Source organism: Peromyscus californicus, unplaced genomic scaffold (assembly GCF_007827085.1).
Source record: "Peromyscus californicus insignis strain IS unplaced genomic scaffold, ASM782708v3 Scaffold_13__1_contigs__length_99412109, whole genome shotgun sequence".
Classification (NCBI taxonomy): domain Eukaryota; kingdom Metazoa; phylum Chordata; class Mammalia; order Rodentia; family Cricetidae; genus Peromyscus; species Peromyscus californicus.
Window position 1 is genome coordinate 94767421 of NW_026294424.1, and position 72089 is coordinate 94839509.

A 72089-nucleotide genomic window follows, 5' to 3' on the forward strand; every position below is an offset into this window, starting at 1 on the left:
CTAATAGAAATGGATTAATTTAAGATATAAGAACTAGATAACAAGAAGCCTGCTGCAGCCATACAGTTTGTAAGCAATATAAGTCTCTGTGTGTTTACTTGGTTGGGTCTGAGCGGCTGTAGGACTGGCAGGTGAGAGAGATTTGTCCTGACCGTGGGCCAGGCAGGAAAACTCTTGCAACACTTGCAGGAGATTCTCTACCTTCAAACTCACCATAGGAGCACTGAGGTTATAGACACAGGCGCTGGGGATCTGAACTCGGGTCCTCACGCTTACACAACAAATGCTTTGCTTAACGAGTCATATCCCTCTCTCTCTCTCTCTCTCTCTCTCTCTCTCTCTCTCTCTCTCTCTCTCTCTCTCTCTCTCTGTGCATGCGTGCGTCCATCTTTCCAGACCCCTAAAGTATTTTTGGTCTATCTTATTCCCTTCTTTCTAATTTATGTTTCCTGCTACTTTACTGAAAGAAGCAGGTAGAGTGTGTAACAGCATTTTCTATATTCTGGATGTTGCTGAGTGCATCACAATGGTTCCATTTCATGTGTTTGTCTATAATTACATTTCCTCTGGCCTGGTAGGTACCAAGACTTGACCAGATTTATGTGCAATTATTTGGCCAGATACTTTATGGGTGAGAGAGACATATGCTAGCTGATAATTTTAAAGAGCTTTGGTGAAAACATCTTTGTTTTTAACCTCCAAGTGGTCACACAGTAAAATCAAGATTGTAGTAGAGTTGAACATAGCACCCCATTTTTGACTTTCAGTCTACCCCTTTCATTCAAGCAGAAGAGGTTGATGGCCAGTGAGTGCCCGGCATCTGTATGTCTCCACCCCCCAATACTGGGGTTACAGGGACATACAGCCAAGTGTAGTTCTTAATGTAGGTGCTGTGGATTCAAACCTAGGCCCTAATGCATGACGGACTAGTCCTCTCATTGGCTGAACCATCTCCCCTTGCCCCCCTTTCCATTTTGATTACCTTTTCCTCATGATAACTCAGAAAGTTTCCGCTCTCACATTAGAACCCTACTGTACTACTGTATTGCCAGTTTTTTATTTTGTTCATTCATTGAGAGATGTATACAGTATGTTTTATCATACTCTTTTCCATTCCCAAACTCCTCCTAGGTCTTCCTCTCCCTTCCCGCCCAATTTCATGTTCTTTCTCTCTCTTAAAAAAGCCACTAAAAGCATAGGGTCTGATGTGCACTGGATAACTGCTCCTGAGCATGAGCCTGCCCTGAGGGTGGTTGATACACCCAGTGTCACCTCAGTGAAGATAACTGGTTTTCCCTCCTCCATCGGCTAATATTTATGAATAGCTTCCTGGCTGGGTGTGGGCCTTTGTGCCCACCTCCTTTCCTCTGTGCTTGCATTTTGTCTGTCTTGAGCTTGCACAGGTCCATCTCTGTGAGCTCACACATGCATCGGCCCCATTGTGTCTGGAGAATGTTTCCTTAAGATCATCCACAACCTCTGGCTCTTACAGTCTCTCCATTCCCTCTTCCTCACAGATTCCTGAGCCTAGAAAAAAGGGGTGTGGTCCAATCACCCCATTCAGGGAGAGCACTCTGAAGTCTCTCATTCTCTACGAGTTGTCCAGTTGTGGGTCTCTGCATTAGTTCCCATCTACTGTAAGAATGACCCTCTGATGAGGTTTGAGTGACGTGCTGATCTATGGGTATAGTCATTAGAAGTCATTTCCTTGTTCAGTTAGCAGAGCGATTGTAGTAGGTCTTGCCCTGGAGCTCTGACCTGTCTAGTCTCAGGTTCTTGGCATCATGAACATTTCTGTTTCCAGAATTTAAGCTGCTTTCCCTCCTCATACAGCTCTGGACTCCATGGATCTTTTAGGTTCTGTGCCCTCTCTCTGCCTATGCTCTTCTCCACACACAGCTGCGAACACTTTAAAGCAAGGGCCAGGCTTTCTTGTTTAGCTCCTCGTGTCCTATAAAACACTTCGGTTTGGTAAAAAACTGAATTATTCAAACTTTGCTCAACTGAGCTTATGGGCTTGAATGGAATAAAAGGAGCCTATTCAGCTTCTCTTTTATGGCTCTATATTAAAAAATGCTAAAATACTTTTCTTTAGCTCTGAAGAATCTAACAGAGTAACTGGCTCCTGAGGAACAATGGATTTATTGATTTCTGTCAGGTGGACACCATGAGGAAAATAACCTGACAGGTCAAGAGCAGTGTGCAAAGCACCGAACCAGATTTTCCTTTGCAAGCTTAGAAAGCCATCTGCCAACCCATGTACCACGGGTTTGTTTTTCAATAATCATTTCAATAACCATGAGCTACTTTCTGGTAGTACTGGTAAGCTCTGTTCACAGGAATAAGAAATAGGAATAAGCCCAAGTGTGTAACAAGGTGGCTTCATTTGCACAACCAAGGGCCCAGTACCAGACGATGCAAAGCACTCTGTTTTATGAAAGGTTGCGTCAGCTTCTTGGTCTGAGCCTCAAACGCTATCACTTTCACAGTCAGCGCTACACTTAGCAGACCTTAGGCAGTCTGGCTGATTTAATCGCATTAATTTTGACTTATGAGCCTCTGAAACATGTTTCAGGAAGAAATATAAAAGAATCGATGTTGAGATATCATTGGGCATCAACTCATTCCCTTTATTTAGCGCTTCTAAACTAAGGCAGTGCTGTGTGCAATAACCGGCTTCCCTTTCTTTCAACATAGTGGAAACTTGTATAATTGTGAACGTTTAAATGTTTAAGCCTTTTGCTATTTATTTTATTTGAAATCCAGCATATTATTATATATCTTCAGAACTCTAACTGCCATCTTTTTCTAACCCTTCAATTAAATCCCACAATGCAAACCTCTTGGCACTAGACCCGCCTTTCATGTTTACTCAACTGAGCCCGCATCTTGAAAACGTGTTGAAGTTTGGGGTTTTCTGCTGAGCCTGACGTCACGCTGACCACGGCTGTGATTGGCTGCTGAGGGGCAGAGAAGGTTTATAGGCAGCAAGAGCAAGTGAATGAGTGAGTGGCTGGCAGCAGAGGGAACAATCCGTGCCACTCACTCCAGCCAGGACTGCCCAAGGGTAAGACAACCAACAAACTTCCTTGCCTCACAGCCGGGCACCTCAGGCTTCCGTGTGGGGTTTGGGCTTGGAATTATTCTATTGAAATGTGGGTCTTATTGCATTGTGCACAATGGCTCTGATCGAACTTTTGTTTACTATGAAATGGGACCTCTGAATTTAGCTTTCTTTCCAGGCTTCTTAACCTGAGCAAGCAAGTAAACTGTTCAGATTGGGAACTAGAAAATGCTGCATCTTCCTCTCTGTTTCTACATCTGCTAGGCAACTGTCTTTCTCATGCTGATAAATTCAGGGCACTCTAACCGCAGTAGTATTTACATTTGTAAATTGACTGGATATATGCATTTTCCATAAGTTATACCTAAACTGTACTTCAATAATACACAATTTCTTTTCAATATATTCTTTATTGAATTTTAAAGTGTTCATATCTTATACCTCTAAAACTAGTATGGAAATGTATACTACCAGAGAAGTAAATGATTTTTCTGCCTTATACGGAATTATAACACAATTGTTTAGAGTGTTTGAGTTGTCCAAGTCAGCAGTGGCCACTGCAGAAGACTCTATTGTTTGGTAAATCAAAAAGTAAATAAGATAAGATTAACATGGGCAGCCAGTTGAGGTATTAATGTTTCACTTGTTTTTATATGTAAAATATTATCATTTCAGCCATGCTTTCATTTTGGTTAGGTCATGATTTCATGTGAGAAATTTTTCTTATCACAGCTCTATCTACAGTTCCCTCCATTTAACTTTTAAGTTCTTTGAATATTATGAATATCACATTTTCATGAAGCTATGAAGCAAAGTTCCTTCTCCTCCTCATCTCCCTTCTCCTTCCTTTTCCTTTATTCTTTCTTCATTGCTATTGTTTTTGTTATTTTTTTTTAAATACATGATCTCATATAGCTCAGATTTACTTTGAATTTCCTATGTAGCCAAGGAAGTCCTTGAACTCCTGATTCTCCTGCATCCACCTCCCAAGTGTACCAGCCGGAGGGTCTCATCAGTCTTCTTAAACAGGTGGTCCATGTTCAGGGGCTAAACCCTTTGCTCCTCTGAATTTGTTAAAGTATCTCTGTCTCTCTGTCTCTCTGTCTCTCTGTCTCTCTGTCTCTCTGTCTCTCTCTCTCTCTCTCTCTCTCTCTCTCTCTCTCTCTCTCCTGCTCCCTTCCTCCCTCTTTTGACTGCACACAAACAAATATGAATAATTCCAAGATACAAGATGAAAACAGTGTGTACACATCCAATCAAAATTCCCACACCAGCAGTGTGTCTGGAGCCTTACATCTGTATCTAATACCCAGTAAAGCTGTAGTAAATGCTAATGATGATGTAAAATAAAACAGAAATGTCCCCACAGAGTACAATACATGACATGAGTTTTATACATTTTAAATATTTCATTACAAAATGTATTTAGAGAAAATGCCATTCCTGCTGTATCACCAAATTGTCACCATGTCTGAATCAACTCCCATTAGCTGTGAGTGAACAGGTGTTAGGATTCCAGTTCGTTCACCCTCTTGAGGGCAGAGATTAAAACAGAATTTCAGGGTAGCACTCCGCTGTCTGCTTCTCTTGATGAAGCTGTGTGGAAGTGGGGAGCTCTTGCTGTAAACCTGGGATTGCCCAGGACCACCCATCCCCTGGCAGCCGCATCTTTACTCCGTAGAACATCTACACCTACCACAGAGATCCGCACTAAGAGACACAAAGCTGAAATGGAGCTGGGGAAACCTGATCCTAGAGATTCGTCCCTCCAGATGAGACTCTTGAGTGCTGTTTCTCACGAGAGCAGCATTTCATGTGTTCTGGGTTGTTTCCCTCCTTTCTCATTTGTGCCCTTTTTCTTCCCCCCTCCCTCCCTTCCTTTCTCTGTATCTCTCTATCTGTCTCTCTGTCCCTGTCTTTCTCTGTCTCTCCTCCCCTTCCTCTTCCTCTCTCCACTCTCCCCTTCCCTTCTTCCCTCCCTCCCTCCCTCCCTCCCTTCCTCCCTCCCTCCATCTCCCATCCTTCCCTCCCTCTTGCAGGTCCAAAACCAACTCTGAAGTATTCTTAGGGAAAGGGCCCCTACTGTCTATTTTAAGAATGAACTCTTAGTTCAAAAATCTATGCACAGAAGTTGGAAACTCCTTGCAATCCACTGGGTAAATGAACCATCTCAACATATTTGAGCTTGGCTTGATTTTTAACCATCAGCAACTGAATGGGACAGGAAGCCACACTGACATGCCCACTGGCTGGTGTGGCTGATGCTCCCCTGTCAGTGCCCTTTGGAGATTTCTTCACCCTGTGCGAAGCATCCGGAGTATTCAGAGCCTGATACAGGGATCCAATGATCCCCCACTAACAAGTCACAGAAAAATGGATGAACCAAATATGGAGCTCAGAGCTCTTCAGACACACCTACAATGCAAGTGGAAGGACTTGGAAAAACAAAGAGACTTTTTCAAGGCTGGGGGTCAAACACAGGTCCTCACTCATGCCAGACAAGTAACCACACCTCTCCAACTGGAAATTCGTTTATAATTAGTTTAAATGAGAGTTAGCCAAAAAAAGACCAACTGAATTCTTTATGAGCAAATGAGCCATGCACTATGTTTTAATATCTGCTAACTGTATCCCTTCTTGGATTGCAGAAATAATTGCAAAATGAAGACTGCTTTAATTTTGCTCAGCATTTTGGGAATGGCTTGTGCTTTCTCAGTAAGTTCATTGTGGAAAAACCTTTATTTTTGGTAGTTACATTTTTTTATGTAAACGGGGTCTGTAACAATAAAATGTTCTTTTGGACAGATGAAAAATTTCCATCGCAGAGTCAAAGCTGAAGATTCTGAGGAAAATGGGGTAAGTAATTTTAGAAAATTTCTCTAGCCTACATTTATTCTAATATAAGTGTGCACTAAATATGATCATAACCTTTGTTTTATTTATGCAGGTCTTTAAGTACCGGCCACGCTATTTTCTTTACAAGCATGCCTACTTTTATCCATCTCTAAAACGGTTTCCGGTCCAGGTTAGTGCAAAACTCAATTTTCTTTTTCACTCCTCATACTTTGGTAACGGGAATTAAATTTAACACCCGGACATCTGAACCCACTCCCAACACCATTCATCCAGATCCCTCCTTCTGCTATGGAAACTTGAATTTATTATAAAAACCCAAGCTTTCTTTCAACACAAGAGACAAAGTACAGTGAGAGAGAGAGAGAGAGGGAGAGAGAGAGAGAGAGAGAGAGAGAGAGAGAGAGAGAGAGAGAGAGAGAGAACTGGGGTGATGAAAACAAGTACTCTGACATCTAGAGTTCAAGCGTTCCACGAATCTGCTGATAAAAGTGAACATTTTATCAACTACTGACAAGGAAGCTGGTGATGAGATCACTAATTGTGGTAAGATCACTAATTGTGATAATATCACTAATGGTCATTAAGGTTGGCTTGGTACTGTCACCCAGTTGTTCACATCTGACATTTCAGCATCCCCTGAGCTCTCGAAAAGCTAAATTCATAAGCACTCGAGTCTTCAGACAACCAGAGGCCTTAATAACTCCCCGGCAGTGATGATGATGATGTCTGGAACCCTTACTGTGTTAGGTGGCAGGACTGTGGGTCACACATGGAGCACAATCATAACAGGGTCTGGCCCAAGCACTGCAGAGGACAGAGAGAAACTTGTGAAATGTAGGAAGCCCATGAGGAAAAAAAAATCAGTAAAATTTGTAAACAAGAAGGAAATATAACTAAAGCTAAAAATGAGGCATCCCATTTTTGCTGGGTTATTTGTGAAAGTGGTCTTTGGATACTGGAGGGTGTGGTGCTGGTCCTAAATACACAAAAAACTAGCGTGACACTATTTTTGTGACTGTACAGTTTGGGTTCAGAGTGTCAATTATGCACCATTTGACCCAGGACTCCCAAGGCACTGAAAGCGGCAGGATCCTGTGAACGTTGCCTCAGCACGGTGGCTTGGCTCCGAGTCTCACCATATGTCAGGCTAACCCCTCTCTAGCTCATGCAATGATAGGAAATCATAATCCTCAAGTATTTCTAGCACCATTATAATTATAGAGAACTTGTGTGGCCGCAGAAATACGAGCATGAGTGATACAAGAGTTGCGGGTTTTCAGAGTTGTCCTCTGTTCCTTGGTTCACCTCAGGCTCAGAAATAAACAGGGTCCATTTGGAAATTTGTTCCTCTTCTAAAACAGAAATCATATAAATTCGAGTTCCTAAGTAGCTGGCTAACTTTTCTGAAATATCTAATACTTAGATACAACCATTCCCACCTAGATTTTATATATATATATATATATATATATATATATATATATATATGATCCAACTAAAAAGTCCATAGTATACTAATATTGATAAAGTTACAGTCTTTTGTTATTGATAAATTCAAAGTCCATAGAAGTCAAATATGCTTCTATCACAAATTATATACATAGAGGCTTGACCAATTTAAGTAGAACTTGTAAGGTAATTGTTTTAAAATTTAAAAAAAGAACATCTCCACATACAACTTTCTGAGATATTTGTGACAAGCTCCTGTTTTCACAAAGTTTGATGTCTCCTATCTTATGTCAACATCTATTTATTGTCTAAAGTTGTCATCCTGACCCCATGAGTTATATTTTATTGACTTCAAAATTCATGTGTTTGTTAGCAAGTCTGTTTATGGGCCGTCATCCATAAAATAGCAACTTGCATGTAAAGCATTAGATGGTTGCAAAGCCACCAACAAATCTACCATAGATTGTCTCCATGCTGAGCTATAGAAACAGAAGTGTAAATCATCTTAATTAGTATCCTAAGCTATTTCAGTGAAAAATTACATTTTATGATTAAGATGATATTTGATTAGTGTGCCAACTTGTAGAAAGCAAGATTCAATTTATTTCTTTTATCATATTCAGCTAGCATACAAATGTGGATTTTCAGAATTGCCCTCCATTAAGACACCTGTTCATCTGTCTTTTATCTGCCCATCATCTCTCATGTGTCTATATAAATACATGAAAGGCTCTGGAAGAATCAGTAAGACTTTGTGATAAACTGGTAGTACGTAAAAGAAAGGAAAGTGATTCAAAACAATAACAAAGTAAAATGCAAACCTTTAAGTATCCCACATAGCTTTTAAATGGCCCCCACCACACACACTAATGGTGGAGTGTTAGCAAGTTAGGGAGGAAAATACAGCGAAGGAAGCATGAAGAATACCTAACATAATCCCAGCGGAGAAAAACAGCTCTGCTTAGATAAATATATGGTCCTCTATATTTGACTTAATAAGTGGAAATAGCTCAAACATAATGATTTATTTTATTCCTCCCTGGGTGTGGAACAGCGTAACTGCTAGGTCATGGCAGTGTAGTGAGGGTCTAATTACTCTTCTTCCACCCAAAGTTATTGTTGGCCCAAGGCAGCAAGCTCCCTTTCCTTGGCTGGGTGACACAGCCACCTGGAGAATGAGGCCAACAGGGACTCCATGAGCAGCACAGGGATGAGCCTCCTCTACAGACTTATTCCTAACTCAGAAGTTAATGGTCCTTCTCAGTCATGTTCTTCCAGGACAGGATGCTTAACTGATCATCAGAATCCAAGCTGACATAGATAGGCAGGAAATGGCAGTTTAGCTAGGTGTGCATGGATCCCTGAGGCTTTTGGGGCTGAGTGTGGAATAGGAAGGGAGATTCCCTTTGGGTTATCTTTGGTAGAAAGATCAAGGGTCTCTCCTCTTGACTTGGAAGTTCTGATGCATGTTTAGATTTACATGTAATTAAAAAAAATAAAAAGAAGAAAGCTCAGAATTAGGGTATATCTAATGTGTAGAGCATTTGCCCTGAGTTTGATCCCCAGCACTGTAAGAATATAACAAAACAATGTAAAGGCAACAACAATGAAGACCCAAATAAAGCAATAAAGCTCACTGACTCATGTTTTATATGTAGGATCCTTGGTTTACTTTATTATCACCCCGCCAAATCGTAAGTGCTTTTATATCTTTCATCTAATTTAACTGTGCATCTATCAATGAACATAATTTTAAAATTAGTTCTAATTAAATTGAGAATCTAGGAATACAAATTTAGTTTCTCTATATCAAATTATGATTTAGATTGTAGTATTTAAGAGAACTGTCAAATAACACTTTACACTTTATAGTAAGCTAAATCATTATCACCTGTATTTTGTAAGAAAATAAGACTATGCAATCTTTATCTTAGTCTGAGACCTGCTTAGAAATGGTTGGTGAAATCACCCTTTTTTGAATAGTTCCTTCTTGGAGAAGGAACTCAGTAATTCCTTTATTCCTTCAAAACTAAGCAATTTGTGATTTGTTATTCTGGTTTTTGCATAGAATGTAATATTTCAACATATTGTCTATGTTTGGGAGGTTTAAAGTGAGTAACCTCATTCATAGGCTATTCATTATGAAAACAGCTGTTTCCTCATTTCATATTCGCCCAAATGTGCTCACATCTTTCTCACTTTAGCTTGACACTGTTCTGTGCTAACAAATCAACCAAGCTGATAATACTAATAAACATAAGTAAATATCTCTGCGTGTTACATTTTAATCATCAGGAAATTTCAGTTGCTGTTATGCATCACATGTGTATGTACACATGCACACATACTATGTGTGTGTATATATGTAAATGTATGTTTTAGGGAGGCAGCGACTCTTCGGAAGAAAACGGAGATGGTGATAGTTCAGAGGAAGAGGGGGAAGAGGTAAGACATTTTTTGTATTCTCTGTAACAAGGCAGGCAACACAAGGAACGAAGAGGAAACTCTTCTGTGCAGTCTGAACCCAGCAAATACCCACTGCTACCTTGCCAGCTACTCATAACCAGCTATTTTGGACAGGTGGAATATTACTTGAGTTCAAAGCAACTAAAGCAACTTACTTTAAACACCATTACAATGTGGGGTTGAAGTCACCTAGATGCGGTACCCAAAAACAAAGGCATCTGCATTTTAAGGGAAGTGTAAAACCCACTGAAAAGCAGCATGACGTTTATTTATATTGGATGCCTATGATAGTAAGCAAGAAAGAAGTAATCTCAAGCTTGGCGCCATGAACCTTCTTCCTTGGTGGGCAGGATGTGAAGCCAACTGACACCTCCACAGTGGTGTCCTGATTTAATCTACAGAATATGGTCAGTCTCTTTAATAGTAATTTAATAGATTTTTGTCTAATTATTAGATTACAGAAACAAAAATACTCAATATGTATAAACATCTTCCTAAATAGTTAAATTACTGTACTTAATGGCTAAAATTCATTTAGATAGGTTGAAAATCATGGTATTATGTTTATAATTGATATCTTGGAAATATACTATTAGAATATGTTGTCCTGGATAGACAGTTATCACTACTCCTGGCTTGGGAACCTTCCAAATTCAGTTATTTCTGGGTGGTGTTTATGAATAGAAAATTATAACCAAAAATGGAACATCTGTGTCAGGTATCCTGAAAGCCAAAGATGTGGCAACTTGAATGCCGACCAAGTATTAGTTTTTCCTTCTGGTTAAGTAACATTCCCTGTGCTATAGTTACCCTGACCGTGGAGGGAAGGCCTTAAAAAATAATGCCAGGCCAGGACCAGAAACCCTGTGTGCCCTACATCTTTCAAAATCTTGCTATAGCTCAGTCAGACTCCAAAGCTAAGGGAGACTCATCCATGTTACTACAGCTGTTTTCTGTCCAGCAACTGTGAAGTGGACTTTGCATGTCCCAGTTCCACCATGCATCTCTTGGCAGCAGTTCTTGGTTGCTGTGGTGGCGGTGAATACAGAAGCATCAGGCCTCTGGCAAAGTTATGCCCACCTAAAACGTTAAATATGTAAGCCCTCCCATTTCTTCTGTTCAAATCCCCTATGACCCAAGAACGCTATGTTAAACTCTGTTCAAGGAAGAACTGTTCCATGCCTCCTGCTGTAACTCTTCATAAAATCCTGCTTTAGTCAATTTGTTTTCAAAAGAAAGATCAAACTCAGATTTAGTTCATTTCCCTGAAATCTTAACATTAGCCTAACATCACAATCTCCCAGAAATGCATTTCAAGTAAATTCAACTCTCCACTACTCATTTATTTAAATTTAAACATATAAAATCCAGATTTTTTACTAGTAGGTATTAATTATACTGATAGATTATCTCAGTTTACAAACTATTATATTATAGCATAAATAAAAGAATAAAACATTAAAGATTATAATGTGCATTTGTCCAAATCTTAATTTTTAATCATCTTCATGTAATATCATATACACTACTATAAATTTCTTGTGCAGAAGAAATAATTGTGCACCAAACGTCTAAAGCACAAAAACTGTTAAGTTGATAAAACAGAAAGTATAAATAACTGCAGCATTCCACCAGCTGATAAATAGGATTAAGTAGCATTGAGTTCTTAGAAATAAGAAGGAGAATGGCACACAGGCGGGCAGTTAGGTGCCAGCTGAGGGCATTTCCAAACAGTGCCTCAAAGACCCGACAAATCTTGAGCTCTATTCCAGCTATAGTAAATTTTGAACTCTGGGTATTCTCACCAGGAAACTTCAAATGAAGAGGAAAACAATGAAGATTCGGAGGGGAATGAAGAGGAGGAGGCCGAGGCCGAGAACACCACACTGTCTGGTGTAACAGCTGCCTATGGGGCGGAGACCACGATGGGAACAGGGGCTGTAGGACTAGCTGCACTCCAGCTGCCCAAGAAGGTAGTGAGTTCCAACGTTGATCTGTTTGCATCTCTCTGCTGATGTCCAGGTCTCCCTGGCACTATTCATATAGTATTTATACCATCTTTACTTATATTATTACCTCATTAAAGAAGCAAGAATAGATAGACTTTCCCTGATTACAAATGAAGAATGATATTCTGCGACTTTCCTTCCCAAGCTATTGTACCGTCCCACTTCAGAGGTGCGACTTCCAAGGCAGAGAGTGGGGGGTGGGGGTGGGCAGAGCTAAGGAAGCATTGTGCAGAGGGTAGGCTTATCGGGTACACGCCGCCAACCCATCAAAACCCATTACAAAGGTATCTCTCCTGAATTTTTAAAGTCATCACCAATTCTTCCACAAATCAAGTTATCTTTAGCTCAAGACAGCATCCATAACAAGGCCATCCGCAGAAGAGTTTTTCACAACTAGATTTTGAATGATTTCAAACCTTGCCTTTCAGGCTGCAGATGCAGAAAGCGAGCCCGCAAAAAAGAAGGAAAGCGATGAAGAAGAAGAGGAGGAGGAGGAGGAAGAAAACGAAAACGAAGAGGCAGAAGTCGATGAAAACGAGCAGGTGGTCAACGGCACCAGCACCAACTCCACCGAGGTGGACGGCGGGAACGGCAGCAGTGGTGGAGACAACGGAGAAGAAGGGGAGGAACAGAGTGTCACTGAAGGGACCACGGCGGGCAGGGAGCAGATCAGCGATGGCCCCAAGACAGCTGACCTTCTGGACGGGTTTCAGCATACCACCCCACCACCCGAAGCCTACGGGACCACCCCGCCACCATTCAGAAAATCCACCACCGCTGAGTATGGGGGAGAATACGAACAAATGGGCAACAATGAGGACAACGGTGAGTATCAAGTCTACGACAACGAGAACGGGGAGCCTCGCGGGGACAATTACCGCGCCTATGAGGACGAATACAGCTACTACAAGGGGCGTGGCTATGAAGGCTACGATGGTCAAGATTATTACTACCACCAGTGAGGGTCCCCCTGGGGTGAATTCCCCACGCTGTCATTGCGTCTGGCTACCATTTATTTTCAAAGTTCAACTCAGGAAGGTGCAAGATAACACATGTGCGTTGTCCAATGTGGAATGGTGCTACAGTCCCGGAGTGATCTCTGCAAATGCTTCTATTTGTAACGGCTTCTTTTTTATTTTCCCAGGAGTGTCACTTGAAAGGTCATTGTGAGTCAGGGCCACGGATCAAACAGTACACCATCTCTGAGCTGGGACCGGATGGAGTGCTTTGAGGTTGTAACTCTCCAGTCTTTGTGCTGCGTGCACTATTGCTAACTGCCCAGACATACTCTTTGTGCAAGAAGGCACCTAGAGAGAGATTTATAAACAACACTGTAGACAATAGTTGTGTAGTTCCTGTATCACACCCCCTAGCCAATACTGTATTAGGTTTAATTCTCATCCTCATGTATTTTAAGTGACCTGTATGCATGGGTTTTATCTCAAATACATATGCAGTTCTTGAAATGTGTTATAATTAGGAAGAAATGGAGGGCATTGGGAAGCATGTGAGTTTAAAGAGGGAGACAATTCAGCTAAAAAGCAAGCTTATTTCCATTAGGGTTTAAAACTCAGAGGATCTGGAAACATCCTCTCTTCAATAAATCTGCAGGACTAAGGTTTGACAGTTGAGGGCAGAATCAGCTTTATAGACTAGGGAATAAATGACTCAGAGTTGTAGATTTAACAAACATGAATACATGTTGTATGATGCCCACTTCAATTTGAATTTCAGATAAACAATGATTGGTTTTTAATACAAATACCCCCTCCATGAACAATTAATCTCTGTGAAATATCTGGAACAAAGTTATGCTAAATAAATGACTTATTCTTTATCTAATATTCAACTGTGACTGGGTGTCCTGTGTTTTTCTGGTAAACTTATCCCTACAAAATTTGATCTTAAATGGGATAGGGCATACAATGGGGTAATTAAACTCTTACACACATGTAGATGTAACCAACCTTCTTATTAAATAAGAAACACAGAACCAATGCAAAGAAGAAAGCCAAGAGGTCAGAGCTAAGAGCTAAAACCTTACCCTTCCTCCTGCGGTGGTCCTACCTCTCCTAAAGAGAGCTACTTCCTGTGTTAAAGTCTTTATAAAGACTTTCGGTTCTGCCTTCTCATTGGTTGTAAACCCAACCACATGACCGCCTCGTCACGGCCTGTCTGTATAGACCTCCAGGTTTTCCATGATTGGTATTGAGATTAAAGGCATGTGTATCCAATAATGGCTGTATCCCTGAACACACAGAGACTTACCTAGCTCTGCCTACCAAGTGCTGGGATTACAAGCGTACGCCACCACTGCCCTGCTTTCCTATGGCTTGCTAATAGCTCTGACCCCGAGCAACTTTATTTATTAACATACAAATAACATTTTAATACAAATAAAATATCACCATACACACACACAAACACACGCACAAACCACACACACATATGCATGCAAACACACACAAAACTGCACATACACATGCACATGCATACACACACACCCAACCCCCACCACACACACAAAATTAATATACAAAGTCTTGACAGCAATTGACTCCTTAATATAAACCTAGAAACAAACTTCAAGTAAGCATATAGACATTTGAAAGAAGAAAGATGACCATAATTGACTATCCTTTAATTTATTCATTATGAGATATGTGAACCCACATAGTCAATGTTTAGACATCCAGCACATGAAAATGTAGAATCCTGTCCGAATGGTTTTGGTTTGATTGCTGTCAGTTCAGTCATCACTGGCTCAGTGACCTTGACAGCAGTCTGGAGACTGGTCAGCAAGTGCCTTCACAGCACCTCCTACCTCCCTCACTGCCTGAGTGTCTCTTCCTGTCGAGGTGATAGAGTACCCTGGCATAAACATTGTAAAGGGAATGGTGTTTATTTCAGCTCACAGTTCAAGGGTTCCAGGCAGCTCTCATGGCAGAGAAGTCGAGGCAGCTGTGGTTTGAACCAGCAGGTCACATGGTAGCCACAATCAGTCAAGAATGCTTTCTCCATCTGTAGAGTCCAGGATTCCAGCCAGGGATTGGTGTCACCCACAGTGGGAGGGGCTCCCCTTCTCAGTTAAAATCAAGATGGTCCCCAGCAGGAATGTCCAGAGGCCCATCTTCCAGGGGATTTGGGGTTCTTTCAGGTTGATAATTAACATTAAACCCTAAACTCATGACTAGTTAACATTCTGTCACATTTATTCTCATCATATCCCCTTTGTGTGTGTGTGTGTGTGTGTGTGTGTGTGTGTACATGCTGTGTACATAATTCTTTGCAAAACCATTGAAGAGGAGTTTGTAGAGATCACGATGCTTCATCAATACTTCAGTATTTATTTTAAAAAGATTTAACCAGGAAGGATGGTATGTGCGTATAATCCTAGTACGCAGAAGGCTGGTGCAATAGGATGGAGACTTCCAGGCCACCACAGTCTCCGTGGTGAGATTATTTCCCACTTTCCTCCTTACATAACCGTGATTTATCCTGTATAAGCATAATACTATTCTCATTCTCAAGAATTTTAACATTGGCAAGAATATCTCGTAATATTAAAAGTGTGTCATTCATAAACATCTTAAGTTTCCCACTTATTGTCATCCTCAATTTTATTGGTGAACATTTGGCACAAGGAAATCACAAACGGCCAGGCAGGGTTAAACAGAGTCAGGGTGGCTTTACCATTATCCAGCACTCACTGCCATGCTCATCTGCAGTGGATGGGCAGGGCACCTCTAGTGCAGGGCACACTGCTTGGAAATGTATCACAACATGCTTAGAACCAACCAGGTTTTATGACTTGAATGTTGAACGTTTTCAGAGCCAGGATGCTGGCTTTATCTTGCTATCTAGGCAGCAGGGTATGGTGCAGAGTTCAGGAACACTGGAGACAGAGGGTCTGGTCTTGCTGGCTAATTTACCCCCATAAGTCATTAGCCCCCCAGCCCCCTATAACATGCAGTAGGCTGCTGCTAGAGTGTAACACACCTCAGCGACTCAGAACCAGCTCGTCTCTCCTCTCTCCTCTTTAGAGGCTGCGCATCAGCTTCAGAAGCCTCAGTCTGTTTTCCTTCCTGGAGTCTCATCTTCTAAATTCTGTCTGTCTGTGGAAATGAGTTCCCTTCGTGGCTGTAGAATTCCACTGATCCCTCAGTCCTTGGCTTCAGGGTATTTTTGTTTGTTTATTCATTTATTTTACATTTATTTTGAAGCTGCCAGGAAGCCAAATCAGTTTATTCATCATGCTTTCCAAAATAACCCAGGTAGTTTTCTGGTAAATTGTATAATTAAGTGGGTTTCATCATGCTCCACTCCCACTGAAATGTAGACTTCCAGGACTACATACTCTTAGACCTTGTTAGGGTGTCACGGTTACTAAACAACAGAAGAGTTTGTAACAGGCCCGTGCTGCTGCTGAAGCTGTTAGATTGATGCATTTAAATTGATCCACACCAGGGAGACACAGGCTCAAATGGAATTAGACAGTTTATTACTCCTAGAGAGAGCACGCAGGAGCAGTGAGATATCAGTTCTTGGTGTTCCTAGTGTTACAAGACAACACTAATCCAGAGGTGAAAGGTGACAGAGGGTAGGACATTCTGTTACTGAGGAGCTGGCTGTAATCAGAGCTGAACAGATGGACTTGCACAGAGGCTGTAGTTGAATGCTAAGGAGATAAAGTTGAAAGATTTTTAGTCAGCTGAAACTGGGGGAAAGGCAAGGCAGGCAGTCAGGACAGACAGACAGACAGGCAGGCAGGGCAGGCAGGGAAGGCTGGATGTGAGTTGATGACCTGGGAATATTGATAGGACCACAGAGCAGCTGCTTCTAAAAGATGACTGTGCCCTCCCTGTGGTCACCCTCTATCCTGTCTTCTCATTTCCAGTCTTTCTGAGTTTCATCAATTCATATCCCAGTCAAGTGTTCTGCATGTTAATCCAGATACAACCCAGGTTTATGCTTTGGAGAACACAAAACCTTTCCCTATGGTTTAGTTTATTGTCGTAATACACGTTCTGCATCTACATCTTTCCAGGCTAATGTTGATTTCCATCATGCTTTCTTGTTTATAATATTCCCCCTTGCTGAACTGTAAGTTTGATTTTCAAAAATCACCATTTTTAATGCAGGCTTTGAGAGTTTATCCAACAGTAAAGAAAGAGACATGGCTAGGATTGCATTCTGGATTTTTTTTTCTTTCTTTTTGGTTTTTCGAGACAGGGTTTCTCTGTGTGGCTTTGCACCTTTCCTGGAACTCACTTGGTAGCCCAGGCTGGCCTTGAACTCACAAAGATCCACCTGCCTCTGCCTCCCGAGTGCTGGGATTAAAGGCGTGCGCCACCAACGCTGGGCTCATTCTGGATTTCTTTTCTACTAAAAAGTTTGCCATGATTCTAAGTAACTCTTTGAATGAAGAGAATAAACAGCATAAGTATGAGGAAAATTAAAAATACTAGGCATACTTTTTCAGAAAAGAAAGTCAAGAATAATAGGTCTTACTTTTAAAAAAAGAATGAACCTTTATTAAAAGTAAACCAAAGAATAATCACTCAGACCTTTTATTTATCCAAGAACAATGGCGTATTTTTGCCTTTAGGTTTTTTAAAATATTCACTGGCTTAACATTATTGATTTCTTGATTAAATAATAAAAAGTTCTCATGTAAGTTAATTTTTATTACATTATATTCCTTTTCACAGGGCTTCTACACTTAATGTCACGACTTCAAACATCTAAGAAGAAAAATGATCCAGTAACATGGATAGATCTTGCTTATTTCTTTCTGAAATATAAATTCTATCCTAAGTATTTTAGTCAAGCTTTGTTCTTTTTCTGTAAAGCCAAATTCAGCAATTTTCTTTCTGTAAAGAACCAGATAACAAATATTTCGGCAACATAGCTAGGAGCCACATGGTTTCTTTCTCACGGTGCTGAAGGCTGCCCTTGGCAGTGTGTAAGTACGTGGGGTACAGAAGAACATCTCACGGTGCTGAAGGCTGCCCTTGGCAGTGTGTAAGTACGTGGGGTACAGAAGAACGCCAAGAAGACTTGGATCCTGAAAAGAGGTGATGTGTCAAATGTGGTCCACAGGCTACAGTTTGCCAACCTTGATTTTAGATAAGCCAAACCGTAAGGATTATTTTTAGAAACTGATGCACATTTAATTATTTAGGCTATAAACAAACCGTGAGTGAACCCGTTTTTTGTTCTCTTCATTTTTCTTTTCCCCTTTCAGCTTGGAGCTTTTTATCTTCATTTCAAACTTTACTTAAAAATGTGAAATTTATTTATTTATTTATTTGGTGGAAATTTTTTTGGTGGCTGTCTTTGAACATTTCTGGATATAAACATATTAATTTTTGATAAGTAATATTTAAAAATAATTTTCCTGCTATGTCATCCTTTGAAATTCTGTAGATCACTATCTGCATGGAAAAAAAGTCTTGATCTTGATTGTAGCAATGGGAGCATCATGTAAAATCAACAGTAAGACATGAACCACAACTCAAGTTGTGTAGACAGGGTTGTCATCAAAGTCAGTCTTTAAACTAACCTTGACTGAATGACAAATACCTGAACTGTGTAATTGAAAGTTTTTCTGTGTCCCGCCTGGACCACGGTTGGGACAAATCTCTCACCCACAGTCCTGCAGCCTTTTACAAAATAATCACTCAGTGACTTATATTATTTTCAAACTATATGGCCTAATGGCTCAGGCTTCTTGCTAGCTAGCTCTTATATCTTAAATTAACCCATTTCTATAAATCTATACTTTGCCACGTGGCTTGTGGCTTACTGGTACTTTACATCTTGCTTCTCCTAGTGGTAGCTAACAGCGTCTCCTCTGTTTTCCTTTCTATAGTTGGAATGTCCTGCCTAACTTTATTCTGCCTCACCATTGGCCAAACAGCTTTAATTATCAACCAATCAGAGCAACACATTCACAGCCTATAGAACGACATTCCACAGCAGAACTGTCTACCAGGTCTTGACCTGGGCATCCTGTATTCTCCCAAATGGCTATAACACATACTCCCATCTTACAAGCTACAGTGTGATGCCAACACTCCACAGTCAAAGTGTGGGGGCCTACTCCTGCACCCCACTCATCCTGACTGCTCCGACACAATATGGAAATGTGACACCATGACAACTGTGGTCCACAAAACAGCCTGGAAGTCCCCGTATTCTGCTCCTGAGACTTGAGGCTGTCAAACAAGGAGAATCTTCTGAGAAAGGACAAAATAACGTCATTTTCACGGAACACAAGTCTAGCTAAAGAGTTTTCAACCCAGGGTATCTTGTGCCTTTGTAAGAAATATCAAATATGAATCTTTTCTAGCAAATATCATAAAACTTGTGTTTAGGACAAGGAACTCCAATCTTTTTATGTCCCCCACCTCTTAAGATTTTATATAAACGTTTGAATCTCCTGCCCACCCAGGAAAGCTACTGTTTTCACAAAGGCTTATCACTGTATTCCAGGAATTCGGTGGCGTGGAGTTGTGATCCTTTTCTTCTTGGAGCAGTGGCTCCTCCCCTTCCTTCCTTTCCTATGTACCAATTATTGCCAATTAAATTAAGACTGTGAGGTCAGACCCTGGCCAATGGAGAGCAGACAGAGGCACCACTGAATTAGAATAACAACCCAATGCGTGGCGTGTGTTCACTCTTCCAAGCACACCCTCCTGACCAAATATAAGTTTACCTTGTGCGGACACTTCAGCTGGAGTCCTGGCCTCTTTTTTTTTTTTTTTTTTTTTTGCCACCTGAGACTTATTCCTAATGCCAAGAGCCACCATGAAAGAAGTCCAGCTTATTCTGCCAGAAAACACGGTCACGTGTGTGCAGCAGCACTAAAGGCACCATCTTGGATGTTCAGGTTGGGCAGCTTCGCAGGCGGTGTCTACACCTACCCCTATGCTGTCCTGCAAGAGACAGCAAGTGAAAACACACAGGCTAAACCACACCAATGCAGATAACCCTGAAAGAAATTAACGTACTGTTTCAAAGTAAGTTTCGAGATAATATGTTAGATAGCCGTAGTTAACCAAGCAGAGGCTGACAGAATGACTCTGGATCCACGGGAGTTAAGGAAATCATCAAAGGAAAGCTAAAAATAACAGGATGCAAAACATCGTAAACTTAAAAGGTAAAGAGAAAACTATATACGCCCCCAATATGGTAAGAAAACGTTATGTGTATCCACCACACAGAGAGTAGCTGGTAAAAAGTCACATTCTGCCTCCTGTGGTCTCACAGCACAGAGCAGCAGCAACCTCTGGAAGGAACACTGTTTTGAGAATGAGCAGTGTTTTCCCTGGAAGTCACACAAGAGAACTTTGTAGCTACCTCCAAAGATGTCACCACGTCCTGAAGGAAAAGCTAATACCATTATAATTACATTTTAACTACATCCTCTGAGTCGTCATCTTAAGTTGTAATAAAACTTCTTTCTAATATAAAAATAAAGGCAAATTATATTGACATACCCTCTCTTTGGTAGTAATAGTTGAACGGGTATGTGGTCTGGAGAAATGGATACAACTAGCTTCATGCTGTTCTGTGGCACTTCATGGTACTGCACTTGAGTGAAATGCCCAACACTGAGGGAAAATAATTCTTTCTAAAGATAAAAATAATTTGGAGGAAAATGAGAAGTTGGCCATCAGTGATGTATTAGAAAGTGACATTTTTGTAGCTTAGGATGAATATTGATACTTATGAACAAGTATATTTAAAATAAAAACATCTTAATCTTCTGAAACAGGACATGATTTCCAGGATTATTATATAAACAAAACTTTTAGGATATGTTTGTCTGTTTGTTTTAAATTCAGCAGAGAAGACAGGGTTCTAAGAGAAGAGAAACAAAATGTCAGTCTCCCAGATCATCAACATTAATCACTTAGATGCCTCTTCCCAGAATGTCTCTCTCCAAACTTCTAGCTAGAAAGGGGTCTCACTATTTTTGTTTTTGTCAATTGTAGGTTCTAAGTTTAAGACTTAAGTTGAATGTTTTCCTTTGAATTCATTTCAGCTTTGAGAACATGTATATTTAGCTCCACTCTGTCTGCTCCTTGGTAGGACAAGGAGCTGTGTCAGGAAGTCTTAAAATTTTGTGAATTTTCTTTTCCTAGAACTTGTGCTCTTTCAAACCAGAATAATATATATTATATCCCATATTATATATATGGATTAATTTAATAGGAAATCTCTTTCATAGACAGGAACATTCTTTTTAAAGGAAGAAAAACAGAGAAAAAGTACATTTGCATACATATGAAATTCTTATAAGCGTATAGCAATGAAAAGCCATTTGATATCTATATGTGAGGCACAAACAAAACACTTTGTGTGAATCATTAAAGTTATGAATGGTGTAAAAGCATAAATACTGAATGACCTGTCAATTGTAAAGTTTTCTAAATTGATTATTGGCTTAATAGAATATCATTACAAATGAGCGTTTTTCTCTTTCGTTTTTCTCTTTCTCTTTTCTACCATTTGTGTTTTGGTTCACTGTTGCTTATTGCTTTTATTTTTTGACTTCCATCTCCTTAATAGTTCTGTCCCTTGTCACCCAAATACTCAGCACTGATGAAGCTGGTGTATGATGTCTCAGGAAATACACCTTCCAGTCCTTAAACTTCAGTCCCATCAGTTCTCTCTCTGAATTTGTTCACCCATTGGGTAAACCATAGAAGACATGATGATATTGTGTCCTCCAATATACTGTGTACCCTAATAAACTTATCTGGGGTCAGAGAATAGAACAGCCACTAGATAGACATAGAGGCCAGAAAATGGCGGCGCACACACACATACACACACACACACACACACACACACACACACACACACACACACACACACACACCTTTAATCCTAGCATTCCGGAGGCAGAGATCCATCCGGATCTCCGTGAGTTCAAAGTCACACTGGAAACAGCCAGACATGGTGACACACACCTTTAATCCCAGCACTTGAGATCTCATGTCTTGCTTCAGAAAGACATTTGCCTTTAATCCCAGGGAGTGATGGAAGGAAGCAGAAAGGTATATATAAGGCATGAGGACCAGGAACTAGAGGCTTTTTAAGGTCTTTTTAAGCTTTTAGGCTTTTGAGCAGCAGTTCAGCTGAAATCCATTTGGATGAGGACTCATGAGGCTTCCAGTTTGAGGAAACAAGATCAGTTGAGGAATTGGCAAGGTGAGGTTGGATGGGGTTTGTTCTGTTTCTCTGATCTTTCAGCATTTACCCCAGTATCTGGCTTCTGAGTGTTTTTTATTAATAGGACCTTTTAAGATTTGTGCTACAAGACATGGTAAGAAAACCAACAGGGAACTGGGGGCAGGAACAGAAAGAAGCATGCCTGCTCCACCTGGGTCACAGACAGTTGTTAGTAACAGGAACAATGGGTGAGCTGGGCAAGTAGGCAGTGGGCTAAGCACCCTGCAGAATTGGGTAATGTTCATGCTGACATTATGTGTCAACATAACACACTGGCCTTAATTAGCCAGATTTCCTATGCTATTTCTGGCTTTTCTATTTGCTGATTATGAGAACTTAAGAAAATTCCTGAAGCACTCTGTGTCTCATCACTAAAAACTATGATGATAATAATATTATCTACATCAGAGTTGTTACTGGGACTAAATTAGTTAGAATAATACTTGGATGGAGAAAAGGAGGCTGAAAAAATTCAATTTCATTGTTTGAGCAATTTGTCACATCTGGGTTTAAGCTTAGATGTGTTTAAGTACAGGATTATGAGGCTAAGTGTCTCCACTATCAATGACAGTGATCAAATATTTTAACGTTCAGTTAGATGGTTTTAAATCAATGTGGTTCTCTTCACACACAACTTGAAGTTCTTGTAAGTCTTTAAAATCAACTCAGGATCCTTAGAAGAGAAGCTGTAGAATGTGTATGAAGCAAGAAGGGTTGGCCTAAACTAAACAAACTGTCATTGTCCAAACCAAAACTGTATCAGGAATATATTGCTCATTTTTCTGCTTTTTATCATTATTTTTTATTTTATTTTTGCCTATTTGAGTTTGGGGAAATCAGAGATTTGTGCTTAAAATTCATTACATGTTATTTATTGCTGATTATAAAATTGCATTTACGCACAAGTAGCTCTCATAAAGTATAAGTCTAAAAACTTACATAACCTTTTATTGGTAGATTTACACATAAACCTAATGTGAGTCATCCCACTAGACATTACTATGTTTTTAGACCAAATAAAACCTCCCTAACTATTGTGAACATGAATTGCAATTTGATTTTTAGCATCTACCACCAAGGAAAGGAAGCACAGACTCAATATCCTAACCATTTAATAAAAATCTTCATCCAAATTAAAACCACAACACATCCTTCAAAAGCATCTTTTGAATATTTTCCCATTTCAATAAAAAGCAACTTCATTTTTCCTATCACGAGGCAAAATCCTGAGTTCATCCTGCCTCCACCTGAGTTTCCCAGTGAGCTTCCCCTGGTGTGAGCACCCCCTGGCATGAGCTTCCCCTGGTGTGAGCACCCCCTGGTGTGAGCTTCCCCTGGTGTGAGCTTCCCCTGGTGTGAGCTTCCCCTGGCGTGAGCTTCCCCTGGCATGAGCTTCCCCTGGTGTGAGCACCCCCTGGTGTGAGCATCCCCTGGTGTGAGCTTCCCCTGGTGTGAGCATCCCCTGGTGTGAGCATCCCCTTGTGTGAGCTTCCCCTGGTGTGAGCTTCCCCTGGTGTGAGCTTCCCCTGGTGTGAGCATCCCCTGGTGTGAGTGTCCCTGGTGCAGCCAAGTCCTATGGTCCTTCTTCTGAAACCATGCTGCATATGACCACTTTTCCTCACTCCTCTGCCCCTGCCTGCTTTGAGACCCATTGGCCTTTGCTTAGATCATTGTAAGAACTCTAGGCTGCCTTCTCTACTCTGTCCAGACTTCACACCTTCATCTCATTTCTGCTCAAAAATCTCTAGTAGCTTTCTTGACCTGGAATTAAAATTAAATTAATCAGTTCATTAAATTTTGCCCATTTATTTCTATTTAAGTAGTGCTGAGAATGAATCTGAGGCTGTGTGTAGAGTAGGTAAGTCCTCTATGTCACAGCTCCCTACCAATCCTGTAGGGGCTTTACCTCTTAGGGCAAAGACCTGCAGGTTTCTGGTCCTCTGCTGTCGAATTTCTGTCTCATTGTATTTTCTGCTGTTTCCTTTGCTTGGCCTCTCCAGCTCAGTGGCTGGCTTCTGGAATAGGCCAGCAGGTCCCTGTTACTGGAGCTGGCTCTTCCTAGACCTTCTGTCTAGAATGTTCTCCCATGCAAAGTCATGCAGCTACCATTCTGTCATAGTCTGTTCATGCTACTGTAACGGACTACCTCAGACTTGGTAATCTAAAGAGAACAAGAGTTGACATCTCACTGTTTCAGTTTCTTGAGGCTTTGGAGGTTGGGAAGTTTAAGATAAAGGTGCTGGAAGGTTCACTGTTCAGTGGAAGATAATTGTCTCACCTTCCAACATGGCATCTTGTTACTTCCTCCTCGGGATATGGTGGGATGAAGGCCGTGTGTTCACGTGACAGACAGGTGGAATTCAGAAGAGTGGAGGTTTTTTCCTTCAGTCTTTTAAAGTGGTTAATCTCATTCATGAAGATTCTCACCTGATAACTTAGATTCTAAAAGCTTAATGCTATCACATGGAAGTTTTAGTTCTATGATATAAATTTTGGAGTAATACACATGTTTAAGGCCCTCCGAGGATTCTCTATGTAAAGTTTCAGCCCTGTGTCCTTACTCCCAATGCTTGAGATCTCTTTCTGCAATACTGCTTGAACTTCATCTGTGTCACCTTCTAATACAATGAAGTTCATTGTCTGATTTCTTCATTGGATGGTGAGTCCCATGAGAAAGAATTATTTTCTTTTTCACTCACTGAGGCTTCTCCAATGCCTGCCATGGAGTAGGCACTCAAAACATCGTTGTTAGCTGTTTCTGAATCTTATTCAGACACAAATAAGTTTATAAATTTACTTAATAAAAATGCTTACAAATTTGTTGGTTTACAAATATTTTCTATTTATAAATATGCAAGCCATCCACCCATTTCTAGTTAATAGTTCTGAAATCAATTCTAATTATCTAGCAGCATAATGTCCAAACTGAGATATTTATATTTTTCTGTTTATTCTACTCTCTGGAACATTTGATAGCAGCTTTCCACCACAAAAACATTTTTAGATTAAAATTACCTTGCCCCCTGTGGTCATCTGTGGGCACTTGTGACAGACTCCTCGCTGGTCCTGAGTGGGCCATGCTGATTGGACACTGGGGGCTCTAACAAACTTTAAATTTCGGCAAATGCCCAGGGACTGCTAAACCCGAAGAAGCCGAGCTTTGCCAAAGGTCAATGACACCAGGTAATTTACTCCTTACACAGAACTGCTCTTGACTGAAAGTGCTTGCTTAAGCTTGCAGTTTCCTTGCCATACTGGTCTGCTTAATTGAAAAGAAGTGCAAACTGGGACTGTTCTCAGCTGAGGATAATTGTCTAAATTCAGCGCTTTGGTCTATACGATAGGTAGAGCGCTAGAGATCATTAACTAAACTGCATGTCTTGGCAGCAAATTGGCCGGTGGGCTGACTATCGCTATTATCAGGTAGTAACTGGGAGGTGCACCATGGACAAACCAGACACAGGAGAAGGCAGCTGTGCTTCTGGTGATGAACACTGCACTGATGCGTCTACCAGCGCTGAGCTCTTTGATAAATGTGTAGACTGTCCTTATCCACAATACTTAGGAGCCAAAATCATAGCTTGAATTTAGGTGTAGATCCATAAGATAACATTAAGTTAGAAAAATACAAACTAGGATTTTTACAATATATCTTAGTTGCATTGTTTTGCTGAGCAAAAGTTTTTACTATGAAATGTTTAAATGTTGTAAGAACATTTAAATTACTTTCCCCATAAAAGTATTTTCTTACAACAAATCACATTATTATTTTTGTATTGGTTGTTATATGTTTATGTGTCAGTAAAATATGTAATGTTCATCAAGACCAACAGATTGCTGTCCAGAGCTACGCTGGTAATTTTTCAGTGTAAGGGCTGCTTGAGTTAGCTGAGCTCACCAGGTCCCAGGGAAATATCCATCACACTACACACATGTGCTTTACTCCATAACTAAAAGCGAGTATTCCAAAGTTTGCTCTACTGAACTTTATATAAAATAGGATCTTCTTTAAGTTGACTGAATGTGGCTTTTATTTAATTAGATGGAATAACAGAATCTTACTTTAGGTGACATAGAGTCTCGGTTAGGAACAGCTACTTTGCCAGAATACTAACCCCAGTTCTGCTCATTAATATTCATGAATTATGGAACATGTTACATGACATTTCTGAGTCTGCGTCCTAGTCTATAAAACTGGTAAAGTCACCTAGTTCATAATTTTGCACTGGGACTCAAATAAATAAACACATGGAAAATTCTTAGAATGATGTTTAGCTAATTTTATTATTTAGTAAATGCTTATGCTTACAGTAAAAATTGCTCCAGCTGTTTCTTTCTCTGGCCCCTACGTAGTGACTAATGTTGTAATGAGTGTGAAGGTGTGCCACTGGGGTACTAGCCTCGAACTGATAAGATTCATTGCTCACCTTTGTATCTGCCATCTTGATACACTTAATGATTCAGTTAGGAGCTGATATGTTGCCTTACTGCTTTCAATTATACAAGCATTTAATGATAGTTTTCTAAGCACATAGCGAAAATGTCAGGTTACCAATAGAGCAAATAATTATGTCTATAAAATTAATTTCTATTAATTGATTATTGGAATAATTATAGTCAATGATTTTTGTTTTATATAATAATCAGACATGAAAATAGATTAAAATATTAACTTTTAACTATGAACTAATGGTGCAAACTACATATATTTATATAGATGCTAATTTTATAGATGTAATTATATATAAGATATGTAATCTATATGTTAAAAGGAAATGAACTGCCGGAGGGGGGGATGTTGCATACGTGTGTGTTTATGTCTGTAGCTCATAACTGGCATTGTTAAGAGAGGTTTTGTTACTTTTTCAGGGAGGCTTGTGATGATGCAGGCCATGGCCGTGTGTGTTGGACTGCTCCTCTTCAGTGTGACCTGGGCAGCACCAGTAAGCATTTACCAATTCTTTTATGTGTCCCATGTTCTCTTTGTGTCTCTAGTTTTCAAGCAGTGTTTGTTAAAAAGTGAAGCATGGAGCGTGCAGCTCAGAAGCCTGCCAGCATCGGATGCAAAGTATAGGACGGTGCCATGCTGCTTTTCCAGGAATCTCTGAGAAAACTAGTAGCCAGCCACTGTGTTCCAAGTCAGAGCAGATTCATGAGTTATGCTCAAAGCCTGGAACCATAATGTATCAAAAGAACCTTGTAATATTTTACCAGAACCTTGAAGAATTTGACATGAATGTGTAAAGCTAACTAAGTACATTTTGCAAATAGATGGGACTGGGAGGAAGCTAGAATGTCTCTGTTATCTGGCAGTATCCTGGCACAGTGGACGCCTATTTGAAGATGTTCCTTTCTTTGGTGAGGCTAAAATGGAACTGATACCCATGAACTTAACCTAAATCAAGCTTCCTCTATTGCCTCTTGTATCTTTCTTCTTCTGACTCACCCAGATGAGCACTCAGGATGTGACTAAATTATCCTGTGACAAAGTTGAGCACTACAGACTTTTTCTGCAATTCAGACATGCAGCTAATTAGATAACGTCTTACCAGCATCCGAGCTCTCAGAGTAACCTTCCGGGTTGAGTGGCTACGGAAACAAGTACTCACTGCATTGCTGACCATGCTTAAATATAGGTCCTGAGCAAGTGGGCGAGAAGTTGGGTAACCAGACTGACAAGGACGAACCATCTGGTAAAGGAGCAGGACTGAGGGAATCACACCACCCCCTTCATGTACAGCCCTTAAACTGCAGTAAGGGCTGTGCTGACTGAACCAGTCAGTCCCACCCGACCCACATGAGGTCAGTCAGTACCGTACAGGCATGCACTGAGCAGGGTGGTGGTCGAGTAGGTCTTGCTGACCTACTTCAGTCCAACCGACTGAGGCTGAGTTATTTTGAACCACACATTCCGGGGAACAGCCGAAGTGTCCTTTCTAACCAGTTTCCAGTAAAGTGCTAGGCCAACATCAATCCAGTGACCGCCAGTCCAAAGAGGCTGCCAGCTTTCCTTCTTGGGGCAGACAATGTCCTATCCATTACAGTCAAGTTCAAAGCAACTGCCAAGTGGGTGTCAGAGAAGCAGGGAGGATTGCAGATTTCAAATGAAAGAGTCGTAGTAGGGGAACAGGGACAAAATTGGGCATTAAGAATTGCAGTGTCATTTTTTCTCACAGATATATGCATTCCATTTGGACATTTACCTCAATTAGTTGGTCATAGATTGTTGGTATAAAAAATGAGTCTATAGTAAGTCATGTGCATGCATCATAATTATAACCCAAATTCAAACAGTTTTAAAGTGTGAGAAAAGAGAAGGGGCAGATCAAGCAGTAACATTCAATTAATATCCATCGTATGCAATTCAGTGGGGGAGGCTTTGATCCAAGTCACAGTGGATCAGGAACTATACTGGGTTAATCCACAGCAACAAGTACATGTTCTAACACAAACGTCAGTGTGCAGGCACTCTGTGTTAGAAGACGCTCTTGCTGTCATATCCTCATTGTTAGACCTCACCATGTTATTTCTATATTCTTCCTCCTATAGCTCATTTGGTATTACTAAAATGAGGTAACAGTTTAAATTTATTTTCACAGAACCATGGAAGAAATAACAATAAGAAATAGATGCAATAAGGAAAAATTATGAAATATATCTTGAAGATTTGACATAAACTTCAGGAACATATCTCCATATTAGTAAACATCCCTTCAAATAAAGCTACTTTTATTTTTTGCTTTTATTGCTTCAGTCTTGGGATTTTGGAGGAGGAGATTGTGGGCGGGGCACCTCCCTGCTTTTCCATCCCCAGCTGTGTCTGTGTGGGTACTCTCTTTCCTACGGCTCATCTCACGGGCTTGTTAAGGTACTCAAGTGAAATTTTTATGCAAAAGTCCTTTGCAAACTGTGAGACTCTCTGAAATATATTGTGTCCTAGAAATATAAGATGTTACTGACAAAGCAATTGTTTGTTTCTAGGATGAAATGGAATAGTAGTCCAAATAATGGGATACTTTCACTAACTACCGCGTTTATATTTCTGTGAAGATTTTTATCAATCAGAACAGAGCCACATAAATACAATCCCAAGGCTTTGAGTGTTGTTTAAGAAAAGCACTCTTCAGGCCAATAGGACAGGTGGACAAGGTGGTCCTCAGACTGCTTGCCTTTTTTTTTTTAATCTTCCCCTGGGACTTCTGTCTCTTCTGTGACTGATCCATCATGATGCCTGCTTCCACTTTAGCATACACATAACACCAGCATAATCTACTCATTTTTTTCCCTTTGCCACAACAGTGATAAGTGAGAAATATCCAAAGGAAATAAGGAAATGGAAATACTAAGATTCGAAGAATTGTTACAAGATTTTGTTCACAGAAAACTTGCCCCAGATTCTTAGGTCCTATATTTTGTGTGACATCTCACACGGCCTTGACTCTGAGACCTGAGGCAGCTATCATATCTATTTCTCAGTGTCTGGCCTTTATGTACTTCAGTAATCCTCAGTAGATGAGTTATCTATGCTCAAGAAAAAAACTGACATTCAACACTGATCAAAGAGACTGCCTGATTTATTGGCCATGTCCATTATCTCTTGCCTGAGCAAAATGTTTTGCCACGTAACTAGGTATCACTGTGCACCTACCTGTACACGCAGGGCTTTGGTGGGTGACTAGGCATGACTGTGCACCTGTACACACAGGGCTGAGGTGGGTGACTAGGCATGACTGTGTACCTGTACACGAAGGGCTGTGGTGGGTGACTAGGCATGACTGTGCACCTGTACACGCAGGGCTGAGGTGGGTGACTAGGCATGACTGTGCACCTGTACACGCAGGGCTGTGGTGGGTGACTAGGTATCACTGTGCACCTGTACACACAGGGCTGAGGTGGGTGACTAGGCATGACTGTGCACCTGTACACACAGGGCTGAGGTGGGTGACTAGGCATGACTGTGCACCTGTACACGCAGGGCTGTGGTGGGTGACTAGGTATCACTGTGCACCTGTACACACAGGGCTGAGGTGGGTGACTAGGCATGACTGTGCACCTGTACACGCAGGGCTGTGGTGGGTGACTAGGCATGACTGTGCACCTGTACACACAGGGCTGTGGTGGGTGACTAGGCATGACTGTGCACCTGTACATGCAGGGCTGTGGTGGGTGACTAGTCACAACTGTGCACCTGTACATGCAGGGCTGTGGTGGGTGACTAGGCATGACGGTGCACCTGTACATGCAGGGCTGTGGTGGGTGACTAGGCATGACTGTGCACCTGTACATGCAGGGCTGTGGTGGGTGCTGTGCTTCTTCGGCACCACCACATTGCAACACAGCTGTTGATTTATACTATCACCACACCTTCTGAACTCCAAGTTACCTCACTTACACCTAACACTCAGGTTTGCAAATGAACGCTTCTTTCCTGTGGATTCCAGTGGCCATTACTCCGACACTGGAGCCCATGCCTGCCTTTCCCCTTCCATGCTGTGGGGACACTTCTCCACACTGGAATTTGACTCTGTGGTAGAGATGACATTGCCATCTAGTGGGGAGGAAAATGATGTTTTCTTTCCCAGCACACATTTAAGGAAGAGTGAGTCCAGTCCTCTTTCAGTTAGAATGATTTTCCACACTAATATAATTCACTGAAAGAAAAAGAAGTGAAATGTTTGTTGTTTGAAGAAATGAATGAAAGAATGTTCTGTTTGGTGAAATTGGGTTCCTTGTTTCCTTGCAGAATTTCAACCACAGACTGTGAAAACTAGGCAAGGCTGTGTAGAAAAACAGAGAGCAAACAGAATTTTTCCTCTCCAATACCTATTAAAATAGCTCTGTAAAGAAAAAAAAGCCAGTGAGGGAACATTTTTAACTGCCAAAATGTTCTTGGGTGCCTAGGCTAGAAGTACACATCATCCAGCACAATCATGACATATGCTATAATTATCTATAATTATAATTCCTACAGTAGATGATTGAAAATGTCCACATATTGATGGCTTCTTGTCAGTGAAATTTCATCCTTCAAATGGAACAATGGTTGACTGCACAACTTTCAGAGGGATAATAAGACTTCTGGACATTGTCACTAGCAAATGCTATTCCCCATGTGTGCTGTATGTGAAAGCAACCAGCAGCGAAGAAAGGTGTGGGGAGGCTGGTGAATGGGCTTCGGTAGAGAATTGGGCTCCCATGGAATTGGTTTTCTACTTATATCAAGAAAGACAAGAAAATACTATCAGATTTGCATGTCACCAAATTACAGCTTATTTCTACATGGTTTGTCCTGGCAATCCCAGTTCTATGTTCTGAAACTCTCAGCTGAAAATTACAAAGGTCCAAACGCAAACCTGAAAGCCAGAATGCTCATGTGGTGGCATTTGCCAGCTGGACCTCAGCCACGAGCGTACTAAAAGCTGTCTTTCTACTAATGTCCTCTCCATCCTACTCTGGAAGTGTTTCCTCATGTTGCAGTTCCGCTGAAATATGGTAGTAAGATTGACACAGCGTGTTATGACAAACAGTTGACAGTGACATGCAGGAAAAATGTATTTCAAGATTTATACAAAAGAGAGCCCGAGGTGGCTGTCTTCTAGGGTGGCCAACGCTCGCCCTCCTGTGGTTATAGGAGATAATACCAATTTTCAGAAGCAAAATCAGATTTTTCTCAAGTTAAAAAATATCCTGTAGTATTAGGAAGAAATCCAGAAAATTTCTTGAGACAAAAAAACACTTTAATATGATGGTGTAGGTTTTTGCATCATTTATAAGGGTCACCATGAAAAATACGTCTACTCTGAAAGTAACATAAAGATGAGTGACTAAGTTTGAACTTGCAAGGGGGACTCAGCAGAGACAAGGTGATCCAACATTTCCAGCTGTGGATGTTGCCTTTCTTCCCTCTCCCACCAGGTTCTGAAGTCATTGTGGTATGCAACTCTGCGTTCCAGAACCCTCCTTACCCCCATCTACTGCTTTGGCTGAAACCATGTTCTGCTTTGGGACCTACTTGAGCAAGTGTGGCCTTGGTGGACCCCAGGGCCCTGCAAATGTCATTATGCCGTGTCTCAATAGCACTGTTTCTCAGGAGGAGGTGTTCTGAGCAGACTTTACCATACACTGGGACAGGGTAGACTCCCAGGGGAAGGAAGTTACTACGACAGGCCGTCCTGTAACTAAGAGTGGCACACGTCTCTGTATCTTAAACTCACTCCACAGATGACCTCATCCATGTCCCGTCTCATTGGAGAGAAAGAGTGAGGCCCTTGTCACTGGGAAGACAATCATTCTTTCACTCAGTGGCTTCTTGCAGACTCATTGCCCAAAGACCTTCAAACAGCTTCAAATGCCTCCAACTAAAGGACAGTTTACTTTCCTAAATCTGGCTTCATTTCCCCCCAGAACTGAGAATTCTTCTGTAGAATTTTGTTTTCCTTGGCTAGATATTCTCTGAATGGCCATCTCTATGGCTGCATTGATCTGTCTATTAAAGTCAGTTAATTTTAGTTCTGGGGTGACAGAGGTTTTCCGTGCTTCCTGCTCTGTGAGATATAATGCCAGCTGAAACAACTCAGGAAATACAATTCCTTCTTTCTCAGGACTTAAAGACAGAAGAGAGAGATGGAGAACCCAAGACAGGATGTGGAAAGTGTCATGTGAATGGCACAAGGGATAAAAAAAATGTCCAGTGGGGCGGGGAGTAGAAAGATATCGGTTCTGGGCTGGTGTTCAGGGAAAGCTACAGAATGGAAACTGTGAGCTAGGTTGTGGGGGGAGAAGACAGAAGTGAGTGGGAGGGCTGCTCTCCAGTGAACGAGTGCCAAGGACTAAGGCGAGGAAGGAAGGAAGGAAGGAAGGAAGGAAGGAAGGAAGGAAGGAAGGAGGAGACTGACCAGCCAGCTGACGCATAGTCGGTCATGCAGCTGATGATGGACTGGAAATCACTTCCCTGAGCACATGTACAACAAGAAGCTTTTGTGTTTTAAAATGTTTTTCTCAGACAAATGGTTAACTGTCTTATACCAAAATTAAAACATAGCCTCTTGCTTTTCTATACAAAAGTTTTATTTGCTCTTCTAATTAAATATAGGCCAGTCATTAATAAGCATGCTACCTTTCTAAAGAGAAAAGAGGAAAAAAAAAACTAATAGAAACACCAAAATGGAACAAAATTTCCTCTAAGAGTAGGAAGGAAAAAAAACACTAAGAATTTTTTAATTTAAATTTAATTTAAGATACTATACTGATTTTTCTAACCCACCTGTTCACCTCTAAATGTCTCATCAGAAATGAGTAAATAAACATAAATGCCCAAGGCCAGCTTCCTGAGACTCAATGGCTTAAGCTAAGTATTTAGAATGTTTTCTATTCAGAAGTAAACCACTACAGTTCCTTTTTTTTCCTCTCATAACAAAAATCTTACCTTTTCCCCAAATAAGCTTGGAACTATAAAAGCTAGTGAGTAATAATGGTATCATCATTTCCATAAGTAAGATCATTTCAGATTATATCTTAAAATTCAGACAAATGGACACTTTTGGAGACTTCCTACTAACAAGTTCTGCCAGACTAGAGGGGACTTCCACAAACTATTCTTACCTGCAGTTCAAGCGTGTGCGGAATTAATGGACTCACAATTCCAAACACTTAGTCGGATACATTTTAAAGCAAGCAGGGGTGGAGGGGCACAGCAGGATGGCTCAGAAGTGGCCACCAAACCAAACAACCTGAACACTGTCACCAGAACTCACATGGTGCAAGGTGAGATGAAACTCTCACAAGTTATTCTCAAACATCCATCCATATATGGGTATTGACACATGCAGACTTTCCCAGCCCCTCAGTGAGCACACGCGCATACACACACACGCATGCATATGTGTGCACACACACGGTATTATTAATTAGAGATTGAAGATATCACAACTCTATCTTAGACAATGTGTGATCAGTGGCCACAAGCTTGAAGAACCCACAGCCAAAGGGTGGCATTCAGAATGCAGGAGGAGTGAAGGAAGAGTCCACAGTTAGCTGCCACTGTGCAAAACATAAAGACAGGAGAGGACAGTTGTGCATCCTATGAGGAAATGATTGCTGTTGCCACTGTGTAGGAAAGCCAGCTAGCATTGCATCAAGGGCGTCACATGATCCCGTATGAATGACCGCTGGCGCCATTTATATAGATCTTGGTTGATGAGAGACACTGTGATAGATGCTTTGCTTGCATTATATCCTTTAACATAATTATTTCTTTTTAAAATCCTGAAATGAATTTATTTTCTTATTTTGTAGTGAAAAATCTAATGCTCAAAAAAGCAAAGTAGCGTCCCTGGGTCATGTCCCTCTCTGAGCCACATGTCTCCACAGCTCGCCCAGCCCGAAGAGGGATGGCAGCTGAGGTGGTACCTGAGCCCTTCTGTAGCACAGTTGCTTTAGTGCGCACTGGAGTGAGAGATTTGAAACTGTTTGGGGGCTGGAGAGATGATTAGGCAGTTAAGAACATTAACTACCCTCCCAGAGGATCAGGATTTGTCTTCCCACACTCCCACGGGAGCTCACAACCATCTATAGCTCCACTTTCAAGGGATCTGATGGTCTCTCTGGCCTCCGTGGGCATCCGGCACACACACGGTGCGCAGATACACATACAGGCAAGCACTCCCACACATTAAAAATAGTAAGAATCAAAACGTTTGGCCATTCTCTCTGCTATCTGATTTGACGCAGCTCGCCACGGCCCCTGCTTGCCCGAACTACGTTAGCAGTTACTTATACTTCGTAGAGGTGTAAGTTTCTAGCTGATTTTTCTTTTTCTCCACATGGGAGCTTTCATCTATTCATATCTTTAATTATCATGACCAAGATGTCAACATGTTCAAGGAAAGCCAACACACTGAAGCATGTCCAAAAATATATGGATTCTGCCACTTAGTCTTAAAATTTTCTCACCGTTTTGCTTCTGAATATTTGAATCTTGCCTGGCCATCAAATCTACCTCATTCTTCTTTTCCCATGAAATCTGCTTTGCTCCATTCCATCCTCATTGGGTTGTAGACTTTTCATTAAATATATTATAGTTTTTAAACACTTTTTATGAATTATGCTTTAAACACTTTTTAAATAAATTATCATTTTTTTAAAATTTAACATAAAGTAATCACTTTATGCTAAAAATTTTACTTTAACAAGAAGAGAAAGGCAGAGACAATATTGCTTTTCAACAGCTTGGCAAAGGAAAAAAATCACAAGTCAACAGTTAAAGAAATCATTACCCAGAAAATAGAGAAAGCTTTGTCTCTTTTTGAAGCCAATGAAAGTAACAAAAGTAGCAACTCCCCCGATCTTTTTGTAAATCCACAGATGCTGAATGAAGAGGAGAGCACCACCAACCAAGGCAGCGCCCATGGAGACCTAACAGCATCTATGCATCCTGAGCCCACATGGATTAAAGGAGCAGAGAATGTAGAGGATGCTCTCCTTAACCGGCCTGACCAGGAAAGGTATGGTGCCGCTCTCGTCCGAAGTAACCCACAGCCTATAAAGAGACCGGTGACGAGGACTGAACTACGAAGGGACAAAAACAGAGAGAAGAAACCTAAGAGTGTTCCAAGCATGATTCCAGCAGATATCAAAGATGCTAAAGACCACTTCAAAGATGAAGAGAATCAACAGAGGTATCTGCTATCCCGGAACAGCTCAGTAAAAAGCAAACATACCCATCAGGTCCGACGGAGCACTCACTATCTAACACATCTGCCCCAAATCAGAAAGATCCCCGGGGACTTTGAAGGCAGTGGTTCCCCATACACTCAAGTGAGGGGGGATAATGATGTCCCTCCTTTCAGTGGGGACGGGCAACACTTCTTGGACATTCCTGGCAAAGGAGGTGCTGTTGGGCCTGGTCTGGACAGCTCCGCTAGTCACACGGGCCTCTCGGGCTCTGACAAAGCTGAGATTCGTAACCCGCAAACAAGTGGATTGGGTTCTAACGAGATCCCAGAGAGAGAGAGACACGGTGGCCATGCCGTTGCAACCGGAGACGAAACGGCACACCGGGCAGGTGCTGCTGGTGTGAGCCTTGCGGAGGGCGGCAACGGCATCACAGGCAGCACTAATTTTAGGGAACTCCCTGGAAAAGAAGGAAACAGAGTTGATGCCGGCAGCCAAAATGCCCATCAAGGGAAAGTCGAACTTCACTACCCGCGAGTGCCCTCCAAAGAGAAGCCGAAAGGCGGCAGCCGCGACAGCACGGGGAGCGCCAGTTACAATGAGATTCCCAAGCGCGGCAAAGGTAGTTCTAGGAAAGACGCCGGAGAATCCTACAGGAACCAAGTGACCTGGACTGAAAAACAAAGATTTCCAGGAAAAGGCAAAAGCCAGGGCCAGGTTCTTCCTTCTCACAGTCTTGGTAATGAGATTAAAAGCAAGGGCGATTCCTCTAATGCTCCCAGTAGTGAGGCGATTATAATCACACACAGCAGAAAAAACCATTATGTACTCCAGGGACAAAATAACTCCACACGGAATAAAGGGATGTCACAACGGAGAGGCGCCTGGCCGTCACGAAGGCCCCATGCCCACAGGCGCTTTAGCCCGCGCAGAAGCGATAGCAGTGAGTCGTCCAGTGACAGTTCAAGTGAGAGTAATGGGGACTAGTCCCCAGGAATTTGGACCAGTCCTCGGCTCCTGTCCTGAAGGAAGAGAGGACACAGCCGGAACTGAGCAAGCTAACAAGCCTGGTCCCTCCAGGACGTTGTGCTCTTATATATACGGTTACAGGAAGAATTTCTACTCAAAGTTCTAATGCTTTTTTAAATAAAAATTTTCATTAAGAATTGATATTGTAGGTAATATTTGGATAGCCGACACCTTAAAATGGCCTGTGGATGTCATGTGTGCCTTGATGTGTTGTTTGCTCTTCAGAGTGAAAATAAATGTGCTTTTTCTATGATCATCTGTAGTTAAATGAGCTATAGGGGACTGTTGGCGGTAGTGGAAGAATTAACGAGGTTAATCCACCTCGAACAGAGAGGTAAGGTGTGTGAAAGGACTCCCCGGAGCAAGGCTGGAACCACTCCCTGCCTGGGCTCTACCGGGCATCTCCCAGTTGGTGGCCCGCTGCGCTCTTCCCTCACGATGTGCATTTACAGAGTCCTACACGGCAAGTTTTATTTCTGAAACCAATCTCATGATCACTTTGGCTGGTTCTGTCTCCACCTAGAGAGGAGAATGGGATGAAGTGCTGTGGGAGACCGGGAGAGAGACATACAAACAAGAGGGCCAGACAAGGACCCGGTTCACAGATTCCACACACTGACCACTACCAAAGTACTCCCAACTCTTAGTCTTTCTCCCGTTCTTGAGCATAGAAGGTTTTCTGGTCAAGATGGTCTTGTAGCACAGGTCTGGAGAGGGGACCTGTGTCTTCTGCTGAGGAAAGCTTTTGTCCCATGGCAAGAGAAACATACCCAGCTGGTGCCCCATTTTCTTTTCTCAACCTTCTCCTTGGCGTAGCATGAGCACGCTGTCTGGATGTGTAGGAGCCAGTGTGTGGCCATAAGCATAGAAAGGCCACAGGGTCAGCTCCATCAGTCTCCTGCCTCAAACATCCTGTGTGCCGGAACACTAGCTCTCCTCATGTCGGGCGTCAGTATGTTGCTGTTACCGATGCCTGCTCTGAATTCATTACTAATATACTTCTCCTTTCTCAACACTCTCCTAAATAGTGAACATCCAGGAAAGGAAAGGAGGAACGGAAGATACAGGAAGAAATGTGGGCATTATTTCTTCTGCCCCTCGTAGACTTTCAAACAACAGACATCTTGACCAGTGTGTTCTGTGTGGAATCTGTGTTTTGGTTCCTGGTACTCTCGTTTTTTAAATAAAATATTCAATTTGACCAAAAAGAAAAAGCACACTGAAAGCAATTAAGTAGAGAAATCATAACCAAATTTAAATTGTAAATAAAAAAATTGAAACCAACCCAGTAGCTTTTGCACAGGAATGGTCTGAGCACATGGAAACTCTTGGGATGGTGAGAGAAAGCCATAAATAGATGAAGAAAGCAAATGCCATCCTAGGTCTTTACCTGTGGGGACTCCAGGGGCCGTGGTCTTGTCTGTTATCTAGGGGGACAGTTGCATACCTCAGTTCCCTAGCTAGAATGTTCCCTCTCCCCATGTTTGAACACTTGTGTGCGGCCCTCCAAAGCCCTGGTGAGGGTATATACATCTGCTTCTTTATAAGTGAAGGAAGGAGGGAAGGAGGGAAGGCTTCACCATGACAACGTGCTGTCGTGAATGCCCACACGGGGGCACTGCTACAGATCCAGACCTGCAGAAGCTCACAGGACGCTCTGCTGTATCTACACTCATGTTTCAGCTCCGCCGTCTTCATTCAAACATAAATAAACACAGCTGCCTTTGGAGGAATGAGGAAAGTGGATGCAGTCTGCCGCCTTGTGCCCCAAAGGGAACACTGTCCATTGCCAGCTGTGGGGGCAGTGGGGTCTCATTTGTCTGCCTGCCTGCAGTGCACTCCCTGCAATCCACTTGCCTGGGTTTCCCTGTTTGTAAATGTCTGTCTTCCACTTGCCGCCCAATACTCCAGTCAATCAGGGCAGACGACCCGATCCCGTTCAGCTTCTTAAACTTGAACAAAAGCCATGAAATGAAGACATTTTACAAAATTCAGTGAAGCTCAAAAGGGAAGAAATGCTCCTGGGCTTTACTGAGTGGATACTGTAACTAAAGAGAAAGGTGGTCAAGAACAAGGCAGGATACAAGGAGATAGCTTGGATATTCACCTATAACCTTAGCAACCAGTAAGCGACGCCAACACAAGCAGATCCCCAGAACTTATTGGCCAACAAGCTTAGATGTATTGATGAGCTCCAAGTTCAGAAGTTCAGTGGGAGAATTTGTCTCAAAGTAGAAAGTGGAGAACAACCGAGAAAAATACTTTAAGTTAACCTCTGGCCTACACACACACACATGTGCATGCACACCCTCACTAATACGTGCTTACACTCCACAATCTGTAACATGTACATACATCACACAGATGTGCACTCATGTGTATGCATGTGCACGTGCGCGCGCACACACACACACACACACACACAGAGGATAAGGCAGAGGACATTAAGAATGACATGTTTACACAGACTACGTATCTACAGGTAAATAAGAACTTTGCAGTTGACGACCTTAAATGGTACAACATGTATTTTAGTTTAAGAAAGATCCCTCAGTCAGAGGATTAGGAGGCTGCAGTGGTGAGCAGGGGGCTCAAGGGAGCAGGATGGAGGAAGACTCACCTTAGACACATGTGTGGTAATACATTGTGTACCCTAATAAACTTGCCTAAGGATCAGAGAACAGAACCAGCCACTAGATTAGACACAGAGGCCAGACAGTGGTGGCACACACCCTTAATCCTATCACTCAGGAGGCAGAGATCATCTGGATCTCTGTGAGTTCAAGGCTACACTAGAAACAGAGCCAAGCAGTGGTGGCACATACCTTTAACTCCAGTACTGGGAAGCACACACGCCTTTAATCCCAGGAAGTGATGTCTGGGCAGAGAAAGGTATATAAGGTGTGTGTGCTTTCCAAACAAAGGCATGAGATCTTAAGTGCTGGGATCAAAGATGTGTGCCACCACTGTGTGGCCTCTGTGTCTAATCTAGTGGCTGGCTCTGTCCTCTGATCCTCAGGCAAGTTTATTAGGGTACACAGTACATCACCACACACATGGACACTGGATAAGAAAGGCCAAGAAGGAAGAACTGTAAGCAGATGCTACTACTCAAGGGATCGTGCTTTAAAGTCCATGGTATGGTTTATTATGCACATCCCATACTTAGAAATATAGCTGGTGCTGTATTTGAGTTGTTTTATAGATTGGGTTGTTAACAAATTAGTAACAGAAGTTAAATCATTTTAATTTAAACTTTTTTTTTTAACTTAAGACAGTGAGGCAGCGGAAGTCTGGAAGCTGTGGCAGACGTGTTCTGCTAAACCAAGCAGTCATTTTATCAGTCAGTTCTGATGGCGGTGGTCTGGCACCAATCTTGGAATAACACGTATGGTAGAAGGTCATGAATAGGGAATCTACTGTTTTCATTTGTAACAGGTCTTCAGATGACTATGAGCCCATATTTGAAATCACTACCATGGGTGTTTTTTTCAGTGATTTCCAAATTATTTTCTGGGACAGCCCAGACTTCTTACTAACCTGTTACTGGGGGGATAGTTCAGTCTCCGATGGAGAGAACTCTTCTTTATAGATATTGCACATCAACAAATAAAAGAGAATCACAGGTCAAGGTGGTCCTAGACGGACTCTTGGGGAACAGACGTTGTTGGAAGTGTACGCGTGCCTCCCTTAGTTCACAACTCTGTGTAAAAAGTTAGGTATCCAACGTGATGTGCTGCTGGTCCCATACTGAATGGATGCTCAGACAGGATATCCCAAATTGCTCAACACCACGTGTCTCTGTAAAAGACAGTGGAGTGTGAGGAGGAGAGAAGAAGGAACTGGGGTGGCCTTTAGTGTAAAAGAGCAAGAGTGACGTGTGCAGATGGCAGTGGCATGTCCTGCTTCACATTGCTCAATGCTCTGAGTGCTGACAAGATCTGCTTACTGTGAGCAGAAACTTTAGTCTGTAGAATCTTTGAGTAATATTCGTTGGATATGTGGGATTCCCCCGCTAAGCTGGCCTTGGTCCTTGGTCAGTGTTGAAGCTCTCTGATCCACAAGCATCCAGATTAACTGAAGGTATGAGCTCTCCTCAGGCATGGGCCCCAATCACCACCAGACTTCAATAGGTGGAATGAAGATGGAGTACACCAGTGTGAAAGTTCCCTTGGTCCCTTGACTGCTGGAAAAAGAGTCCATCTCTAACTCTTGGATGTGGCCCAAGGCTTCTTCAGAGCCCCAGGTGAATGAAGGGGCTTCGTTATTCCAGCTTACTCTTGCTATGAAAAAAAACCTTGGATCTGTTGACATGTAGCTATTTTATGAAATAATATTTCTGACCATAAAAGTAAAATTATGAAAGTAAATATATAAAACAGTAAAATAAATAAAATAAAAAGTAAATATATATGTAAACAATATAAATTTAAAAAAGAAAATATAGAAAAAGTAAAATTATAAAAACAAAAAAATGCAAAGGAAGAATTATATTTTTTTCTAGTCCTTTGTCTACTGCTTACATGTATTGTAAGAAAACAGTATTGGACTTTATTTGTTTTAGCATTTCTCTCATGTCATTTTATCATGTGACTATTTCTTAATCATCTTAAATTTGATTATATAAGTATACCAGAATTTGTTCCGTGTATTGTTGAGATGACTTAGTATTTTTCCAGATTATTTTCTTATGAATTATTGCTTTGTTATTGAATTTTGATGCTGCTGACATTTCCTCACTCTCCATAATTTCATCTTTACTGAAGGACAATAGATGAGCAAAAGTTATATACAATGGCTGCCCACTGGTTTTTAATGCTGCATAGAATTTCACTGCTAGGCTCTCCTGACATTTTTTCAAATCTGGTCCCTGTTGACAGGTATTTCTTTTTTAATTAATCATTCATTAATAAACCCAGTATTATAAAAAGCATCCTATGCTAGGCATAAGGTAAGTTCACAGCATGGCCAAGGTGGGAATTAAATATTAACTACTGGGCAGAGTGATGGAGACACAGTCCTGGAGCAGAGTGCTTGCCTTGTGAGTCTGCAGCCCTGGATTTGATCCCTAGCATAAGAAGACAGATGCCAGAGAGGAAGCTGTAACATGTGCATGCCTGAGTCCAGATCTTGGGGCAATTGAGTACATACAGATGATTCTCCAATTTATGATTAACTTTTTAAACTACCCTACAGTAAGTAATATGAACTCAGATTGCATTTCATAGAAGTAACAATCAGATTTTGATCACCATCTTTTCCTAGACCCTCAAAAATGCCAATCAGGAGCAGAAGGCTGGCAGGCTATCGTGGGCATGAGAACAGGCAGTTGACAGTGCAGTGTATCATCAGTATCTTTCAGACACAGAGGCTCAATAATTAATTGCATGAGATAATCCACACTTTATTATAGAAGAGGCTTTATGCTAGTGGCCTTGCCCAACTACAGACTAATGTAAGCATCAAGGAAAGCCCAACTATGACATAAATTCAGTAATTTAAATGCATCCTGATTTACGATATTTTCAGCTCACAATGTAAGGCCCTTCATCACTTGCAGACTATCTGTATTGCAGGAATCAACCTCCATGACACTCTCTGCCTTTCACTTGGGCTCCAAATGTTGACTGCTGACTTGGTCTAGGTGAATCACCTGGAGCTCTCTGTGCTCCCACACAAAGCTTCTGACTCCTTGGTTGTCTTGGGAATCTATAATTTAGGACAATGTCCAGGTGATGGCAATGTGCAGCCTGGCTTAAGAGCAGCTGTCATTTAAGAGCCTCAAAATCTGACAACCAGAAACAGTCAATAGGTGGCACTCACTCGCTTCTTAAGTATTTTGAAACAAACTGATAGGTTTTTTTTTTCTCATTTACAATTAAATTTGGAATATTGTCTCACTATAGAAAATTATTTTTTTAAAAAATGCAAACACACTCATCCCCAGAATACCGACTCCCCTGACTCAGCAGTCTGATGGCCTTCAGCTCTTCCTCTAAGAGAGGGGTACCATGATGTTCCCCCTTCCCTGGTGACATGTCATCTAGGGCTGTCATTGTTCAGGTCTTGCTTAGGCTACCCCACTGTTGTGATTTCATCATTGGAGCCTTCCTGTCATGTCCTCTTTCACAGTGCTCTCTGAGCCTTAGGTAGAGGAGTGTGTTGCAGACATATCAGCTGAGGCCGGACACTCCACAGTCAGACAGTTGTTCTCTGTATCTGGACCTTGGCATGTTGCAGTGGTCTTGCTCTGCTGCAACAGGAAGCTTCTTTGATGAGGGCAAGAGCTGCACTGACCTGCAGGCATGAGGATGAGTACTGAGAATGAAGTTGAAGATTAGATTGCTTTGGTGGCTGTTGGTTCACTTTTAGGTTCCATGGCCTCACCAAGTGGTCAGCCCAGAAAACATATATATAGCACCAGCTCTAAATGGACCCAGCAGGTTCTTTTTATATATTTACACACACACACACACACACACACACACACACACACACACACACACACACACACACATAACTAAAAAAGGAGGCCATGAATTTGAGGGGATACAGAAGAGGTTAAAGGGAGGGGGATGCTATAACTGTAGAACACATGCATGGGCTTTCAAAATAAACAATAAAAATGCAAGCAAGTGCTCCTCTTTACAATTCCCAAACCCCATTCCCTTCAGACTCCATAAGCAGAAGCAAGAGCTCTCTTGTTAGAATGACACCAACCCCTGGGGCTTCATCCAGCTTCTGTTTGAACACCTTTCCTTATGAAACCCTGAGTTTCTGTCTCCTTAGATAATAATGGAATTCATCTTAATTGAAAATACGTCTTTTCTTTCTTACTAATGTTACTAAGGTCTGGATCTCATTAAAGCACAGCCAGCTGTGCTCAGTTTGATGATGCCGGCCCTTCCCCCAGTACCCATCACCACTTTTCCTTTCTCCTTATGATTCAGTCCTTGGAGATGTGCAGGCTCTTTAAGGAAGCGTAGAGTCAACTGGTCCAGAAGCACCTTGTTTTATCCCCACTTGCTCGGAGTTCTTCTACTGTTTACCAATTTATTTTTTAAAAAATACTTACTTAATATTTAATTATTTATTTTACATGTGTCTATGTGTGCCTGAGTGTATGTATGTGTACCACCTGTGTGCAGAAGCCCATGGAGGTCATAAGAGAGTGTAGTATTCCTTAGAACTAGGGTTAGAGGTGGTTGTGAGCCACCATGTGGATGCTGGGAAATGAACCCAGGTCCTGCGCAAGATCGGCAAGTGCTCTTAACCACTGAGCCATTTCTCCAGCCTACATACTTGTTCTTACAGGGATGCCTGCTTGTCTGGAGCTAGGCAGAGCGAGTCATTGTTTTTCCACTGTGTCATCGGGCATGGTTTCTTCCCTTCTCCTCGGGAATTCAGACAATTTTCTATCACCTTTCATGTGATCTTCATGTCACCTCCAGTCACTGAAGCACAGAGTTCCGAATATTATTTGGCATCACACACTGTGACAGTCACTTTTATTTTGGCCACTCTTGTTAATCATCCTGAATTGTATTTTTTAATGTATTTTTATTTTTAAATTGTGTGTATATGGGGAGAGGTCTGTGTAACTAGGAATGCATTTGCCCAGAGTCCAAAAGAGGGTGTTTTGAGCTGTCCACGTGGGTACTGGAAACCAAACTCAGGTCCTCTGCAATAGAATTAGCTGCTCTTAACCACTGAACCATCTCTCCAGACCCCTGGCTTTCTTGACATCTACAAGAAATCTAGGTTTTGATGCTATGCCAAGGCGTGGCCCTGAACTAATATAGCTTCTCTTCCTGCAATTTAATTTCTAAGGTTAAAATGACCAATCTCTTTCAAAAGAAAAACTTAAGACAAATCTGACTTTGCAAATCCTAACTGGTTTTATTCGAAGCTCTGGAGCCAGGCGACAGCTCAGAAATGGTCTGCAGGGCTCCACCCGACAATGTGTGCGGGTCGGTTTTATACAGAGAAGACAGTGGCGTGCAGCCAGCGAAGATGATGTTAATTTAGCCCGACTGCCACTTGTGGTGTTTGAACCTGGGGTGGACAGTTGTCTCTGACTCACTCAAGTTCAACTGCTGTGCTTGTCTGGAGATGGGCTCTTGCTGTTAGAGTTGGCTACAGTCTGTTGGCATGTCAAGTCAGGTTACAGTTCACCGTGTGCAGGCCATATCAAGTCAGGTTACAGTTCACCGTGTGCAGGCCATATCAAGTTAGGTTACAGTTCACTGTGTGCAGGTCATATCAAGTCAGGTTACAGTTCACTGTGTGCCGGTCATATCAAGTCAGGTTACAGTTCACCGTGTGCAGGTCATATCAAGTCAGGTTACGGTTCACCGTGTGCAGGTCATATCAAGTCAGGTTACGGTTCACCGCGTTCAGGTCATATCAAGTTAGGTTACAGTTCACTGCGTTCAGGTCATATCAAGTTAGGTTACAGTTCACCATGTACAGGTCATATCAAATCAGGTTACAGTTCACTGTGTGCAGGTCATATCAAGTCAGGTTACAGTTCACCGTGTGCAGGTCATATCAAGTCAGGTTACGGTTCACCGTGTGCAGGTCATATCAAGTCAGGTTACGGTTCACCGTGTGCAGGTCATATCAAGTCAGGTTACAGTTCACCGTGTGCAGGTCATATCAAGTCAGGTTACGGTTCACCATGTGCAGGTCATATCAAGTCAGGTTACAGTTCACCGTGTGCAGGTCATATCAAGTCAGGTTACGATTCACCGTGTGCAGGTCATATCAAGTTAGGTTACGGTTCACCGCGTGCAGGTCATATCAAGTCAGGTTACGGTTCACTGTGTGCAGGTCATATCAAGTTAGGTTACAGTTCTCCGTGTGCAGAGAAACCACCAAGCCAAGTGTAAAGTACATACAGAGGAAGTTTTAGGCCAAATCTAACATGGTTTAACATCTCTGTTTGCACATTTGCTTGCTCTGCAGGAATCTAATATTAGTCCGGCTCTGTCCTGAGATCACATGGTATAATTTACTCTCTGAAGAAATGAAATTGTTGTATTTCCTAACGCTGTTTTACCCCAGTGGCTTTGGGTTCTACTCTTGTGATCCTGTATATTAACTATCACTCTCACTTTTCAATATGCATGTGCTTCCTTGGTGTTCATCTCACTTGTTTGTAGCCGTCTTCAACAGGTAGGAACCAGGTGGGCAGTGCCCTGTGGCATATTGATGTGGCTTACCTGCTGACTGGAGCCAATGCATCAATCAGTGTCTTTTGAGTGAGGTGTTTAGCTAAGTGTAAGTAGGCCTATTGGGAGAGAGATGCTTTGTTGACGTCTCCATACTGGGCTCTCAACACTCCCGAAGTCTGTAAGATCAGCTGTAGGTAGAGTTTTCCTGCCTGGCCCACAGTCAGGGCAAATCTCTCTCACCTGCCAGTCCCACAGCCGTCAGACCTGACCAAGTAAACACAGAGACTTGTATTGGTTTCAAACTGTATGGCCATGGCAGGCTTCTTGCTAACTGTTCTTTCAGCTTAAATTAATCCATTTTTATAAATCTATACCTTGCCACATGGCTCGTGGCTTACCGGCATCTTCACATGCTGTTTCTCATCGTGGCGGCTGGCAGTGTCTCTCTGACTCAGCCTTCCACTTCCCAGCTTTATTCTCCTCCTTGTCCCGCCTACACTTCCTGCCTAGCCAATGGCCAATCAGTGTTTTATTTATTAACTAATTAGCAACACATTTGCCATACAGAACATTCCACAGCACTTCCCCCCCCTTTTTTTTTTCCAAAAGGAAGGTTTTAGCCTTAACAAAGTAAAATTACATACAATTTGGGAATTTGGGCGTAGCTTCTCTTACTACTTCCTGCTGGAGGGGGGTGCTGTATCTTATGGGGAAACAAAGAAAATTTTAGGATTATGGAATAGTCCATGAGGGTGTATCGTCTGAGCCAGTTGCCTTCAAACCATTCTGGATGTTGGATCATCTGGGCCATGGTGTCATCGGAGACCTTTCAGGGGGTCTTGGCTGGTCAAACCTGATGTATCTTAATCTGGAACAAATCCATAGCCTCTGGCTTTCTGTGGGAACAAAAGCAGAGTCTCCTTTCCAAAGTAACATATCCTTATATCCAAATTTTGAAGTCAAGGCACCTTTAAAATATACATTTTGGCATAACTCAACAGCTTTTACAATCAAATATTTTTCTGCAATCAGCACTACTAGCAAAAGATAGACTAGCTCCAAAATAATATTAAAATGTGATTAGAATAGACTTAAGGAACCATAGACAACTTCACTCCTGGGAAGGAAGGGGTTCTTTTCTCTATTCTTCTTATTAATTGCAATTGGAATACCTAGCCATATTTAAAACAAACCAAAAGACATTCTGAAAGTGAATAGAATTATTGGCCAGGGCCTTAAGATCCAAGGAACGACCGGTGGTGGACGTCTGAGTTCTCTTCTCTCCCCTCACGTCCCAGGTTTGAAGCTAAACAGTCTGCTCATGTGTCAGCAAGTGCAGACAAAAACAAAACTGAAAGGCCTGTAAAACCTTACACCCAAAGAAACGGGAAAGGGACAGCCGGGAAAGACTGGAAACTTCGGGCAATAACCACCACTGCAGTCAGACACCACAGAGGAAAGTAGCCACCTATGCAGGCCAATGGTGAGCAGAGTCTAGACTGCCCACCCTCGAGAAACCATACAGGTATTCCAACTCCATCACCACCACCACCGGGGTTGTGCCAAACTGCTAGGAAAGGAGCTGAGACTCTCAGCCCAGACAAACAGCTGTCCCTGTGGCATCTGTGGAGAGTGTGTGGGGAGCCTGGATTCCACCCACACCTGGCACAGTCCTGCTGCAGTACCCATATGTACATAACACACACACACACACACACACACACACACACACACACACACACACACACAACTATAGTCACAATCTCAAAATACGTTGTGGAATAGATACCCAGGACTCAAATGAAAAGCTGTCATTATCATGTGAAAAGACAAGGATCTAAATTTGAATGAGAGAGCAGTATGCAACACACATCAGTGCTGAATGCACAAATGTTAGGATCACCCGAAAGGTCACGGTAAGGCAATCACACAAAAGCTTCAGGGAAGCAGCGATGAACGCCTCACACAGTGAGACATGGACTTGGTCCAGAAGCAGAAGACCCACGTGACATGTTAGAACTAAAAATATTGCTGAAAGAGTTTGACAACTCAGTGGACAAGAAGAATGAAGGGACGAAGGAAAGAATCCTGAAACTGGAAAATAACACGAGAGAAGTTATTGAGTCTGAACAGAGAGGAATAGCCTCAAAAACACACAAAACACATGAAAACCAATAAAAAAAAAAAAAAAAAAACAAGCAATCAGAAGCAAAGATTCCCCAGGGACTCGTGAGGTATAACAGAAGCTCTAATATTTGTGTCATTTGAATTTCAGAGGCAGGAAAAAAAAAGGAAAGAGCTGAAAAGAGATTTGGAGAATTAATGGGCGAAATGCACAAATTTGGCAAAAGACAGAACCCTACAAATTCAAGCTAGTATCAAAAGCGACAAAACGTGACAAATGCTAGCAAGGGTACAAAGAAAGAGTTCTCACTCGTTGTTGAGACTGTCACGTGGAGTGGTCATTATGGAAAATAACTTCATCAAGCAACTAGAAATGGAACAGCCATGTGACGCAGGAATTCTACCTCTAGGTATATAGCCCTTACAGTGTAAAGTATAGTATATAGCATAGTATAAAGACACTTATGTACTTATGTGCTCGGTGGAGCATTATTCTCATTAGCCAACACATGAATCAACTGAAGTGTTAATAAGCCAATGAAAAACATCTTGCAGTCATAGAAATGGCATTGTGTCACTCACAAGAATGTGGCTAGAACTGCAGAGTATTATAAAATATGTCAAGATCAGAAATACAAGGTCTGTGTGATCTTACTTACAATATGTAGAAGCTAGAAAGTTGATCTTGAAACACAGGCAGGAAAACAGTGGTTTCAGGACCTGGGAAGTAGTTGGAGACAGATGGCTAGTGGATGCAGCTGGGGAGGAGGAATAAGAACTAATGTTCCAGAGGACAGCAAGGCCACCCGGGGTCAACAGCAAGGTCACCCGTGGTTGACAGCATGAGTCACAATGGCTAGCAGAGATAATTTAGAATATTGTCAACATCAATGAATGCTAAATATTGGAGGTCATGTCTAGGGCAGTCCCTCTGAGAGCACTGGTCATTACTCTTTAAAAATGTGCTGATAAGTCATGCTTCTTTTCCATGGATATATACAATTGTTTATCATGTGTCAATTTAAAATAAAAGTATCCAGGGGGTGTATCCATTTTTGTTTGCTTTGACAAGGTTTCTATGTATTGACATGCCTTGAACTTGTGGCCCTCTGGGTCTGCCTCCTAAGTGTTGTCCTACCACATCAGGCCTAAAATATATTGATTTATTAAAATAATTTTTAAGTAAATAAAAGCCCAATGACTCAAAAACACCCCAAAGGAGATGCTTAAGGAAGCTGGAAGTCAGATAGAAAGTCGCACGGGTTTTCCTGTCTGGTAAACAGAGAGCCCGCTGCGCTCCATCTGAACTCTTCTAGACTGAGGTTATCTGATCTCTCCATTTTGGGGGAGGTAGGGGCTCAAGACAGGGTTTCTCTGTGTTGGCCTGGCTGTTCTGGAACTCAAGCTAAAGACCAGGCTGGCCTCAAATTCAGAGCTCCACCTGCCTCTGCCTCGAGAGTGCTGGGGTTAAAGGCTGGTTAGCGGAGGCTTCTGTTTCCGGCCCACAGAGAAGGTTACAAATCTGTCATCAAGCTGCTTCTGCAATTGCCAAAGAGTGAATCATGCAAAGTGCTTGTTGGAGACCACCAAAGGACAGAGAATGGGGACTTTATTGTGCCTAAAGGAAGAGATTTTGGCTGTTTGTGTCGGGTAGGTAAGCACGTGGCAAAATTCCATCTGACTTGTTCTCACTCTTACATACCATCATGGTAACGAAGTTGTGGGGATCCTTGGCTCAGTTCCCCACTGTTCCTAACTACTGGATGCTTGCTACCAATACTCGCAAATGCCTGGGACAACCTACTTATACAGAGACAAGGCTTAGTTTAGCTCACATATTTTGGACACTCCAGCCCGTGATGAAGGCAGCCCACTGCTTTTAATCATCTTTGAGGGCACATCTTAGTGGCCTAAAAACATCCCACTAGACCCCATCTCTTAAGGTCTACCACTTCCCAATAGCGCTACCCTGGGAACAAGGCATTTTAACCAAAGTCCTTTGGAGATATTTGAAATAGATGCTATTACACTGTTCATTACCAACTCTACGCACTCAAGTGTAATCTTGTTGAATTTGTATCTTAGGAAATTGTGTGCTACATCCCTGAAAATTGTTTAGAAATGACTTCAGAACTCATGGCAACTCCACTCAATTATCATTTCTTTATTCTCTCTCTCTTTTTTTCCCTTTGAGACAGGGTTTCTCTGTGTAGCTTTGCGCCTTTCCTGGATCTCGCTCTGTGGATCAGGCTGGCCTCAAACTCACAAAGATCCGGCTGCCTCTGCCTCCGGAGTGCTGGGATTAAAGGCATGCACCACCACCGCCCAGCTCATTTCTTTATTCTCTTAGGAAGTTGAGAATCATTAAAAGCATTTCATGGTTGTAAGACAAATTTCTAAATGGTCTTATTAATAAAAAAAAAAAAAAAAAAAAAAAACAAAAACAAAAACCCAGAGCCAGATATTGGGGTGAAAACGGAGAGATCAGAGGAACAGAACAAGCAGTAGTCACAAGTTCTTATCCTAGGAAGTCCTCAGCCCAGGAGAGAGCCACTTCCTGGCTATATACCCACGCCTGTATCCTTTCTGTCCCTGCCATCTCACTTCCTCTCTCTGCCCAGCTACATCACTTCCTCTTTCTTTCCAATTCTATCACTTCCTGTCTGTCTGTACAGACCTCCAGACCTCTATGGTTAACTAGCACTGGGATTTAAGGCATGTGCCACCATACCTGCCTCTGTTCCCAGTGTGGCCTTGAACTCACAGAGATCTGGATGAATCTCTGCCTCCCAAATGCTAGGATTAAAGGTGTGTGCTACCACTGCCTGACTTCTATGTTTAATGTGGTGGCTGGCTTTTCCCTCTGATCTCCATGCAAGCTTTACTTATTAGAGCACAAATAAAACATCACCACACATGGTTCTTCATAAACTCCTACAGAGCAGCCTCTACTATATTTATAATACAACATTAGCATGACCACTCCATGGATGAAAACTCTCAAATGATGTTGCAATAGTTAATATTAGATGTCAGCTTGTCAGGACTAATGGATTCCCAGGTAGCTCATAAGCATCATTGATGAGTATGTCTGTTCTAGGTACTTTCTGTTGTTTGATAAACACCAGGGTCAAAAAAAGCAACTTACAGTCCATCATCACGGGAATCTAAGGCAGGGACACAAGGCAGGAACCTGGAGGCAGGGGCTAAGCAGAGACCATGGAGCAACAATGCTTACCACTTTGCTTCCTCTGGCTGTCTCAGCTACTTTCCTTATACAACCCAGGACCACTTGCCTAAGGATGGCACTGCCCACAGAGAGCCCTAGCTCGATAAAATGCCCCACAGATATGCTGATAGGCCAATCTAATACACTAGTTCCTCTATTGAGTTCTTTCTTCCCTGGTATGTCAAGTTTACAGCCAAAAGCAGCTATCACAGGTCTATGGAAGTGTTTCTGAAAGAGATTAGAATTTGAATGAGCAATCTCAATAAAGTCATTAGCATTACCTGCTGTGGGATGTTCTGTATGGCAAATGTGTTGCTGATTGGTCAATAAATAAAACACTGTTTGGCCATTGGCTAGGCAGGAAGTATAGGCGGGACAAGGAGGAAAATAAAGCTGGGAAATGGAAGGCTGAGGCTGAGAGACACTGCCAGCCGCCACGATGAGAAACAGCATGTGAAGATGCCGGTAAGCCACGAGCCACGTGGCAAGGTATAGATTAATGGAAATGGATTAATTTAAGCTGTAAGAACAGTTAGCAAGAAGCCTGCCACGGCCATACAGTTTGTAAGCAATATAAGTCTCTGTGTTTACTTGGTCGGGTCTGAGCGGCTGTGGGGCTGGCAGGTGAGAGAGATTTGTCCTGACTGTGGGCCAGGCAGGAAAACTCAAGCTACATTACCAAATGCACCGAGGCCAAAATGTGTGTGTGTGTGTGTGTGTGTGTGTGTGTGTGTGTGTGTGTGTGTGTGTGTATGAATGAGGGGGCATTTTCTCTCAAAGATATCCAGCCATGCCCTAGGACATGAGTTCTCAGGCCTTCAGCCTTTAGACTCAGGGACTCACACTGAAGCCTCCCAGTTCTCAGACCTTCGGAACTGGACTGAATCACACCACCAGCTTACAGACAGCATATCATGGGATTTCTCAGCCCCCATAATTATGTGAACCAGTTCCCATAAGAAGCCTCCTCTTATATATCTACATATTTTCTACTGGTTATTTTTCTGGCAAGTTCTGACTAACACAGGCATGCTGCTATTAGTAGAGTGGAAACCCACAAAGAAACAGAGCCTACTGCACAATGTGAGGATGCCAGTACAAGCAACAGAGCCCCTCATGATCAAAAGGCTGGGGAAAGTACTATAATATCCACCACCTCATCCTATGCTCTACATATCTCACAAGCATGTGGTCCAGTGACCCCATCATGTCTCTATACAGATCAACAGTTCAAAATAATTATTAAGAACTTCAAGTTGATGTCTTGGTGTATAGTTCAGTGGAAGAGCACTTTTGCTAACATGAATAAGACCACCATTTTTAGCCCTAAATATGCAAAAAGGTATTCTAATTTCTTTTTAAAGAATTTCAAGCTCACAACTACAAAGAATAAGCAAGTGTTTATTCTTTTGGGTGCACAGACTCCAGAGTCAGCCGTGTGCAGCACATGGGCACACACGACCAGTGGCACTTTTGTTCACTCTGACTTTCTGTGATGGAAATATACTTTCCTATTATTGGTTTTCTTTTATACAAAAGTACAAGAAGGTGTTGAAACAAATGTACTTTTCAGGACAACAAGGCAATATGTCCACAGTGGGTCAGAGGCAGAGCAGTGCTTGGAGAGGGTGGTAGAGCCTCCTCTGGGCTTGGAGAAGCAGACCTGGAAGTTCAGGAAATGTTAGCTCATTTTCCCCTCAAACTCAAATAAAACAGAATATTTCTTCTGTGGGTGGGTTTCAGCAAACACTATAAAGGCCACTGTATACAAACCTTCCTGGAAAACCCACTCCTACCCACTCTGCCTCCCTTCATTTCCTTGGCTTCCTGTGGCTGACACATCTTCTTCAACAGACATTCACAAAATTATCGGTTATTAGACAACTTGTGGTTAATTTATATTCTTAGCATGTTCTGTTGAGGCAGCGTGGGGTGACTTAAAGGTGCATGCTGACTCCGACACTGAGTTTCTCAAATTCCCAGAAGCAGCTTCAAAATATGGTCATTTCTCCTTGGCTAGAAATCACTTCAATCTTTTGTGTCTTGCTACAATATCACTATGAACAGAACTAATTGGTCCAGCAGAACTTAATTATGCTCCAAAATGATGAAAATGTGGAGACAGGTGGAGGGACTGCATGTAAATGCCTCCTCTTTCAGAAGTGTCCAGTTTTAGCCTTCCAGTCTTGATGCTCCTTCTCATCTCCCTGTAGTACAGGGTCTTTGTAACGCTGCTCAAATCTGCCTCTTGCCTGTGGGCAGAGTATTAGAGTGACATCATCCTATTTCTAATCCATTATTTTCTAGTTACAGTACATCAAAAGTTTTCTTAGATCATACTTTCTGAAAAAAAAATTATAAAATTCTTGAGAGAGTCCCCAAAGTAAAACAAGCTTTATTTTAACTGATATTAATCAAGGTGTCATGAAACCATTTAGAACAACAGTTTGTTTTCAATCTCCATAAAGGTTCCTGTCACTAACTACCTCAGTCGTACTGTACCATCTCAATTTAGATTTAAACATGGAGACCTAATGCTGTGGAATTTTGGAATGACCCCGAGGAACAGACCCTGAGATAGATGAGTTGGAATTTCCACAGACGGCGGAAAACAAAGAGACAAAGTCACGAAGGAAGAAATGAGAAGAGAAGAGCTGAGTTTTTCCCCAAAGTGAGCCTGAGGCGAAGCTTTCCAGTCATGGTGAAAATAGAATTTGCTGACAAAGCTGTGATCACACTGGACAACTTACAACTGGTTGTGAAAGAAATTTCCAGAAAGCATTGTTTATTTTTAGCTGGAGTATTTCCAGACTACCTCTGGGAGGTGTCTGTGTGCTCTCAACTATTATGGCTCTCCTCTTCCTGTCTCCTACCCCGACTCCTTTACCAACAACACCCAGAGGTCCCTCACACACAGTGTAAAAGCACTCAATGGCATTTAAAGTTTCTAGTTAGGGTTTTAATCCTTTAACTTAGAAAACTGATGGGGTGAGGTGAGTGTTTGTGATTGATAAGGCATTCCCCATTAATTAAAATGGGATGTTTGTTCTTCATGCCCTTCTGACCTATGAACTCTGGAGCGATTCTGAGATGTCACAGTCACAAGACACCTGACAAAAGTAACCTGGGAACAAACGGTTTCTTCTGGCTCACACCACAGTGAGAAGCCACAGTTCATCACTCCTGGCAAGTCAAGGCAGCAAGAGGTTGAAGCAGCTGGTCACGCGGCACATTCAGGGAGAAGAGATAAGTATGCTTCCACCCTCACAGACATGCCCCCAAATCTGTCCCCCAGGGGGTTCTGATCTTGTAAAGATGATAATCAATATTAATAATCAAAACATCATCATTTGAAGAATGATACTGAAGAAAATTTCTGTACACTATTAGAAGACAGAGTTCCTTCTTACAATCAAGGAAATATTAGCATTTTCTACTTATTTAATACTTGTATTCTGACACTACATCTTGACTATTCCCTAGTTTGGAAAAATTCCAGGCAAATAGATGCCCCAGATTTCAAAGAACATGACACAAGGTTTTTTGAGGCAGCCAAGAGTCTAAACACACCCTATGAACCAGTCAACTGAAATAGAGTCTGGGATAATTAAATAAATTCTAGATCAAGTCTAGCATTCATGGTGCCCAGTCTTTTTAATTATTGTATTGAAGGAAACAGAGCCACTTGCAAGGATTTCTGAGTAATATGGACTTAGGGAGTTATCTCACTGAGGGAGGGGTAACAGAGAACCTATAGTGCATAGTTTTGTAGCAAGCTATGAATGATTGAGAAGACATGGGTTACATATCTCAAAGGACTGGTGTCTTTTATGCCATCCCAAAGTTCAGAAGTCAAAATTATTTACGTGTAATTCTAACCCTTACTGCTACTTTTGATAAATGTCAACAGGAGTTCTCTTTATCATCTACAGTAATATGTCTCTGCTTATTTAATTTATATCCAATATCTTCCTGCCTTCCAGGCCCTAGGTCTTTCTTATCACATCTTTTCGAATGTTTTCTCTGTAGGAAACTGGACATATCTCTCACTCCTGTTTTCCATACATAATAAATCTGACATTTATATCTACAACTTCTCCCCACCCATACCTTCTTCTCAAATTCTATCATCCATTAACTTATGTACATTAATGTTTCCCAGTTTTCTTTTCATTGCTACTTTTCTATCCTAAGGCTATTTTTGAATGTATATTTTACCCCTTCTTCTAGGTAAAATATACTTACTTGTTTACATGCATATTTGTGCCTTATGCATTAAAATAGTAATATTTCTTCTTCCCAGTGATCAGTGTGCTCTACTTAGCAGCGCTTGCAAAGTACAGCATTTGGAGAACAGGTAAGGATACCTATACTCATTGTTTATTGGCCCTTTGTCTGAGATCAAATAAAGACATCAGGTCTGAAACATGAGCAGGCTAAGCAGAGAAGAGATAAGACTGATGGGCAAGCAGCACTGGCCAGCTGCAGGTTGACTTGTCACAGCTACAATTCCCCACCTTTCTGCCCGCATTTCCCTCTTGTGTGTACTACTACAGCTGCCTAGCCCCACAAACCTGTGGCCTGGCTCCATTTATTGGCTTCGTATCTCCCTCTGCATAACAAGTGCTTCCTCTCACCCCACCTTTTCCTCCAGAACCCAGGAAATGCTGTGAGTTTAACATTTAATCCTCACACGTCCTGTAAGCGAAAGCCTCGTCATGCGAGTCGGTGCAGCCTCCTTAGAGGACCCTGTGGATATTAGAAGAACACATTTTCAAAAGAGAAAGACTTCTCCTTCTGAGGAGTGAAGGTTCAGTGAAGGAAAGGGGGCAGGGTAATCTGTAACAAAACTTCCTCCAGATATCCCTAAAATGATAACAGTGATAGATAATTCAGGCAATACATCTCTGCCTTCCCATAATTTCCTTCCAACAAGTGCTACCTGTTCTTACACACTGGAAACTGGGACAGGAGTTGCTAAGAGCATCTTCATTATCTTTAAAGTCATCCTTGCATGAAGCATGATACCTTGTATGATATTCCTAGTCAAAAAATCTGAGCAGAACTCTCTGTTCCAAGTGTTCTTTATATTCATAAGTAATCCTATCTTGCTTCTGGGTATCAGTCTCCATCCATCAATTTCAAAAAGTAAATCCTGTGTGACATCTCCATGGGCTTAAGATTTCTAGGGGAGGCAGGACAGTGGGACTCTAGGGAAGCAGGATAGAGGGACTCTACTTTTCAAAATTTTTTCCTCTAAAGCAAAGGAAGCATCTCATTTTATATTGTTACCCAATTCTCTTATACACATAACAAACTTTTCACAAAATTATATGATATGCAACATAGTAAATGGGAATTCTTGTCTTTATTCACTGTGAGCTAAATATGTTCTATAATTTTATTTCTTTATTTTATTAAATAACCATATTTCTGTAAGTCTTCTTGACTATGTGATCAAGAAGTCTACATAGTCAAGAAGTCTACTGAATGTGATGCTGAAGCTGACCATGATGTTTTCTTTCTATGACATAGTCTCCGGTTCAGAGCTGAGTTTGGAGTTATTAGTTAAGTCTTCATCCAGCTGTTCTTATTAATTTTGTTCAAATAATGTATATCAAAAGGATAGCATAAAATCATATGGAGAGTAGAGAGGGAGAAAATTGTTTGTGACTTTCCATAAATGTCTCCAAAATGGCCACCTTTGTTTTATATGATTCAGTTTTCATTACAGTAATATAGAATTCTTGCCAAAGTATAACTTAAAATAAATATGTAAACTCCAAACCGTAGAAACAAAATGCCACTGAGAGTGAAACTGTCAGAAAAAACAAGAACTTGCCTTCTCCATAAGTCAGGAAGTGATATTCCAAACCTATGTACAAAAGCAGTCAGAGACAACACAACAAAACAAACAAACAAAAAAGCCTCACCCTGGACATCAAGCCAGCTCCCAACTAACGCCAATCCTCCTTCCTGAGCTCTCCAAGTCCTGGGATTCCAAGGGTGTGCCATCATGCCCAGTTGAGACTATTTCTAGACTGCTACACTCAGAAACCTAATAAAAGAACCCTGAGAGGAAGAAGATGAGCTGCACATTGTGAAGAAGATTCACTCTGTGAAAGCACCTAAAACAGACAGTACAAACCCAGTGGCAACAGAAACCCGGTCTAAGTACAGACTTCCCTGACATGCTAGAAATATTGCAGTTATTAGCTGTCTACTACGTGCTTAAAAAATGGTAGAGATTTTAGAGTTAGATTGTTCAAAAAATTTAATATCTTCTAGAGATTAAAGAATCAAGAAAAATAGATAAAGGGCATGTGAACGTGAGCTAACTGATACCATGATAAATAAGCGCAGCGGCACAGAAGGAAACATGGCCCTGTGAACAGCAGCTGGATAACCGCTAAGGCACACAGAGACTACAGAGAAGGAAGACGGACAGAGAGTGCTTTTCAAACCAAAGCTGAAACTTGACATCTGTGATGACAAATTTGTCAACTTGATGGATCTAGGGTCACCATGGAAACAATCTTTCAGGCATGCCTATGAAGGATTATCCAGAATAAGTTAGTTGATGGAGGAAGACTCATCTTAACCACAAGTGGGGGTCCTAGACTACTTAAAAAAAAAAACCTAAAAGCTGAGGACTAGTATTTTGTAAGGGTATCACTTGCTCTCCACAGTGCCCCACAACTACCATGACAGCATGGTCCAATCCAGGATAAGCCCCCGAAGGAAGGATTTAGCTAAAGATGTCTTAAGTATGTTCCATGCACTATGAGCTCAGGTTCTGGAAGAACACAGGACATAATAGGACAATAAACCATTTAAAACTCTGGGACTTCCTTCTGTTGTTTATAAATCAGAGAAGAATTATATATTTGGTAGTCTGAGTATGCCACTCTGGCATTCCTTTAGGATCCACAGAATTCCCTCCCTTTTTAAATATAGTGGTTGTTTTGGGGTTAGACTCATGTTAAAATATGACACAACTCTTTCCTGGTGGATTGTTCAAAAACACCCAGTTATAATTAAGAAAACACACACAAAAATGGTGCAAAGGAAGGAAGAGGTTTCTGTAGTAAAACGAACACTGGGTGTTTTGCCAGTGGGTCCCAAACATCATTTAAATCTATTATAAGACCTGAAATTTATTCCAAATGTTTCTGCTAAATCTTCCTCTCATTTTGTGCTCAAACATCTAAAGGGAAGAAATGTCTTAAGTAAAGATTTGTGCTTCACATTATCAGGATGATGGTGGACTAATATTTGTTCCCAGGGACGTCTGGAGGTCCAACAAGAGTAGCAGGAGACGAGACCAGTGAGTTAGACTTATTTTGCCGATTTCTAAAATGTATCCTCCTTTGATCCAGTTTATTGGACGCCTCCTGAGGTTGACAGCTCTGCAGGCCACCAAAAAGGAAATGATTCGGAAAAGTAACAAGTCCTGTGTTTGGGAGGGTAATTCGCAGCGCAACATAGTGTACGTTTATGTCTAAAAGTATTCTGAGGTATCTTTGCAAATCCTAATCGCCAGACAAACTAATCGATTAGCGTTTGTTGGCCTTCTGGGGGTCAATAGAGTCAGTTTTAATTTAGTCTTTTACTGTGGAAACTGAGAGGGGAAATGCAAATAATGAAGAAACTTTTGCAAGTTTAAGCTCTTTGCAGTGAGTCAGTAGAGAGGGGGACCAGCCAGATGTCCTCTTCAGCAAGTGGCCGTCACAAAGCGAAGACCCTAAGAGCACTTCACACCTGAGTTTCCCCAGTTGAGCACAGGAATAGTATAATAGTATTCTTAAATTTCAAATCCAGGGCAACAAGTTGACCAAAACAAGAGCCAAACGTGGGCTGTGGTTAGAAATCTAGGCCCTGTCCTCACCCACTAGAGGTATTCAGATCATACCTGCTCCTCCTTGAGCTGAGGCATCCAGCATGAAGGCAGGGTGGCAGCTTTGTGGAAGTGACTGTGACTTGAAGTATTTGAATAACTAATATGTAAGAGCACATTCCTACTTGATCTAAGGTGTAGCCCTTGTAAGTAGTAATGTCATATTCTCAATCTCATTAAGTCTTGTGGATCACAGTCCAAAACTTTAATCGTGGTCGACGTGTCTGGAAGTCAGGGAAATGAAGAGAATTTAGCACTACAGGAACTGACACCTTAGAGGAGAAGTTGGGAAATCTTCCTCTGACAGTTTCTGGTTTTGCAGTGTTTTCAATAAGAAAGCAGCCCCAGAGCACACAAGATCACACTCAGCATTGGTTCATTAGGTTTTTATTTTCTGTTACAAACAAGCAAGAAAACTTGTTCTGGCCAGTTACACACTAGAGAAATCTATAAGCAACGCCGTGCTAATCGGAAGACTCGGACTTCTGTTTTCCTCTCCGCACACTGAGGCCTGCTGCTCTTTCCTTGGCTAAATATAGCAGCTGGCGTCCTGCTATGTTCACAGCTGACTGGAGAATTTCATTATGAAGGTGGAAAGCTAACACTGTCATCTGATGAGTAAAAGGGTCAGCTGATCGTGCTTCTTGCTCTGTGGAAAATTTACAACAATGAGCTGTACTGAGTGACAGCTGAGTTCATTAAAATAGCTCATTAGTGTGATGAGCGAAGACAGCAGCTTCCTCTCACTGTCTCCCCATGCAGTTACTGAAAGCCTGTTCTGTTGGAGTCCAAGAGGGGATTCCTTCTCTTTTTTTCAGAACTGTAGCCCTTGCAAACATAATCCAAGACCCTTCCCCGATACTGTCCAGCTCAGGGATCGCTTCTTCAAAGATCAATCATGTACATTTTTTATTTTTTTAGCAAGTTCTTGTTGCATACCCACAGAACAGGCTTCCATCATGTCCTGGCGTATGTTTTTAACTGTCCCTGGATTTCTCCCTTTTGAAAAGCCTTCCCTGTAACAAAAGCACCTGCAAAGCTTTGTCCAAGTACACCTTTCCATTCTGTCAACTTCGTCTGAAGACCGCTCTCCCTTCTCATCAGCCCATCGTGTGAAAGCGGAGCTCAGGTCTCCCACCTCTGCCAGGCTGCTCACTACATCCAGCGAGAATTTGTTGGTCCCCATATCAGTTACATAGTGTTGTATCCTGCCCAGTGTCAGATCTCCTTCCCACTGACAAAGATCCCTGGGCCAAAGATATAAAATTCCTAATTGCCACCTAATGATCTCAATTTGCTGCCCTGAGCACTAAGAGTGGGGCATTCCTTGTGAATTGACACCTGTCATCAGAAAAACTCTTCAGGAAACACAGAAATCACATAAAACTCCCCTTTCTCACCTGATGTAAAGCTGTGGACATATTTATTTCATTGTAGTGTTGGGTAAAACAGATGCATTCTTTCCTATCTCTCTGTTAGCTGTAGATGATATGCTATTCTTTCCCATCCCCTCTTTGTTAGTGGTGGGATTATAAAGTATTCTCTCCCATCCCTCTCTTTTAGTTAGAGTGTATACCATCCTCTGAGAATTCCTTTTCTTACCTGATAAAAGCCAAGTTGACAGACTGACCCTTTCAGCGTTAGCACACATTTACTTCATACTTTGTAAAAGCTCCACACCAGCCCATCATAGGAGTAAAATAATATTTAAATAGTCCTCTGCTAATAAAAATTGAGATTAACATTTTTTTAAATTTATACACAGTACTTAAATGAACATTTTGTTTATGTATTATTTTTGGAAATGTGTGGAAATATATCTATGAAGTACATTTCCTACAAGTAGAATTTTTAGCTTATAGGAATCTCTGCAAATTTAGAAATATTTTTCTTGCATTAAGGCATTTATCCTTTGTGTGCTTGGAGGGGTAGGGGGTATTGCCACAATGTGCATGTGGAGGTCAGAAGGGTCATGGTGTGTGTGTGTGTAGATCAGAAAGGCCATGGTGTGCATGTGGAGGTCAGAAGCGCTGCCACTGTATGTGTGTGTAGAGGTCAGAAGGGCCACTGTATGCATATGGAAGTCAGAAGGGTCATGGTGTTCGTGTGGAGGTCAGAAGGGCCACTGTGTGTGTGTGTGTGTGTGTGTGTGTGTGTGTGTGTGTGTGTGTGTGTGTGTGTGTGTGTGTGTAGGTCAGAAGAGCCACCACGGTGTGCATGTGGAGGTTAGAGGACAATCTTGCAGGGGTCAGTTCTCTACTTTCACCACGTGGGTCTCAGGACTGAACTCCAGCTGCCAGGCTTGGCAGCAAGGGCCTATACTCACAGAGCCTTCTTGCTGACCTGGATTTCAGTCTTGAGGAAATATGCCAAATAGCTTTGCTTCAAAAAAAAGTTAATTGTTTCTTCCACAAAAGGTCTCTTAAGTTATTTCGGTAGTATTTCAGACAAACCTGGTGTATGAAAACCACCACAGAGTGGACTGTCCAGCCATCGGAGAACGAGGCAGCTATACTGCAGAAGGGATTTCACGGAGTCCGACTTACTAGGGACTGATGGACAGCACATCTGATGCCGGCATAAGGGGAGACAGCTCAGCCGATAAAGTGTTTGCTGTTGAAGCATGAGGACCTGAGCTTATACCCTGAGCCAGGTGTGGCAGCTCACACCTGTCTGTACCCCTAGAGCTGGGGAGGCAAAGAAGCGATTTCCTGAGGCTCACGGATCAGCACGTCTAGTCAAATTGGAAACAGTGAGGATCCTGGTTCAATAAATAAGACACTTTAGAAAGACACTTGGCATCAACCTTCAGCCTCTACAAACACATGTCTATATGTGCACACATATACACAACACATTGCACATACATCCCACACACACTCACAGTGATCGGAGGATCGCCACCCCCAGAATTTAACTAAGACAAAAGTGGTTCTGCCGCCATCAGAGTCTGCCTGGGTTTTCTAAAACTATTAACACACTAGGTGTCTATTAAGAACCAGCCCCAATACCAGTGAGGGACAGACACACTGGGCTATCTTAATGATATTGTTAATACTGTAGGGCTATGTTATAGACCATAGTCAACTGGTTGAATACACAGCAGTTACGTCCAAGAGGATTTGTCATCGGATTAATATATATCCCTAGAGGTGAATTAATTCATGAACTATTTCTATGAGTTAGAATATTCATTTATTATTTGAAGAGGAAGTACATTATTTTGTTGCTTAGAGAAGCAGGACATTAATTCTGAACTCATTTGGAGGAGTCAAGGAACTTAGCAGAAATCTGTGAACATTAATCCAGGCGTAGTGGAAGTTGGGTAACTCTATGACTAAGGGACTGTGAGGAAGGCTTTGATTCCTGTTAGGCAGAGAGAAACTGAGCCCAAGTTATTTTGTTGCCAAAGAGATTAAAGGTCAATGAAAACTGTCACCACTTTAAAAACCTAGAAAATTAATATGTGTGGACAACTGTGATCCAGACCTGTGAAACCCACAAAAGAGAAGACAGATGTTACATCCTTCTTGATAAAATATGTAAATCGCCCATCAAAGAGTTCTGCTCAGAGGGTCACGAGCAAACGGTTCCATCTCACTACCAAGTCACAGGAAATAAGAGAAATAGATGATATCATGAGAAATAAGAGAAATAGATGATATCATGAGAAATAAGAGAAATAGATGATATCGTGAGAAATAAGAGAAATAGATGATATCATGAAGATTCAAGCAGCGAAACTGGGCCCCCAAAATGTTTTCTTTTTCTCTCGAGAAACTATAAAGTGGGAAAGGAAAGAAAACCCTCCATGTCAAAAGAGACTTACAGGGGTGCATGAATGGCATTTGGATCTGTTTCAAACAGAATAAAAATAAAACATGACAATTGAAGAAGTTTAATATTGGTTAGATAACCCACAAGATTACAAGTCACTGTTATTTTCAGATACAGCAGTGGCACTAAATGTCCTTACTTGAAAATACATAGTAAAATATAAATATATAGTAAGATATAAATATGTTACTGGAGTCCCAGGACAGAGGCTTGACTCAGCATATCAGGTCTGATCTAGAGACGAATTAACAAAGAGAGACGTTGTGGGGAAGGAAGGAAAAAATTGAGATCTATCCTGGAAAACTGCCTGCCGGTTCTCACAGCAGCTCCAGAAGCATGCTGGGAGAGGACCAACGTGACGGAAGCCTTGGTGGGTTGTGTGGTCCTGTGGCCTCAGAAGTGAGCATATGTATGTTCTAGGTGTGGTTATGTGAGCTTCTTCTCGAGTCCAGGACTGGGAGCTGGCTATCACCCCACCATGAAATAAAGACAGAAAAGGAGAATGAAGGAAAGAGAACAGGTTAGATGGACAGATTGAAGTCTCTGGACAATGATTGGGCATTCATTTAAATGTCTCTTAAAGGAGACCCTGTTACAAAAATGCCTTGAGGCCTGGGATATGCTTCAGTGACACTCAGAAAAGTGACACTCACTCCAGAAAGCTCAAGGATGAAGGAAACAAGATCCAGCAGCAATTATTTCATGAATTATTTCATCTACCAAGAGGTAGATGACAGTTCATTGTGTCGCACTCTATATTTTCTATATGTTTGAAATTCTCCACAATCAAATATTTAACAACAGAGAATTTTGATGTAAGACATGGAAGATCTTTGCTAACTGCTAATACCCATTTCAAGAGACTAAGTTTAGAAAGTTTGCATTCTCCCAGGCAGTGGCCACAAACTCACTAAATGATGAGGGGGTGAGGCTTGCTTCTCAGCTCTGCCAGTGATCCTAAGCAACCACAAGAACAGTAGCCACATGGTATGGGAAACATACTTACAAGTGGGTTCATGAGCCAAGCAAAAGCTTTAATTTAGCTGAAGGAACCAAGAGTCCTCCTTAGCTCTCTCAGTGTCTTTGAACTGGAAAAGGACTTGTATATAGTGTTGCAACACAAACGTGTAATCTTTGGCCCAGACAAATGGGTGCTCTTGTGGACAATCCCGGAGTAGAATCTGTCATCTTCTTCACATGGAATTTGTTTTGGTTACACCATCTCACCACATCCTTCCTGAGAGGGTCCTTCCCCTCTTCCATTTATGCTTTGCCCCCTTCAGCATGTACCAGAGGAAAGAAAACATACATTAGATTGTTTCTGGCCAGTTGTGTTTGTTAGTTGGGTCTTTACTGCAGTCAAAATGTAGACTGTGACAAAGTACAATTGAGGTGGTAAGGAAGTCAGTATAGAGCCAGGACTTCTATTCCCAACAGTCTGTAAGGAGCCTCTACATCTCTTCTTGTGATGGCAGACAAACCCAGGGGAAATGAGGCACACCATTGTGGAACTTTCATCTCGTTGTTACTCACAAACAACCTATGAGACAATAATTATTTACGCTTGATTTATTCACTTTGGTTTTTGTAGCAGAAGATTTCCTGTGTCCACCTGGCTCCTGTAGCTGCTCAGACCCAAGTAAACACACAGAGACTTATATTACTTATAAACTGTATGGCTGTGGCAGGCTTCTTGTTATCTAGTTCTTATATCTTAAATTAACCCATTTCTATTAATCTAAAAGTTGCCACATGGCTTGTGGCTTGTGGCTTGTACTTTTACATCTTGCTTCCTCTGTGTCTGGCTGGCGTGGCGACTCCTGACTCAGCCTTCCTGTTTCCAGAATTCTCCTCTCTCTTTGTCCTGCCTATACTTCCTGTCTGGCTACTGGCCCATCAGCACTTTATTTATTAACTAATCAGAGCAACATATTCACAGCATACAGAGCAATATCCACAGCAGGTTTTTATTATAATTATAATTATCATAATAACTTTCCCCCTCCCCTGTCCTCTAATCCTTCCCATGAACTCCCCACCCCCAATTCCATCTCGGATTCATGGCCTCATGTTTTTTGCTGTAGTTCACATGTTTACTGCTGCTGTGCTTGTTCAGGTCTTGTTTAGGCCACCATATTATTGCAGTATTGTGGGTGAAGCTTCTCTGTCATTTCTAGGAAAAATAATCTCACAGCCAATCTCCTGGTCCTCTGGCTCTTGCAATCTTTCTGTCCCTACATCTTCCATGTCCCATGAGCCATAGACACAGGAACTGTGCTTTAGATGTATCAACTGGGGCTGGGATCCCCAGCATCACTTGTTTTCTCTACTTAGGATGGCTACAGTTTTCTGTAAGAGTCTCCATCTGTTGCAGAAACAAGTCTCTTTAATGAAGGGTGAGAGCTGTACTCATCTGTGGGCAGAAGGATAAATATTCAGAATTCAGTTAGGAATTGTGCTGACCTTCTAAGATGACAGTCGCAGGTTCTCCTCTAAGATCCATGACCTCACCTGCCCCAGATAGATGGCTCGGTTCCCAGTATCAGGCAAGATTTCCCTGGGACTGAGTGGGCCCTGCGTCTAATTAAAGAGCTGTTGGTTATCACAAGGTATAAGTGCCACTATTACACCGTTAGGGATATCACGTCACACTGGTCCTTGTTGCAGCTTGTGGGCATCCCGGCTGGGTGGACTACTGCTTGCCCCTGCCCTCCAACCTTGGCAGCTTGCTTAACACCTTTAAGTACTATGAGCGCTGCTGGTCCCTGGGGAGGAGGCCTTCAGGTCAGATCCAGCTTGATCCTCAAGGCCTGTGTCTGAAGTGCATGGTGTCTTCAGCAATGGGGACTTATCTTCACCCTCTGGAAAGCAAGCAAGGGCAATAACAATAGTCTGTACTGTTTGGGGAGTCTCTTGGATGCCCCTTAAAACAACTCAAAAAGAGGTTCCTCTTGCCTGGAATTGAGGTCTTGGGGTGGGTGGGAGGGTAAATCCTTGTCAACCCAAGTAGAACAACATCATCTAAAGTATGTATGTGTATGGATAAAGAAAGGCAAATGCTACATCTTTTTCACCTGTAGTTCCTAGCTCCAAATTGTCAGATATGAATATATAACCTGGAGTCCCCACAGAGACCAGGAAAATGAAAGAGGGACCATGTACTGAGGATGAGGGAGCACTAGAGAGGGTTTTATCTGGAAAAGGGAGGGGTCAGTACAGAGGGAGAGGAAGGGAGGAGGGTTTAAAGACAGAAGGAATCATAGGATTATTGATTTACCTAAAATTGCATACATACAATACTTTTTTAACTAAGGAAACTAAGATTCAGAATCAGCAACGGAATTACGCAAGGTTACAAGGTCATCAGGGGTCACATGGAATTTTATCTCAGGGTTTCCCATCTTTATCCACTTGCTTTCTAGTTATGCTAAAGTAAATGGATTAAAAAAAAGTATTTACAGTTTCCAAGTGACTTCTGTTTATGTTCAGTCTTCATAATGACTCCCTGGATTTGGGAAAAAATAGACATTATTCTCCCTCTTTTACACGTAACAGCGCTGAAGCACCAAAAGCAATGCCTTGCCCAAGGTCAACTGATAAATCAAGACGGAAGTCGGGGCAAGATGCCAAATATCCAATTTCCTGCGTGGGAGCTGTTTTCACAATATCATATTCCTGCTAGTGGAGTTGTGAGATCACAAGGTCGTTATATCCCTGGCGCTGTCAGAGGAAATCGCACTCGCCTTATGGAGTAGCATTGGGCAGCGATGGGGGAGGCAGGGCTGTGACTCAGAGCTGACTGGAGCCAGGAGGTCAGGAAAGCTCACCTCTGAAGGTGATGCACTAAGCCACATCCTTGTCTCTATGTGTGGACTTTCCCCGAGAGTTCCTCTCTTCTCCGCCTCATGAACTCTTCTTTAGACGAAACTTGTAATTTGGGGTTTCAGCAGCATATTTTTCTGCGAGTGTTAGATACTCTAGACTTGATTGGTTGATCTGCACGGGTTTCTGCATCTTGTAAGCATTTAGATGTTCCCCATCCCCTGGCGGAGGCGATTCTTTCACAATAATGGTTCTGTTTAAACTAGTGAAAGTCAAGTGACCAGAAAGTGAAATGAAACATGTGAGCACAGAAGGAAGAGCGCTGCACCAGACGTCCTGTCAAATTTCTCAGGTGGATTATGTTATTTCATCTGTGAACCATGCTGTGTGGCAGGAGTCCTCATCACTCTGCCTTTGCAGGAGAGTAAACTGAGGCACAGAAAAGCTGAGTGATTTGGCTGAAGTTAAACAGTGAAAACAGCAAAAAGGTTTGGCCTCAGTTTGAACACCCAGGAACTGTATCCTCATAGAAATCATGGACAACTGGTGACCCAGACCAGAGGAAGCTCCTCATATTGCTAAATCCAACCATCACCGTTGACTCTTGTAGATCATTGGTGATGCTTCAAGCATTGGCTTAAAACCTCACACCAGTTATCCATTCCCTCTTGCTCAGCAGTTCCATGAAGCAGGGATGATAGTTACAGCCACTTAGCAAATATGAAAGTAGAGACTCAGTATCTTGCTTGGGGTCACACAGAGAATGGCTGGCTTTAGAGGAAGATTAGCTACAGTGTTACTGAAAATGAAGAGAAACAGAAGAGAACAGCTATCAGTACAGCCAAGCTTGCCCGTCCAGAGTCACTGAAACTGTTTCAGGAGTCTAGCATTCTAAGTGGTTGCTTGGACTGGTTCTCGACAGACCTTGAAGGCCAAGCTGGTGACATTCACTTGCAAAACACATCAACAGAAAACTTTATGGTGTTTGTATGTGACAGAGGTCCAAGACTTCTAAAGGACTGTCTAATGGGCAATTCTTCCACATTTCCCATCTGCTTTACATATCTCACACCATAGTTTCCTTTTCACTTAAAAAAATACTAAAGAGCAATCTCATCTACTGTAAAGCAAAAGAAAACCTGGATATTTCATAATCTCCCATAGCTAATGTGCCAACCTTGCCCAAAGGAATAACAGAGAGAAACAGACTTTGCATTGTATTTGGGAGTTGGTGTTCTTGGAAATGGAATCTAGATGTCTTTATACCTTTAAAGAAAGCAGGAGAAATGTGTAAATGAACCAGTAGTTCTTGTCTGCTCTCTATGGTGGGAGTCTTGCTCTCTGGTAAAACACTGGGATTAACCAAAAGTTAATGGATGTTGCTAGAGTTTTCCTGCCTGGCCCACAGTCAGGACAAATCTCTCTCACCCGCCAGTCCCAAGCCGCTCAAACCCGATCAAGTAAACACAGACACTTATATTGGTTTCAAACTGTATGGCCGTGGCAGGCTTCTTGTTAACTGTTCTTACAGCTTAAATTAATCCATCTCTATTAATCTATACCTTGCCACGTGGCTTGTGGCTTACCGGTACTTTACATCTTCTTTGTCCTGATGGCGGCTGGCAGTGTCTCCCCCACTCAGCCTTCCACTTCCCAGCTCTATTCTCCTCCTTGTCCCGCCTACACTTCCTGCCTGGCCACGGGCCAATCAGTGATTTATTCATTGACCAATCAGCAACACATTTGACATACAGACCATCCCACAGCAAATGGATCTTTTGGTCATATAAAAATCTAATGCCTAACCTGATGCTGGGGACGAGGGGTGAAGAAAGAGAAGCCAGCCAGCTCCAGGCCTTCGGGCAGGCACTCTTCTGAGTTACCTGTAACTCTGATTATAATGAAGATGAAGGACTGAGCAGGGGCTGGGCAAGGAGAGCCCTAAGAGTGCACAGTCTGGAACCCAGGATTGGGGCACACACCTCTGGAAATGTATCTGGCCACCACTGGCAGTTGGTGGGGCTTTCATGAAGGGATAGATCGAGCCTGTGGCTATGACCATGTCTCAAGTGTGAATCCAGCTCTATCTAGTGTGGAGTTCAACAGCTTTCTTTCATGCTCTATGATTTCCTCCTGTAACTCACAGGCCTCCAGGATATTCTCAGTGTTTATCCCTGGGGATAGTTATTTTTTTGTGTCTACATTTGAGGAAATTCTGAGAGGGGAAGAGAAAACTGGAAATTCAATTATCAGATAGTGTGCAATGGTCTGGGGCAAGCGGCCAAGGAGGCAAACACACTCACCGTGCAAATACTAAGAAAGACATAACTTATAAAAGGACTAGGTCTGTATAGCCCCATGTAATGGAACCTGGATCATCTAGTATACACTGTAGAATTCCAGAAAGTACCTCAGATAAGTTTGCTTTCTAAAATTCTATCTTAAATTATTCAGAAAATGTTACTTTTAGCATGAACGAAGAGGCTGTAATGAACAGTGGCTATGATCTTGAGGAACACAGCATAGAAGGGTCTGGCGAGAGGCCTTGGGCTCTAGTCTGAATGAACAGAACCGTGAGGATAGTCAAACAGAACTTTGAAGGGCTGTGAGGATGTGTGGTGGTTTGGATAAGGATGGCTCATATACTTGAATTCTTAGTCATCAGGGGATGGCACTGCTTTGAAGGATTAGGGGGTGTGGCCTTGTTGAGGTAGGCATGGCCTTGTTGGAGTAAGTGTGTCTTTGGGGGTGGGCTTTGAGGTTTGAGAAACCCAAGCCTGGCCCAGTGGCTCTCCCTTTCTTCCCACTGCCTGCAGATCCAGATGTAGGACTCTCAGTTACTTCTCCAGCACCATGTCTTCCAGCATGTTGCCATGGTCTCTGCTATGAAGACAATGAATTAAACCTCTGAAACTATAAGCAGCCTCAATTGAATGTTTTATTTTATAAGAGTTGCCTTGGTCATGGTGTCTCTTTACATCAATAGAACACTGAATAAGGCAGAATGAAATAAAATCAATCTAAACAGCTACCAAAATCCAAATATATATCTTTACAAGAAAGGATTATCAGAAGGAATCTTTCAGTCAATCATTCTGATAAACCCATTGACACAATCATATGTATCAACAAGGATATGGAAAGACCCCGATTTTCTGGCTCACATCTTTCCATAAAATATATTCTGATATGGATATCTCTTAGCAGACACTTGGAAATAAATGAATGGCCAAGTGTTCTTAATTCAACCAATGCAGGAGGAACAATTGCTTTCTTGGGGGAAACATAGCAGCTTGTCTCCAAAGCCACTGGGGAAAAGGAAAAGAAAAGGTGGGTATGAATCTGACGTTGGTCAAGTGTACTGTTCAGATCTTTGCTGGATCTGATTTTTCACAATCACCTCCTCACCTTCCTAACACTGACCACACACAAAAGAATGCATGTGTCTCCTGTTGACACACAAACAAAATTTAGGAGGAGACAGACAGAGAGACAGAGATGGAGAGGAAGAAAGGGAGGGAGACAGAAACAGAGACAGAGACAGACAGAGAGACAGAGACCAAGAGGGAGGGACGGAGGGAGGGAGGGAAAATTATCCTTAAACCCATCACCAACCTCATCAATCTGCCCAAAAAATTACCATTTCATTCAGGGTACATCTTAAAGGGTACAAAGTGAGAAACTAGGTTTAAGCCATTTCTTCTCAAGGAGGAACTGAACTATGTTCAAGGAAAGGTAACTGGTAACACGGACATACACACACACACACACACACACACACACACACACACACACACTCATTTGCTTAAATTTTTGGCATGATTCTGCCTGGCTTAACCTCTTTCAAAGGAGGCAATAGCTCTGTCCCGCAGAAACTAACTTCAAATTTGTTTCCTTCCTTCTCCTTACTCAAACTCAGAATATTACTAGTATTAATTTCGGTTCCGTGCTTTGTTGATAAATCATAAACCACACTGGTTGGAGAGAAACAAAGAAAATAAAGAATCATTCACAGGCAAAGCATAGAGCCCTATGAACAGCTTTACGAAAGCCAAAGATGGTTCCCTCATGAGTCAAAAGAGAAAAGTTCTGACTATCCAAGCATGTAAGGTTAGCATGGGAGTAACCATGGCATGGGTAAACATAGCTGCTTAAAGCATTAAAGATTAGCAGAGGAAGTATGTGTGGGAAGGTAGAGATTAGCCCTTTCCTAACGCAGCAGGGAAAAGAGCAACCCCGTGGGCAAATCAGGCTTCCAGCCCAGTTCCTGCCACGTCTCCCTGTGCCACGGACACACAGGCTCTGTCCTTCTTCCCCGACACTGGTCTCTCCCAGCTTGCACACTCCTCTCCATTCTATCTACCCCTGACACTGTGGCCTCTCTGGCTTGCACACTCCTCTCCATTCCATCTACCCCTGACACTGTGGTCTCTCTCTGGCTTGCACACTCCTCTCCATTCCATCTACCCCTGACACTGTGGTCTCTCTCTGGCTTGCACACTCCTCTCCATTCTGTCTCCTACATTTCCTCTTTCCTCCTAGAAATTCCCACTCTGACCTTCCTTCCACTCTGGTGGACTACCCTCTTCAATGCTCCCAAACCTCTTACATTTCCAGTGTTTCATCTACTCTCGCTCTCTCCATGCACCTCCCCTGGGTATGAGTAAAGCAGGAATGAAGTATCTGTCTTCCTTGTCCTGTAATTCCTCCATGTGTGTTAAATGGCATATTGGATCAAAAATTTTTATGTGGATTTTTGTTAGTATGCTCCTTTATTCTGTACTGTCATGACAGATATGTTTTTAAATCTAAGAATGAGGGTGGAGTACACAAGACAGAAGAAGGTAAAGACAGATCTGAGTTTTCAGGTGAGGGTGGAGGCTGAGGAAAAAGGAACAAGGATGCACAATCAAGACTTCCCTGATCTTCAGTCCCGGAGGCATAGACAGAAACTACAGATAAGCTCCACGTCGGGAGCAGGCAGTTCCTAGAGCAGAGGCAATAATTATCTTCAAGGAACCTTCAAGAAAGTGTGAGGTCTTAAAAGTAAACACATGGTCCAAAACGATGCTCTCTGAGAATGGCAAGGATGCAGTGGCATGCTGTGGTTAAGCAGAAGAACCGGGACGCAGCAGCAGGCTGTGGTTGGGTGGACAGTCCACACTACACTTGCTCTCCTCACCTGGCTCTCAGTCATGGAAGAGGAATCCAGACA

The 72089-nt window shown here is 42.1% G+C and overlaps 2 protein-coding genes across 4 annotated transcripts; both read left to right on the plus strand.

Annotated features, from left to right (window-relative positions):
- The first annotated feature begins 2994 nt into the window (after positions 1-2994).
- Positions 2995-13693, plus strand: Ibsp (integrin binding sialoprotein). 2 transcript variants are annotated; one of them, XM_052736006.1, is made up of 8 exons: positions 2995-3067; positions 5713-5779; positions 5870-5920; positions 6012-6089; positions 9028-9063; positions 9752-9814; positions 11644-11808; positions 12273-13693. In XM_052736006.1, exons 2-8 carry the CDS (start codon positions 5726-5728, stop codon positions 12804-12806), a joined length of 981 nt encoding a protein of 326 aa, XP_052591966.1. In that variant the 5' UTR covers positions 2995-3067; positions 5713-5725; the 3' UTR covers positions 12807-13693. The 2 variants fall into 2 exon arrangements, with proteins under 2 accessions (XP_052591966.1, XP_052591967.1); XM_052736007.1 differs by lacking the exon at positions 9028-9063.
- Positions 13694-26969: 13276 nt separating this feature from the next.
- Mepe (matrix extracellular phosphoglycoprotein) lies at positions 26970-36747 on the plus strand. Of its 2 annotated transcripts, XM_052736008.1 has the most exons (3): positions 26973-27036; positions 30833-30893; positions 35451-36747. In XM_052736008.1, the coding sequence occupies exons 1-3, from the start codon at positions 26973-26975 to the stop codon at positions 36745-36747; spliced, it is 1422 nt and encodes a 473-aa protein (XP_052591968.1). The 2 variants fall into 2 exon arrangements, with proteins under 2 accessions (XP_052591969.1, XP_052591968.1); XM_052736009.1 differs by lacking the exon at positions 30833-30893 and having other exon boundaries at positions 26970-27032; positions 35452-36747.
- The last annotated feature ends 35342 nt before the right edge of the window (positions 36748-72089 follow it).

Excerpts from the sequence above, each read along its gene's own strand:
- Ibsp (XM_052736006.1), top strand. The coding sequence starts at position 5,726 with ATGAAGACTGCTTTAATTTTGCTCAGCATTTTGGGAATGGCTTGTGCT. Across the intron at positions 5,780-5,869 it reads GAATGGCTTGTGCTTTCTCA|ATGAAAAATTTCCATCGCAG; the intron begins GTAAGTTCATTG and ends TCTTTTGGACAG. Across the intron at positions 6,090-9,027 it reads TAAAACGGTTTCCGGTCCAG|GATCCTTGGTTTACTTTATT; the intron begins GTTAGTGCAAAA and ends TTTTATATGTAG.
- Mepe (XM_052736008.1), top strand. The coding sequence starts at position 26,973 with ATGCAGGCCATGGCCGTGTGTGTTGGACTGCTCCTCTTCAGTGTGACC. Across the intron at positions 27,037-30,832 it reads GACCTGGGCAGCACCAGTAA|AATTTCAACCACAGACTGTG; the intron begins GCATTTACCAAT and ends GTTTCCTTGCAG. Across the intron at positions 30,894-35,450 it reads GAAAAACAGAGAGCAAACAG|GATGCTGAATGAAGAGGAGA; the intron begins AATTTTTCCTCT and ends TGTAAATCCACA.